General features: G+C 38.1%; 5 protein-coding genes and 1 long non-coding RNA gene across 9 annotated transcripts; 4 read left to right on the plus strand and 2 right to left on the minus strand.

Moving 5' to 3' along the window:
* The first annotated feature begins 11319 nt into the window (after nt 1-11319).
* Nucleotides 11320-12667, plus strand: LOC122042983 (HMG-Y-related protein A-like). 2 transcript variants are annotated; one of them, XR_006129414.1, is made up of 3 exons: nt 11320-11492; nt 11561-12136; nt 12450-12667. XR_006129414.1 is itself a non-coding variant. In XM_042603399.1 (2 exons), exons 1-2 carry the CDS (start codon nt 11439-11441, stop codon nt 12008-12010), a joined length of 504 nt encoding a protein of 167 aa, XP_042459333.1. In that variant the 5' UTR covers nt 11320-11438; the 3' UTR covers nt 12011-12268. The 2 variants fall into 2 exon arrangements, 1 of the variants encoding a protein (XP_042459333.1); XM_042603399.1 differs by lacking the exon at nt 12450-12667 and having other exon boundaries at nt 11561-12268.
* A 4317-nt stretch (nt 12668-16984) lies between these two features.
* LOC122042981 (14-3-3-like protein GF14-C) lies at nt 16985-22187 on the plus strand. 2 transcript variants are annotated; one of them, XM_042603397.1, is made up of 6 exons: nt 16985-17144; nt 17779-18216; nt 18328-18406; nt 19969-20091; nt 21631-21747; nt 21827-22187. In XM_042603397.1, the coding sequence occupies exons 2-6, from the start codon at nt 17810-17812 to the stop codon at nt 21884-21886; spliced, it is 786 nt and encodes a 261-aa protein (XP_042459331.1). In that variant the 5' UTR covers nt 16985-17144; nt 17779-17809; the 3' UTR covers nt 21887-22187. The 2 variants fall into 2 exon arrangements, with proteins under 2 accessions (XP_042459331.1, XP_042459332.1); XM_042603398.1 differs by having other exon boundaries at nt 16989-17144; nt 17800-18216.
* Nucleotides 22188-35976: 13789 nt separating this feature from the next.
* On the minus strand, nt 35977-37028 carry LOC122040234. The gene is made up of 3 exons (XM_042599571.1): nt 36728-37028; nt 36483-36620; nt 35977-36417 (listed from the first exon to the last, which is right to left on the minus strand). Exons 1-3 carry the CDS (start codon nt 37025-37027, stop codon nt 36136-36138), a joined length of 720 nt encoding a protein of 239 aa, XP_042455505.1. The 5' UTR covers nt 37028; the 3' UTR covers nt 35977-36135.
* A 5788-nt stretch (nt 37029-42816) lies between these two features.
* LOC122044205 (probable membrane-associated kinase regulator 4) lies at nt 42817-43548 on the plus strand. Its single transcript, XM_042604733.1, has one exon. It carries the CDS (start codon nt 42817-42819, stop codon nt 43546-43548), a length of 732 nt encoding a protein of 243 aa, XP_042460667.1.
* Nucleotides 43549-43964: 416 nt separating this feature from the next.
* LOC122042984 lies at nt 43965-57062 on the minus strand. The gene is made up of 2 exons (XR_006129415.1): nt 56883-57062; nt 43965-44982 (listed from the first exon to the last, which is right to left on the minus strand). It is a non-coding gene; the product is annotated as an uncharacterized LOC122042984 (long non-coding RNA).
* A 112-nt stretch (nt 57063-57174) lies between these two features.
* LOC122040235 (40S ribosomal protein S15a-1-like) lies at nt 57175-58866 on the plus strand. Of its 2 annotated transcripts, none has more exons than XM_042599573.1 (4): nt 57175-57265; nt 58100-58246; nt 58326-58486; nt 58600-58866. In XM_042599573.1, the coding sequence occupies exons 2-4, from the start codon at nt 58114-58116 to the stop codon at nt 58696-58698; spliced, it is 393 nt and encodes a 130-aa protein (XP_042455507.1). In that variant the 5' UTR covers nt 57175-57265; nt 58100-58113; the 3' UTR covers nt 58699-58866. The 2 variants fall into 2 exon arrangements, with proteins under 2 accessions (XP_042455507.1, XP_042455506.1); XM_042599572.1 differs by having other exon boundaries at nt 57179-57265; nt 58103-58246.
* The last annotated feature ends 9883 nt before the right edge of the window (nt 58867-68749 follow it).

The following is a 68749-nucleotide window of genomic DNA, read 5'->3' on the forward strand; positions in this document are numbered from 1 at the left end:
CTTCTGCATATGACACCACATGCTATGTTATCTACAATATAAATTAATTGAACAACTACAAATAAATGTAGATGATTTGACCAAATGTGATTCTTTATTCAAGACAAATGTTTACAAAAGCTTAGGCTTTCAGTATACACTCCAACATACCTTGCATGTGTATGAAAATACTTAGAATGATGTGAGATGCATAGGGTACTGTCTGGACTTAAGAATGCTTATGTATGTGCATCGACATAAGTCTGGGCAATAAATATCAATTTACATTAATCAAGTTAAGTTATCCTGTCTTAGTCAAATCTAATTGGATCACTGACTTAACTTGACTAACCAAGTGAAAGTTGTTTCCCTCTAGGTAAACAACTAGTAGCTAATGGTTAGACATTTGGCTAAGGAAATTAAGTATTTAGTTTAATTTTTTAATTACTCATGCTTGGACTTTAGGACTTTTTGGAAAAGAGAACTAACTTTTTCTTTAAAATTGACTTACTCTTTATGGTTCTAAGTGAAAGTGGCCTTAGCTAAAGGTTTACAAGTTGATACTATTTAAGCTAAGTATTTTTCAAATTTAACTAAGTTAAATTACTTTTTGAATCTCTAAATTTTTCTTTAAAGTTTTATCAAATATTTTAAACTAAAGTTTTTTTGCTAAGTTACTTTCAAAGTCAACAAACTATTCCTTAGCTAAAAACTTCTTTCCAAACTTAGTTTTTGAAAATTATTTAGGGAAGAGGTTTTTTTATTAAAAAAATCTAAATATTTTCTCAAAAATTAGATTATTTTTAAAGAACTAAGCTCTCTACTTAACTATTGATAAAAGTTTTTTTATTCATTCACTTAGCTAAAAAGTCTACAAGAAAATTAATTCTAAAAGCTAAGTGTTTATCAAAATATTTTAAGTATTTGTTCAACCTTCTATAATTTTTTAAGTTAATTTTAGCTAAAAGTTTTTGTGTATTCTAAAAGCTAAGTTTTTTTTTAATCTTTCTAAGGTTAAATTTTTAAAACTAAGTTTATGAAAGCTAAGTTTTTTCAAACCTTTTGAAAAGCTAAGTTTTAAAAGATAAAATATTTCTCAAACCCAGTTATTAGCTATGTACTTTTAAAACTAAATTCTTAAACTAAGGACTATGATCAACTTCTCAACTTGTCTATTTTTATTGATTATACCTTCTTTTTGCTGTTTTTTGATATATGGCAAAGGGGGAGAGTATATGAAAGTTCAAATATGAAATTTCTAAAAAGAGGAGCTTTAATTAAGGGGGAGTTTTTCACTTAAGCTTTTATTAAGGGGAAGCTTTGCCTTTAAATTTTTGCTTGTACTGTCATTCAATTTTGCTTGCATTGTTCTGAAATTCTTTACAACATTATTTCTTTATTCTTTATATATTTTATTTAACTTTGAATTTTTGTTGTCATAATCAAAAAGGGAGAGATTGTTGGTGCAAGAAGCATTCGACGATCAAACTTGAATTTTGATAATGGCAAATGATTCAAAGTTAAGATTATTTGTGATTTAATATGTTGAATGAACTTGCAGGAAAAGTCCTAAGATATTTTAGGCAAAAGTCCTAGCTGCGGTTAGGCAGACAGGAAAACCCTAGGGGGTGGTAACCCTAGGCGGAAAGCCTTGGCGGGTCGAGGTCTTTGGGCAAAAGTCCTAGAGTCAGATACTCTAGGTGAAAATCCGAGTGTCGCGGATTGGGTGGAAAGTCTGGGCGGGTCGTTGAGCGAATGTCCAACAGAAAGACCTGAATACTCAGGCACTGAGCAAAAGCCCAGTCGATCTAGAGGATCGAATTGACAACAGGTATACTCTTCTGAGTGGAGTAGGTAAGGGCGCGTTCCCCGCTAAGGGAACAGTAGGCATCGGTTTGACCTAGGATTTTCGGTCGGAAATTCGAAGTCAAAATCAGGCAGTCCAGTGACTGTCGAACATTTATTTTTATGTTATTATTATGTGCTAAACTTTGTTTTACGAGATATGTTGTTATTTTGTGGACTAACGTATCTTGCAGGACGTAAAAAGAACTCAACTTCTCGGATGAACAGTGTCCGGGGCGCCTCCATGGAGCTTGGAGGCACCTCGGATGCTTTGGAAGAAGGAGTGCGCGAAGTCAAGCTGGAGGCGCCCTCAAGGAGTGTTGAGGCGCCTCGGATGGGCTTGAAGGCGCCCCCCATGGCATTGGAGGTGCCTTCAAAAGGATGAGCGGCGACTTCTTCAACCCTTATCTTCGCTGCGGAGTTGGCTGCGTTAAGGGCGCCCTCAATGGGCTTTATAAGGAGGTCTCGAGCAACAACATCAATAATCAAGTTCTAAACAACCTTTCTTCAGCGCACTGCTAACGAGAAGATCCGGCTAAGCTACAATAAGAACCCGATGACCCAAAGCTGCAAAACTTCAATTCTTTGTTGTCGATATAGCTTTTTCAATACTGTCATTGTAATCATTCTTGTAATATTTGCACGATTATAGTTGTTGCCCAAAGTAAACGCTCAACGAGCATGAGCCTTGGAGTATGAGTCGTCCAAGGCTCCGAACCAAGTAAATCTTGGTGTCTTTCTGTGTTCCTTTATTTATTATTCCGCTATGTTATCCGATAAGTTTTCCGAATACGAAAAGTGAAAGCCACGAGCGCTATTCACCCCCCCCCCTCTAGAGCATCTCGATCCAACACCTTCATCCCTCAGATGCACCCGAGCCCGTGGCTCCTCTCCGTACCATCCTTCACGTTGCCTTGAAGTCCGCTTCCCTTGGCTCAACTCCATTACTCCTCGTCCAGCGGTCCCTCAGATGTCTTCCACATTATCCTTCATCGTCTCAAGGACCTAAGCCCTAGGATAAGCTTCCCAAGATTAGCCACACCAAGCTCCTCATGTGTATTTCACCAAGTCCTGCATGACTCAAACACACATATCAAATTAATATGAAAGGCTAACTTAAACTCTTTGACATACACATCAAAACCATGATCGTACCGATCAAACTTAGGTCGATTGCACCAACACACAGAACCCCCCTCAAGTAGAAAGCTTATCTGTTTGATGTATGATTCTCAACCCACCAGGTCTTACTGCTCCTCTGTCCAATCGACCTATTAGGTTTTCCTGTCCCTCGGTCCACCTGACCTACTAGGGCTTCCTTACCCCTCAGTCCAACTGACTCACTAGATCTTCCTTGCCTAGCTGCAACTAGGGCTTCTTTGCCTGGCTGTCCACTAGGGCTAGTGTCTAGTCATCTTGATTCGGACACGGGAGTGTTTGTGCAGTTAGCACTAACAGTCTAACTCAAGTTTTGATGAATGACAAAGTAGGTTAAGTTAGTTTCATTGTGATCTAACACTTTGACCAAGTGTACAGGAGAAGCCCAGCTAGGTCGACGAGCCGAACGGATAGCTGACACGAAGTCCAAATAGTTCGACGGGCTGACCAGATGTCTGACATGAAGCCCAGCTAGGTCGACGGATTGACCGGATAGTTGGCACGAAGCCCAGCTAGGTCGACAGGCCGACTGAATAGCTGGCACAAAGTCCAGACAGGTCGACGGCCTAACCGGATGTCTGACACGAAGTCTAGACAGGTCGAAGGGTTGACCAGACGTCTGGTAGGTAAGTTAAAGTAAGTAACTGGAGGGGAGTGACTGTGAGGATGCGTTCCCGGAAAGGGAACTTAGGTGTTGATCCAACTTAGAACCATTTCGGAACTCTAAGTTGAGATCCTGACTAGATTCCGATCTCGACGAGACAGAATCTAATTACTATTTTATTATTATTATAATTGTACTATGCTAACACATTGTTTTGCATGGTAGTTTTGTATTTTACCTTGGACTAACGTTTTCTTGCAAGTTGCTGGAAAATAGAGGTCCGGGCGCCCGAAATGCAAGTTTTATCCTCTTATCACTTCGCCACGTGGAGCACTCTGGTTGGACGGGTTACGTCACATTTCAGGTGCCCGAAAGGGATTCGGGCGCCCGGAGCCTCCTATAAAAGGAGGATGCGCCCTGGAGCAAAGAACAATTCACGACAACATTTTCTAACGCTTGCTCTGCTGTGTTGTGCTCTTGCCACGAAGCTTCTCCGACAATGTGCTTCCTTTCTTCTTCATTCCTTATTATTGTTGGTATTTATACTTTAAAAGCATTTGTAATTTCACTTGTAATCACATTTTTCGAATTGCTAGTGGATTGTCCAACGAAAGCACTCGATGAGTGCGGGCCTTGGAGTAGGAGTCGATGAAGGCTCCGAACCAAGTAAAAAATTACTTGTTTTAGCATTGTTCTATTTTCGATTCTATCTTTCCGCTGCGTACTCGATTTTCTACTTGAATTTCTAAATCGCTATTCACCGACCCTCTAGCGAATTACTCGATCCAACAAGTGGTATCAGAGCATGTACTGCTCTAATTTGGTGCAACCACCAATCAGACAGGGGGTGAAATTCTTTTACATTTTTTTCGATTTTCAGTTTTATGTTATAAATCCAAACTGGTATCGTTACCTTTTTGGAAATCTTTTCATAGTAATTAAGCTGAATTGGTGCAATACCAATTCAGTTTTAGATTCTTTTTAATTTTATTCCGCACTACTAATCCAAGACCAAGTCTTGGGATTCCTCGTTTCTTTATTTATTTGTCTGCAGGATAAAAATGACTCAAGTTGAAGGCTTCAGTACAGTGCGCCCCTCCTATTCAACGGGGACGACTTCCCCTACTGGAGAAGCGAATGGAGGTCTACTTGAAGACCGATTTCGACCAATGGTTCAGCGTCACCAGAGGCTACAAGGTGTCGGTCGACAACTCTAGAAATCTACTAGACCTGGAACAGTGGACTCCGGACATGAGAAAGAAATGCTCGATGGACTTCAAAGCTCTCAACACACTGCAATGCGGGCTAATGAAGGAAGAACTGAACGGAGTGGAATCGCACCAAAATGCGAAAGAATTATGGGATAAGCTGATCGAACTACACGAAGGAATGAGCGACGCCAAGGTAACTAAGCGTGACCTTCTTTTAAATAAACTATTTAATATCAAAATGCAGGAAGGAGAAACAACGAGTCAACTTCATGCGAGGATCAAAGACATCCTCAACGGACTCCATGCGATAGGCCACCAAATGGAAAATAGCGAAGATAACTAAGCGTGATCTTCTTTTAAATAAACTATTTAATATCAAAATGCGGGAAGGAGAAACAACGAGTCAACTTCATGCGAGGATCAAAGACATCCTCAACGGACTCCACACGATAGGCCACCAAATGGAAAATAGCGACTTAATCATGTACGCATTAAATGCTTTTTTGCGAAATTCATTACAGGCATATATCGTGGATGGCTACAAAATTTCAAAAAAATTATCTAAATTGAAACTTGATGAGTTATTCTGTGAACTTGAATTACACGAGCAGACTAATGCTGGAACCGAGAAAGGTATTGCCTTGTTTGCATGTTCCTCCAAGGAAAGGGAAAAGACCAAGCCTGAACCTGAAGATGAGTCCAATCAGGATAAACCTACTTTTGAAAACTAGTTTTTGAGAAATTTTCAATGTTTTCTAATTTAGACTCCCCCGAGTCAATCTGATCTTAATTCAATTTCTCGATTGCATTTTCTTTTACTTCCTTATTTTTTCTGTATTGTTTTTGATGAATGTTAAAGGGGGAGGGTTAGGTGGTTTAAGTTAGTTTAAACAACAAAAAATACCAAATATAAGACTAACTTTAAACCCTTATAAAATACTTGTTTTACTTGCATATTTTTTTCACTAACTTAACGCAGGTTTGTCATTACATCAAAAAGGGGAGATTTTTTGTACGGTTAGCACTAACAGTTTAACTCAAGTTTTGATGAATGATAAAATAGGTTAAGTTAGTTTCATTGTGATCTAACACTTTGACCAAGTGTGCAGGAGAAGCCCAGCTAGGTCGACGGATCGACCGGATAGCTGGCACGAAGTCAAGACAGGTCGACGGGCTGACCGGATGTCTGACACAAAGCCCAACTAGGTTGACGGGCCGATTGGATAGTTGCCACGAAGCCCATCTAGGTCGACGGGTCGATCGAATAGCTGGCACGAAGTCCAGATAGGTCGACGGACTGACCAGATGTCTGGCACGAAGTCCAGACGGGTCGAAGGGCTGCCCAGACGTCTGGGAGGTAAGTTAAGGTAAGTCACTAGAGGGGAGTGACTGTGAAGACGCGTTCTCGAAAAGGGAACTTAGGCGCCGATCCAACTTAGAATCATTTCGGAACTCTAAGTTGAGATCCTGACTAGATTCCGGTCTCGACGAGACGGAATCTAATTACTATTTTTTTTATTATAATTATACTATGCTAACACTTTGTTTTGCAGATTAGTTTTGTATTTTACTTCGGACTAACGTTTTCTTGTAGGTTGTTGGCAAACAGAGGTTCGGGCACCCGGAAGGGATCCGGGCGCACGGAATGCAAGTTTTATCCTCTTATCGCTTCGCCATGTGGAGCACTCTGGTTGGACAAGCTACGTCACATTCCAGGAGTCTGGAAGGGATCCGGGTGCCCGGAGCCTCCTATATAAGGAGGATGCACCCTGGAACAAAGAACAATTCACGACAACATCTTCTAACGCTTGCTCTGCTATGCTGTGCTCATGCTGCGAAGCTTCTCCGACAACGTGCTGCCTTTCTTCTTCATTCCTTATTGTTGTCGGTATTTCTACTTTAAAAGCATTTGTAATTTTACTTGTAATCATATTTTTCGAACTGCTAGTGGATTGCCGAACGAAAGCACTCGACGAGTGCGGGCTTTGGAGTAGGAGTCGATGAAGGCTTCGAACCAAGTAAAAAATTATTTGTGTTAGCATTATTCTAATTTCAATTCTATCTTTCCGCTGCATACTCGATTTTCTACTTGAATTTATAAATCGCTATTCACCCCCCCCCCTCTAGCGAATTACTCGATCCAACAGAGTGCCTCCACTTCCTTTGTTCGAGGTCAATATTCTACTCACATGACTTAATTAGACTATATTTCTTGTGCACAGTAATACCAATTGTTATGACAAAAAAAATCACATATCTTCACAATGGTATGATATTGTCCACTTTAGACCTAAGCTCTTATGATTTTATTTTTGGATTTTACTCATCATATCTCATACCAATGGAGATATCTTCATCTTTTAAATACATGATTTTTTAATGTCTCTCCAATATGAGACTTTGATTATATTCTCAATAATTCTTCCCTCAAATGAAGGACTACCATTCTCTCATGATTTGGACCTCCCTGTAAGTATTTCATCACTCTTAACCTACTCTAGGTCTCCCTACAAACATTCGGCAATTCTTAACCTGCTTCAGGCTCCCTGCAAGCATTTAGCCACTCTCTACCTGCTCCGGGCCTCCCCTCAACTTCATTCAAGACCATCCCACATGGTATATGGTCTGAACCATGACTTTGATACTATTTATTAGGACTAAAAGAATTCATATATTTTCATAATGGTATGATATTGTCCACTTTGAGTTTAAACCCTCATGTTTTATTTTTAAATTTTACCAAAAAATTTCATACCAATGGAGATATTTTCATCTTTTAAACTCATGGTCTTTTCCATGTCTTTCTAATGTGAGACTTTGATTGTATTCCCAACAATCCTCCCCTCAAACGAAGGACCACCATTAATCTAATGGTTTGGGCCTCTTAGCAAGTATCTAATGACTCTTGACTTGCTTTAGGTCTCCCCATAAATATTCAATCACTCTTAACCTACTTCAGGACTTTTCGTAAATATTTGATCACTCTTGACCTGCTATAGGCCTTCCCTCAATTTCATTCAAAATCATTCCACATGACATTTGATTTAGATCATAACTCTGATACCAATTGTTGTAACTGAAGAAATTTAGATATCATATCTCCAAAATAATATGATATTGTCCACTTTGAGTCTAAGTCCTAATAATTTTATTTTTAGGCTTTATCCAAAAGGCCTCATACCAATGGAAATATCTTTCCCTTATAAGCCCATGATTTTTCTCATATATTTTCAATAAGTGGTTTTTTTTGTAACCTGTAAACCCAATAGTTCTGACCCTAGCGGCTAAGCTAAATCAATCATATCCCAAGAAGGCTGGCCGTTTATATGCCTATCACAGGTAGCATGGGTATTTTACTCACGAATGCAAACAGTACATGAAACAACTTCGTCAAGCCAACAAGTCTCAACTACATGACAGAAGATCACCCTTGGCATCCTCGCGAAGGTCTCTAGCTAATATGCTCGGTGTGATAACTTGAATCATTGAACAGATCATCGAATATACTCGCCATCAAGGAGGTCTCAAGAGATGGCCTGACGCCATCAGGATACCCGGACTGTTGTTGCTAGGGAGGGTTCCCCTCGCTAAGGAACAATCAACATGATCTCAGGGGTACAATCGATGGGGACTCAAACTAAGCAAGGAAGATGTAGGATCGAAAGCGCTAGAGGGGGGGTGTGAATGACGCTCGTGGCTTTCACTTATGTTTTTGAAATACGCAACGGAATAGAAGTAAATAAAAAACAATCGCTAACACCAAGAGTTTTACTTGGTTCAGAGCCTGTGGCGACTCATACTCCAAGCCGACACTCGTTGAGTGTTTACTTTAGTCAATTCACTATCAATCCGAAAATATTATAAAAGGAGTATTACAATTTAAATGCAATAAATAAAAGTATACCAATAACTCAAGAATGGAGAAAGTCGAGCTTGTGGTTGTCGGAGTAGTGTTACAGCTTTGCCGGATTGTTTCATTAGTAGTGCGCAGTAGAAGAATTATGAATTCAAGTGTTGTTTAAGCCTCTGCTCGAGACAGGCTTATATAGTCTATTGAGGGCACTCTCAACCGCATGGAAGGCGCCTCCAACCCCGTCGAAGTCGCAGCGTCGATAAGCTCTGCTTCCCTCGTTGCTTATCCACCTGACGGCGCCTCCAATCTTCATGGAGGGCGCCCTCTGCCCAGTGTTCAGGGTGCCTCCAAGCTCCATAGAGGGTGCCCTCTGCCTTGCTGCGCGGAGGTCTTTGACTAGTGCACCCGAGGCGCCTCCAAGCTCCATGGAGGGCGCCTCAAGTACTGTTCATCCGAGACTTTACATCTTTTTCACTCTCTACAAGATGTGTTAGTCCAAAATACAAAACATATCTTGCAAAATAGAGTTAAACACAATCAAATCAGATTAAGATAAATATTTGACAGTCACCGGACTGTCCAATTTTGATTTTATATTTCTCTTCCGGAAACCCTAGGTTGAACTGACGCCTACTGTTCTCTCACCGAGGAATGCATCCTCACCTACTTCACTCAGGAGAGTTTACCTGTTGTCAGCTCGGTCCTCCAGACCGATTGGACTTTTCACCTAGGGTTACCACCCCCTAGGACCTTGGGTTACCACCCCTTAGGATTTTCCTCACCCTAGGGTTACCACCCCCTATGATTTTCCTCAGCCTAGGGTTTTTACCCCTAGGACCTAAGGTTACCATCCCCTAGGGTTTTTCTTCACCCAGGGTTACCATCCCCTGAGACCTAAGGTTGCCGCCCCTTAGGGTTTTCCACCACTTGGGTTACCACCCCCTAGGACCTAAGGTTACCGCCCCTTAGGGTTTCTATCACCTAGGGTTACCACCCCTAGGGTTTTTCACCTGCCTAACCACAGCTAGGACTTTTGCGTAAGATAACTTAGGACTTTCCTGCAAAGTCAACAAACCTTGTTAGATAACAAGACAACTTAACTTTGAACCCTTTGACATAATCAAAACACAGGTTCGATCGTCAGATGTTTCCCGCACCAACAATCTTCTATTTTTTTATTATGATAACACGGTTCAAAGTTAAGTAAAACATAACAAGATAATTAAGGTATTTAAGCATGAGCATAACTAAAATACTTCATAAAAATTTCCTTATGCTCTTCTTTTCATAAAAATTATGTTTAAATTCTTAACTTTAACTTTACTCTTCTCCTTTGATATAAATAAAAAATAATACTAAATAGAGAGAAGGTTGTAAAGATAAAAAAAAATTTAAATCTTTAGCTCCCCCTGAAAGGCAACACTTAGCTTCGAAAATAATTTCTTTGAAAAACACTTAGCTAAATTAGAAATTCTGTGAAAATACTTGTTTTTTCAACAAAAACGTAGATAAACTTAGTCTTGTAGTGCCCCATCTTACTATACTCAAAGCATTTGATGTGGCTCTTCCCACTCTACTTGGTGGATGAGGTGGAGGATTGAGCTTCTAAGATCTCCTCTTCCTTGGATGACTTCTCTTCCTCTTCACTCGAAGATGTGGACGATTCTACTTCCTCTTCCCTTGAAGATGTGGATGACACTTCCTCATTTTCCTTCTCCTCCTCAGATGTTGAACACGTGTCAACATCTGATTGGTCCTTCTCCTCTTAGACTAATGAGCTCTTTTCCTTGGGCTCTTCCACTCCTTGGAGTTTTGTAGGATCTTTATGAAATGCAATGATCTTTTTCCAAAGATCACATGCATTCTTGTAATTACCTACATTCGACAACACGTTAGGAGATAATAAATTCAATAGAATTTTCGTTTCCTCCTTATCCACCTCTGAATTGCTCCCTTTGCTCCTTGGTCCAATATCGAGGTTGGAGACGATTCCCCTTCTTGTCCGTTGGAGTCTTGAATGGTTCTTCCAAAGTCATCCAATGGTTTCACTCCATTTGAAACCAAATCTCCAACCGCTTCCTCCAATACTCGAAATCATTCTTCTCGTATGGATGTGAGATCTGAATATCTCATCCAAGAAGTCATTCGGACTCCATCTTTCTCTAGCGTTTTGCTCCCTCGACGATTAGTCCGTAGAAGAATGATATGTTCTGATACCACTTGTTGGGACCTTGATGTTCACTAAAGAAGGATCAATAACATCTCACCTAAAACATCAAACTCAATATATTTTTTAAACTGAAACTCAAATATTAATATTTTTATATTATTCAACTCTATTTTATTCATTTGCACCTCTAATTTGATCCCTCTTTAACATACCAAGTTGCCTTTCTATGGTTTGCCTTTTAATCTTGGTTATCATCAAGATCCTGAACTCTTTTGCCTTTAAAATCCTTCAAATTTCTTTTCTATAAAAAAAATTGAGATAGGCGCCATTCTTTATTACCCACTTCAATAGTTTAAGAAACTTTAATGTAAAAATAATAATAAATTAACTTTTAATTTATTCATCCATTATTTTATTTTGCATTAAAAATAACAAAAAAAAATGGCTTAAATTTTAATATTATATATATACTATATAATTGAATAAATAAAAAAGTATGGACTCTTCTTCCTCTCACTTTCCCAATTCTACTACTTGTGTTCATTCCCAAATCCCCCAAATCCCTCCATTACCGGACCTTGACCTGTAGCAGCGCAAGTCGCTCTCCAGTCTCCTCCCATGGCGACACCCGAAGACGACCCGCGGACCCAGCCTCTCCCTCCCTACCGTCAGGTACTGCTGCTACTCCGTCCTCTCTCGCCCTCAAATCCGTTTTTTGATTCCCTGATTCTCGCTTTCAGATGATTTTGGCCGCGATCTCCGCCGCCGGTGGCCACAGCGGCGCCAGCAAGTCCTCGATCTCGGATCACATCGAGTCCACTTACTCCGACCGCCTCCCGCCGTCCCACGCCTCACTGCTCGCCGCTTATCTCGCTACCATGGCCTCCGCCGGCGAGCTGGTCGTCGTCGGCCATGACGTCTACCTCCGCCCCGATCCGGAAGCTCCTCCGCCCAAGCGCCGCGGCCGGCCTCCCAAGCCCCGGCACCCCGCCCCCGCCGATGCCGCTCCCAAGCGTCGTGGCCGCCCGCCCAAGAGCGTCGACCCCCTGGCCCCGCCCAAGATCCCGCGCCCCCGCGGACGCCCCCCGAAGCAAGACGGTGACCCCGATCAGCCTGGCCTGGCGAAGAGACCGAGGGGGCGACCGCTGAAGGCCAGGCCGCCGCAGTTCACCGAAGTGGGGTTCGTGTGAGCTCCGCTCTGCTCCCGCAACGTGAGAAAGCTAATTGTTTGACCCAAATTGGCCTTCTGCTGCTGGAATCAACTCGATATGAAAGCTTCGGCTGTGGTTTTCTAGTAGGATTCACCCGACAAGAAGGTTAGTGTTGTATTTGTTCCACTACTTATTGTTCTTGTTCCATTGCCTTTTTCTACTGAAAGAAAAAGACCAACTTTTCTATTGTGCTGATTGCAATTTAATTTAGAGTCAAACATATTCCTTCTCCATGAATGTATTGCTCATGTTGTCGTGGGAATCTCATATGTTCTCTTCAACTCTTTCTGTGCAAGAATCTGTTTCTATCATCACACTTCTGAACAAATCACTACCTTTATAGTTTTTAATCCACAAACACCATTTATTACAGTAAAGATCTTGTAATTATGGATACTGATCATTGAGATTGTTGAAGGAATCACTTGGGGGATGCTGATGATTGACCACAGCTGGATAAGCACAATATATATGAATGGGATAGACAGATGCTTTGGAAAGTTTAGGAAGAAAGGAAAAAAGGGCAAGTGTTCACTTGAAGAATGTGGTTGAACATTACCTTTCTTCTTCACCTATTCAAATGTTGAGTAATGCAATAGATTCAAAGAACAGAGAGAGAGAGGCTACTCTTAGTGTATGGAGGATGATGAATTTGGGCATTTGACAGCCTGAGATGCGGTGGAGGGTCATCCAGTGATGCAAGGGCAGTTGAAGTAGGTGACAGACTTAACCTAATTAGGGTCTTTAGTTCTTACCCTTTTCTAGAAGTTTTCATTAGCTCACTTTCCTTTGCTATCTTTTCTTCTTCATTTTCAGGTTTGGAAGTTTTGTTTCTTTCTTGTTTTGACAAATAATCATATATATATATATATATATATATATAATCTAGAGTGAGAAGGAAAGTCAACCAATTGCATGAATGACTTTCTCCCTGAATGTGACCATTGAGATATCCATAGATACTTCTCCATGGAGATTGGTTCTCTTATTGACCTAGAGATCAAGAAGGAGGAGTTGTATCGTCAATGGGCCGTGCTGGGTCATGCATGGGCTGGGTCCATGACAGGCATACTTTTGGTCATGCGAGGCGAATCATTCTTACTTTGCTCTATATTATAGCAAAGGTTATATAGGGTGCCCTAAGTGGTCCAGTACCATCGGTCTTACGATAAGATACAAGCAGGTAAGTCACGTAGGGTATTTTGTCCTAGCACAGCGGCCCTTTACATAAGAGAGGTTAGATACTAATGAGGTATTTCTGAATTGATCCTAAGACCTATTAGACGAACACCTATGCAGATACCAATACTTTGCTATCTAGCCTTCAATTAGTTATTATGTTCATGGGAGGCTCATTTGTGACCCAACACAAATCATTTCTACCAAAAAAATATACTTGTAGCTAAAATTAGGCTCATTCTTTGCACAACAAAATAATTTTGAAAAAATTCTAAACAAATTAAATTATTTTTAATATTGATCCAAATTGTTATTAAAATTTCTTTAAAAAATAATTTTTTATTATTAAATATCCATATTGAAAAATATTTTTTCTTTCTTAAGGCTGAGCTGATTGGACAAAAACACTAGATGAAATCCACACAATTGAATTGACCAGTACGTATATTTCTAGGTCTAGCCCACTTAGTCAAACCGAGTAGGTTGATCAAATTAGGTGGATCGATTGAACTAGATTGAATGATCGAACCAAACAATTAGTTAGCTAGCCAATTCAATTAGACAAATAAAGTTGACAAGTCATACAAACTGTATTATAAATGAATCAATTTGGTCAATGGTTAGAAGGGAAGACAAATCAAACAGTTTAAGTACAAAGCGATTCATTTCACTAGTTTTATCATACCATTTTTTATGATTAATAAAGAAATATAATTCATATTTTCTTTTTTATATTCCATTTTGTTTGATTTCTAATCTTATTCGATTGCATTTTATTAGTTCAATTGAATACTGTCTTGTCCTTTGACAAGAAGATTAAATGCACAAAATATTTCTCGGCAAAACTCAAAAGAGCCTTTATTTTGATTATAGTTAAAAGGATGTTTCATTTTTAAAAGGAAATTGAAAAGAGCATCACACTATATTTTTCATCCTTAAAATTATTTGTATTCCAAACTATTTTAGAAGTTAAAGCCAAAGCTACCATACTACTAATTCACTCCACGTTGCAATAATTATATTCATATTGTTCTACGCAATAGTTAGACGGTTTGATTTTCATAAAATTGAAATAATTTAAGAGAAAATCAAAAAGGTGTCCCCTAATTGTCACAATCATTAAAAGGGTATTGTAAGGATATTCTATCATATTTCAAGTACTATTTTTTTTTTTATTTCAATGGTGATGTAACAACGATATAGTAATCTTACTATTTTATTAAAAATCTCCTCCCTCTACTAATTAACTTTAATGAAACCTAAAATGTATTTACGTTAACGTTTTTTTTTTATTTATAATAAAAATAATTTCAAGGTTTATTAGTAATTCCATAGGCGAAACAATCAATGATTTAGAGTTTAAAACTCAGCTACAGCGTATTATTAGGGCTGTAAATGAACCAAGTGTTCGTGAACAAGCTTGGTGTTCGGCTTGGTAAGAGCTTGTTTATGTTCGTTCAATATACACAAGATTGATTAAACAAACAAGCTTGAACAGCTCGTTAAGCTAAACAAACAAGCTTGAACACATATGTGTTCAGCTCGTTAACGTTCGTGAACAACGTTCGTGAACAATGTTTGTGAACAACGTTCGTGAACAATGTTCACGAACCATATTCATTAATAAAACTCTTTTCAATATGCTAAATAAATAATAAAAATAAAATAAAATAAATAAATAAATTTAAATTTCCAAGCTCAATAACCAATCAAATAACTAAAAGTTTCAAACAATCAAACAAGCTTGAATTGAAAGCTCCATAACATCTAAACGAACCAAGCTCGAACCAAGCTCGAACCAAGCTCAAGCCAAGCTTGAATTGAGAGTTTGATAACATCTAAACGAACCAAGCTCAAGCCAAGCTTCAAACAAGCTCAAGCTCATAAAAAATAAACCAAGCCAAGCTTGAACACTCATTTCAAAAGCTTGGTTCATTTTAAGCTCGGCTCGGCTCGGTTACCTTATCAAACAAGCTTGAACACCCCAAAGCTTGGCTCGGCTCGGCTCGTTTACAGCCCTACGTATTATTATGAATTTTTTTCATCATTAATTTTCTCTGATTGTTTTATATAAAAAAATATAGTTCTCTTTAGTCTCATATCTTAGAATTGACAATACTATGATCAAAAAAGCTTTTATAAATATTTTAGGCCGACGATGTTAAAAAATATATTTTTCTTAATTTTTTTTTTACTAAGACAAGTATAATATTGAATTAAAATAATTTTTTGCATAGGGAAGCCCGTTAGTGGGATTCTCTAGAACACTAGAAAATCCAAATAATTCGGATTTTCAAAGACGCAACGCGTGTGCACGATCACACTGTATCGTGGGTAGATAATAGCTACTACTAGATGCTAGAAAAAAAAATAATTTAATTCGGTTAAAAATTATATATATAATACTTTCATATAAGAAAATTTTATAAATTTAATCAGAATTATTTAGATTTAATATTTAATGGTAGTTACAATTACAAATCACTAATTAATTGTCTTAAAATAAGTTTAATTAATTTTAAATAATTTTAATTAAATTGATAAAAAAAATTATATAAAATATTATATGGTGTTGTGGAGATAATTGGTATCACGTGACATGATTAAGTTAAAAATCAAGCTGAGTTAGAAGTCAAGTTAAGTTAAGATGAGCATCTAGTTAATTGAGCTTAAATCTAGTCAAGATGAACTCGGGTAATCAAACTGAGCTTAGATCTAGTCAAGATGAGCTCGGCCCTCCTAGAAGGCCTCAAGTCAAGTCCCTCTAAGTCACATTGTCCTTAGAAGAGGTGTGTCCTCTAAGTCAAGAGAAAAGAGATGTGTCCTTTGGGAACCAAAATCATCTTTTGGATGGGATGAGGAGATGGTTCATTAATGGAAGGGGAGGTAAATTATTTATGTTTATCTTGTTTAAGAGGAAGGGAAGATTTAACATGTATTACTCTGGGAGAGGAGAATAAAAGTTAAATATATCACATTTCAAATTGAGGTGTAAGAAAATATTTTTCAAGGTTGAAGCTTACCGAGTCTACCTTACCTAATAATCAGACCTCTTGACCTACCAATCTGATCTCTATGGTACGCAACAGTGGGAAGCCGATCTCCTGAGAAGTCATCCGAAAAAAAAACAGTAGATCTCCAAACAGATCAGACCTCTTGGACCTACCAATCTGTCGAGCAGAGTCGAGCTCACGACCTACTGAGTAGGGCTAAGCGACCGACATGAATAGACTGGAAGAAAGTCGAATAAAAAATGAAAAATAAGATGAGTCAAGAATTAGCGGCACTTTTTAAATTTTCATCCGACTAATTTTTTAGTCTGTACAGCATACCTAACATAAAATTTATTCTTTAGAATTAAAAAAGAAAGAAAAAAAAAAGAGACGATTTTTTTTTATCAAGTACGAGTAAATCTAATATAAAATTATTCTTTAAAAATATTATTTGATTTTAATAATTTTTTATTAAATTGAATTTGAATTAATACGATCTATTTCTAACATGTCACCTTTCCTGTCTAGCTGTCTACTTGTCAGGGGGAAAAGTCGGACCGTGTTACACGCGGTTCAGCCAATCAAGGAGACGGGATCGTTCGGGATTTCTGATGCCGCGAATCGTGCACCTACACGTGTCTTGTTATTCTCAACGAGAGTCCCACTGACTGTAAACTATTCCACTCGTTTAAAAGTTAAATCTACTCATATTCGTACCCGTCTTTACATGAGAACCGACAGAAGGTCCCATATTGCCACGTCTCTGTCCTTCCAATCTCGCCGCCACCGGTGAGCCGTTGGGTAGACAAGGTGTTGCCCTATTTTCTCCCATCACGGCTCTCTCTCTCTCTAGAAAGCACGATCAAAAGGCAGGGAAAGGGTAGAGGGCAAGGATTGGGAGAAAGAATCGCTAGGGCGTCTCGCTTCCTTTGCGTTGAAGGGTACGCCTTTCCTCCGCTTTCGTTTCTCTTCATCACGCGCTGTTGATTGTTCTTCTAAGATCATGTTGTTGGTTCTCGATTCGAAAAGTTTCATCTTATACGGAAGCGGAAGAATTTTGTGGTCCATTCCTGCCGAATGTTTGGTTCGGCGTCTGGCTTGTGATTTTAGGTTTAGGTTGTCTTCGAAACGGTTTGCTCTTCTAAGATCATGTTGTTGGTTGTTGATCGAAAAGTTTCATCTTTTGCGGGTTAGGAAGAATTTTGTTGTCTATTCCTGCCGAATATTTGGTTCGGCGTCTAGCTTGTGTTTTTAGGGTTAGGTTATCTTCGAATCGGTTTGCTCTTCTTGGATCATGTTGTCGATTCGAAAAGTTTCATCTTTTACGGAAAAGGAAGGATTTTGTTGTCCATTTCTGCCGAATATTTGGTACTGTGTCTATCTTGTGTTTTTAGGGTTAGGTTGTTGAATATTTATTTCTCTGTCTTGTGGCGTCTGGTTTTGTCATCCTCTGATCGTGCCTAAAGCCATATTTTTCATACAAAATCCTTATTCTTTGTTGCTTTTGAATCTTGATCGTGTATTTGTTGTGTGAGTTGGGATTTTAATGCCGATCTGGTGTCCGAAATTCGATAGAGGAAGATTTCTGTGATCCAGATCTAGCAACATGTCTCCTGTGGAATGCTCGCGCGAGGACAATGTATACTTGGCGAAACTGGCAGAGCAGGCAGAGCGGTACGAGGAGATGGTGGAATACATGGAAAAGGTGGTGAAGACAATCAACACGGAGGAGCTTACTGTGGAGGAGCGCAACCTCCTCTCAGTAGCTTATAAGAACGTGATTGGGGCTAGACGTGCATCCTGGCGCATCATCTCTTCAATTGAACAGAAAGAGGAGGGTCGTGGTAACGAGAATCATGTGACACTGATCAAGGAGTACCGCAGCAAGGTGGAGGCTGAGCTCGGCAAGATCTGCGATGGCATCCTGAAGCTGCTTGATTCCCACCTGGTCCCCTCTGCCAGTACTGCTGAATCCAAAGTGTTTTACCTCAAGATGAAGGGTGATTACCACAGGTCAGTCCAAGATATTTTGGGATAGAAAAGGATAGGTTTGTACAACATGCATGTGGGATGACGTTTTCTCCTCTATTTTTTACAATTATACTTTTGTACTGTGATGCCTAGGTACCTTGCAGAGTTCAAGACTAGTGCCGAGAGGAAGGAGGCTGCTGAGAGCACTCTGTTAGCTTACAAATCTGCACAGGTATTTGCAACATAGTTATATATTTTCAAATTGGTCCACATTTCTTTCTATCAAGATCACAACATGAAATGATAGAAAACATCAACTTTAAAGTGGGCATAATTGGTTAAAGATCAAGGTGAGAAAAGTAAGTAAAAACAAATTTTGATCATATTTAAGTTCAGGATTGCAAATTATATAGTTTATTACTCTTTTTTTTTTTCAAGACAAGAATAATTTTCTTTTGGGTGGGAGAATTTAAATTAGTTTTTTACATTTACTCTTTTTCCCAATAAATAGATTGAGATGCTTTATTAGGGGTATCACTTTTTTTGCTAACAGATAAGCCTGTAAATAGAATAAATTCAAGCTTGAATTGAGTAAACCTACAGAAATTATATGCTTGTAATTAATTAAAACTAAAATGAACACATCAAAGCTAATCACTAGAAGAAAAGAAGTCTCAGAATTGTGTTAGGTGGATAAATATAGTATTCAATACGAATTAGATATTGAAGGTGATACCATTAGAAAGAGTGGTAGTGGAGTGGGGCTTTAATTGTTGTGTATTCCTAGAGTAAGAAAAATTTATAATAGTATGGTCTGACAACTTATGACTTGGAGTGTTGGGAAACTAGGAAACATAAATTAGCATAACAATGAGAATGCTAAGATGGATGGGTAAGGTTATCAAAGAAGATAAAAAAAAAATTACTATTCAGGAGAAATTTAGTGTAGCTCCAATACATGATATGAGAGAGTTGTGTTTGTTTGTCCATGTTTAAAGATGGAGAATAGTTTTTATACTTTGACAAGTTAATTGTTTGGAGCTGAAGGTGTGGGTAGCAGGAGATCAAAAAATGCGACTGACATAACTAAAAGTATATAAACGATCTATATTTTGTCAGGGATGTAGCCTTTTCTTTTAAACGTGATATAAGAGATAGATTTTCTCAGTTATATAGCCTTCTTAGAGCTCAATGGAGAATAAAATCCATATTAGCCAACCCAAAATAGTTGGGACTAATGCTGCTTGTTGTTGATGATGTTGTGTATCCTACCCTACATACATAAATCTTAGCGTGATTGTTATATCATTGGAGCTTAGGATTAATATGGCTTGTTGATGTTGTTTTGCCTATCCCACCTCCATAAAACTAAGGGTGGCCTTTTAGTACATGGAAAGATTTTTTTTTTCAAGCTGGATTATCAGGAATTTGTCAAGGAAACAATTGGCCGGGCTGCACATGAAAGATCAAACAATAACCTGGCTTAGGCTGTGTGCCTTGAAATAACTTCAGATTTTTAAAATGCCTTTTTCTTATGGTGTGATACCTATTTGATGGGCATAATAATAATTATCGACATAATTGTCTTTCTTGAAAAAATATATCTATATCTATATCTATATTGTGCCTAAACCATTAGGCACATAAACATTACTTGCACGATAAATGCTAAAAAAATTGATCAGATTAAAACAGCTTCCTTCACAACCAGGCTGCTAATGGGCTTTGGATGGCATTATTTAATTGTCTTGGATATTTTCTTTGACAATTTGACAATTAGAAACTTATTAACAGGATATTGCTTTAGCTGATCTTGCTCCAACTCATCCTATAAGGCTTGGGCTGGCACTTAACTTCTCTGTGTTCTACTATGAGATTCTTAATTCGCCAGATCGTGCTTGCAGCCTCGCCAAGCAGGTTTGTCTATATCCTCTCCCCTTCATATCTTTTCTTGTTTCTGCTTTGTCATTGGGTTGATATCTTACAACCATAATATTATATCTGTTATTAATTCTGTTTATTATATTAAAGTTCACATCAAGTGATTCTTTTGAGACACCGGTTAGAAAACAAGATTGGCTTGCAACTAATGGCCAGTGCAATATTCTATTAAAATTAATATTGTGTCCATTCTTTCATCATTACATATTCATATTTGTTGAAGTATATCCAAAGTCAATATTCCTTGTTCCATTAATTATGCAGCATATGTGATAGTTAACCTATTTTAATTATTTGTCTTAATTATGGAAGAGCTCTGTACCATGTGGATAGCCCTGGTCTGTGGAACCATTACCAGTATTGGGTTTAGTCCAACAAATCTATACTCATGGATTTGGTCCAGTAAATATTGACTCATGGGTGGCGCAAGCTATTCTATTCTGGTTTATGGTTTCTCTTGACTATGTACCTATATCCATCACTTTAGGAATTGGGTTCAAGCTTTACCCAACCCCTTTTACTTTTGATGTATACGAAGGAATGTGGTTCACTTGACAAATTCCTACCTCTATATCTATTTCTGAGATGTTTGGATAAACTACAGTATCGAATTTTACTTGATTGGTTTGATCCGTGGGATTTGTCAGATTGGATTTGGAGGATGAACAAATAATTTCATGTTAAAGATTAAAAAGATGAGAAAAACTAAATACTTTTTTTAAAAAATAATTATTAGTTTTGCTGTTGTATTAAATTGTACATACTATCAATAACTTGATTTTATTTTATAATGTGTATTTATTAAAATTAATGAATATTATATAATTCCATCACATTAACATATGCTGATAATAACTATGAGATTATAATTATTATATTTCTATCATGTATGTATAATCACTAAAATACTAAAAATGTAGTTAAAAAGCTAATATCAGATTAATATTGTTTGTAAATATTGCATATGTAAACTGATGACGCAATTATGTATAATATCATAATACAGATTTAATAGAGTTCAAATAATATCATATATTTAATATATAATTAATATATTCAATTTTCTGAGAAGTTTGATGCTTCTATTCAAGCCTCTGAGAAACTTTCGGCTCCTGCTTCTGACTACTTGTTTGCTGATTCTTTAGCTTCATAATTGGTCCCAATCTCCACCGACTTATCACCAAAACTCTCCGCCAAAAGCTTTTTGTCGAGCCTCAACATGCATCTCACTTTTAGTTTCTTGTTGCAAATGTTGTTTCTTGTATTCTGCCAGTAACTAGTGTCCGTCCAAGGTTATGATGGCTAGTTGCTTGAGATAGTGGAAGGGTAGTGTTTCTTTAGTTTGTCATTGTTCCAAATTCAAATATTCAAACAATGAAATGGATATGGTTTTGGATCTCAACCTATGTAATTCAAATTTTAGAGACTACATGAAAAGTCAGCTTAGGAACGATTTGAGTCCAATTATTACGATTTCCAACTCTACGTAACCTTTTCTGTTGGTGTCCTTTTCAGGCATTTGACGAGGCTATCTCTGAACTGGATACATTGGGCGAAGAATCGTACAAGGACAGTACCTTGATCATGCAACTTATACGAGACAACTTGACACTGTGGACCTCTGACATTACGGTTAGCCTGACAAATTTTATGAATTGCATTAACAGTTAGGTTGTCGATATTCTCTCCTAACAAGCCTTTTGTTGGACAGGAGGATGGAGCTGATGAGATCAAGGAAGCCTCAAAGAAAGAATCTGGAGAGGGACAGTGATCTCAACTTAGTTCGTAGTTTACGCGGATATAAAAATCCATTGTTTCAAGTAGGTGTAGTTACTATCTAGTAAGTTTCATCTGCGTGTGGACATACCTAGACAACTAGTATTGCCTAAAGATCGAATTCACATTTGTCGTAAGTTTTCCCCATTGCCGTACCACCCCGCTTGTGATGGAAAACTCAGTGTCTCATTCTGATTTAAGGTGGATGTGGATTGGGTAAATCATGTTCTTCTTGTAATGGTTCACAAGAAGGAATAGAATTGCATTACGAGTTGAATTGCTATTTGCAAACCTCATTCCTCCTGGCCCTTGTAGCTTCCTTGCATGTTTCATGATTTGTTGCTCTATTTTTTGGGAGTTGATGTAAGATTTAGATCATTCCAATTGTTAATCAAAGTTGGAGCTAACTTGAATTTGATCATGATGCTAAAATTTCTAAGGAGAATAAGCAGTTCAACAATTGTATTGCGCTAAAGAAAATCCTCAAGTTAATTAAATAACCTTCCTTGTTGTGTAGCCCGCAAAGTTTGTTAGAATTAAATGTAAAGGTATATATTATTGGTGCAAAAATAGAATATATAGGATTATAAATGAATTAAACGTGATCAAGTTTGAGTTTTATTTTTTATTTTTTAGATGATCAATATTAAATAAATAATCTTGAATATATATATATATATGTTAAAGTCATGAATAGATATTAGAGGTGACGCTATGTCAAGATTTATCGTATTTTTTAAATTTATTTGATGAACGGAATGTGAGGTCAGATCGATAACTATTAGTAATTTAAATATTAGGTATAAAAAAAAATGAATAGATGTTAGATATTGTGAACTGTTTATGAATAATACTCAGGAATAAAATTTATGAATAATATCCAACAATAACTAAGTTTTGAAATGCAAAAGTTAAAATTAATCAGACAAAATTTGAATTGAAAGTTTAACGAATAAAGTTTTAATTATGTTTTAACCAAATAATAATTTCAATGACTTATATTTTAGATTTGACTTGACTTAATTCGATTATCTTATCAAATAAATTTGAACATCTTAAAATTTGAATCGATTTGACTCATCTATCGATCTAAGGATAAGCAAATCATTGAACATGCACTCGATATGCCATGTCACTAAAAAAAGTCTTAATATGCTAAATGTTTTTTTTAATGAGAAGAAGAAAAGAAAACTTCATGTGGCAACAAAAGGCGATTCCTTCGCTCCTAGCACCTCTATCAATTCGTCTATAAATTAACACGGATGAAATAAATTATGGGTGGTTAAGAAACGAAAATTTCATGTGGCAAAAGATGATTCACTCGCCCCCAGCGCCCCGTCAACCCGTCTCTAGGCCAACACGGAGGAGGTAAATCACGGGTGACTACTAGCCATTAGTGCAAATGTCAAGACATAAGGAAGGTTATGCTCGGTCACGCCAAGTTTCGACCCCAAAATCTCATATAATAATACCTCATGTCTTAATCATCACACCGTCCCGAGGGACAAGAAGCGAAAACTTCATGCACACTATAAAAATAAACATATATCCCTTGATTAAAGGCCGACAAGGAATAACCCTAAGGCTCATGTCTTCATGTAGCTAGGGGCATGTAGCCTTTACTTAAAGTTAACATTCTCTCTTGTTAATGAAATTCTAATCTAATCTACATGTCTAATGATAGCTGACACCTTTTGTTTTGTGTTTCTTTTAGTATGTAATAAGAAACATTTTTTTTTGGGATAATTTTGTAAAGTAGTTGATTTGATTAAATAAAAATGGTGATTCTTGCAGTGAAATTAATTAATTAAGTGGTAATGAGTGCAGTTAATTGCCTTTTTTCATAAATTATTTTTTAAATGAATAGAAAATTAGATGGCATAAAAACGAAGACGAAAATACTATTAATTAAGATTTCAAATTATATTAGTTAATGCAATTTTGTGTGCTATGATTGGAATGAGGAGTTATTTCAAAATCCTAAAAATTTTCGTCTTTATCTATCTTCCTTCCTTCCTTCCTTCAGATTAGATAATCTAGGTGTTTAACTTTACGTGGCTAATCTGGATGCAAAGAGTTTTCCCTCCTAGATCACTTATCGAGTAAATTTAAAAACATGTAATAGAAGGTGATTCATTCATCTTCGGTATCTCTATTAATTTGTTTCTAGGTTAATATGGAGGAGGTGAATTACGGGTAGCTATTAACCATAAACTATTAGTACAAATGACCAAGGCATAGGAGAGGACATGCTCGAACATGTCAAATTTTGATCCTAATATTTCATATGATAACATCCTATGTCTCAACCATCGTACCACCAAAAAAAAAACTATGTAAGTTAAAAAACATACACACTCAAAAGTTAGTCGACTTCTAAAATATTCAGCCCATTTAATATTCAAATCTTGAATTCCTTATTGTTCCTTACCACTACATCACACCCAGGAGGACCAAGCATCACACTTGATTATCTTCTTTCATTCCATTAATTGAGCACCTTTGCATTTAATATTACTTCTTATCTTTATGGATTTACGTAGTTAGTATCTACATGAGTATATACTCTAATAAGTCTTGATACCAATTATCAATAAATACAAAATATCTCGTTGGATATCTAACCTCTCTCATACAAAGGGTTGTTGTGCTAGAGTAAAATACCCCTTATGATTGGCGATATTGAGCTGCTTGAGATGAACAATATCACCTTTTGCTTTAATATTACTCTCTTCTCTCTTTCCTGTTGGTGCAATTGTCCTTGGATCCAGGTTGAGCAGTTTGACTAAACTCAAGTTGGCTCGAGCTTGAGTTTCGATGTTTGGCAACATGTGAGAGAAAAGTCAAGTTGATCAAGGGAGAATCAGATACTTGTTTAGAAAAATCTTAACTAGAGGTCAGGTAACGAGAAGTCCTAATTAGAGGTTAGGTAACGAAAAAATCTTAGTGAGTAAAGTTAAGTAGTGGAAGTCCTAATTGAAGGTTAGACAATAGAAAAGCATAATCAGTGAAGCTAGGCAGTGGAAGTCTTAACGGGGCTAGGCAAGGAAAAAGTCTAAGTGAGTCAAAGGTTAATCGAAAACTTGGTGAAAAAGCCTTGGTAGGTGAAGGATGGTCGGATGCAGGCCTTATGTCAATCAATTAGGGCAATTGATTAAAAGTGTTTTTGCATGAAAATAGAAGACTTTGGAATCGATTAGAGCAACTGATTTGGACTTCATCAATTGATTATAGTAATTGATTAAAGCTTGTTTACAAGAGCACAATAGGTGCTTGAATCGATTAAGAGATTCTCGAAGAAAGCTTCTAAATCAATTGGGTAATCGACTAATCGATTGATATGACTCACCAATCGATTAGTCAGGTGAAAATAGTCATTCTGTAGGCTTTGAAGGTTAAACTGACGTGACAATCGATTGGGGGCAAGCCTAATCAATTAGGAGGCGTCGAAACTGTTGGTGCGGGTAGCATTAACGGTCTAACCTAGGTTTTGATGAATGACAAATAGGTTAAGTTAGTTGTGTTGTTGTCTGACACTTTGATCAAGTGTGCAGGAAAAGTCCAGACAGGTCGACGGGCTGACCGGATGTCTGGCACGAAGTCCAGCTAGGTCGATGGGCTGACCGGATAGCTGGCAAGAAGTCCAAGCGGGTCGAGGGGCTGACCGGACGCTTGGCGAGAAGTCCAGCTAGGTCGACGGGCTGACCGGATAGCTGGCGAGAAGTCCAAGCGGGTCGACGGGCTGACCGGACGCTTGGCGAGAAGTCCAGCTAGGTCGACGGGCTGACCGGATAGCTGGCGAGAAGTCCAGACGGGTCGAAGGGCTGACCGGACGTCTGGCAGGTAAGTAAGGTAAGTCACTGGAGGGGAGTGACTGCGAGGACGCGTTCCCGGGAAGGGAACATTAGGCGTCGATCCGGCTTAGATCCATTTCGGATATCTAAGTCGAGATCGTGACTAGATTCCGGTCTCGGAAAGACGGAATCTAAGTCATACTTTGCTTATCTATAAAACTGTGCTAACAATCTTTGCTGCAGGGTACATTTGCCTCGGACTAACCTTTTCTTGCAGGAGAAGGACTTTCTGGAGAAGAGGGGTCCGGGCGCCCGGAGGGGATCCGGGCGCCCGGAGGTCCGGGCGCCCGGGAGGCAAGTTTTATCCTGATTGTGCGTCGCCACGTGGAGCTCACTGGTTGGACCTGCCACGTCTCACCAGGGTGCCTGGAAGGGATCCGGGGCGCCCTGAGCTTCATATAAAAGAAGGGGCAAGAGTGGAGCTTAATATCAACTAAGAATCCAAGATCTGCTGCTCTGTGCTCTTGCGACGCTACGAAAAGCTCTCCGACTCAGTGCTGGTTTTGTTTCAATTCTATTGTCGGTATTTTCTTTATTTGTCAATTCTTGTACTTAACTCTGTAATATTCGAATTGATAGTGATTGTCCAACGAAAGTGGTCAAGGACCACGGGCCTTCGAGTAGGAGTCGTCACAGGCTCCGAACGAAGTAAAAAATAACTGTGTTCGTTTACCTTTCCGCTGCGTTTAAACTCTTGTTTTTTCGAATCGATATTCACCCCCCCTCTATCGAATCTAACGGTCCTACAAGTGGTATCAGAGCAGGTACCGCTCTGATTTGGTGCAACCACCAATCAGGCAAAGGGGGGACTTTTTGAAAGAAAAATTAAATATCGTTTGTCTTTAAAATAAAACCTTACGCCTTTCGTTTTTTCCCTCCAAAACTGTTTTTGAAAAATACATCGTCATCTTTTCACTATTATTTAGTATCGACAAAATATTACATTTTCAAAAATTTGAGATAATATTTTTTATTAATATTTTAATAATATTTTATTATTTTTTTAAAAAAAAATTAGTGAAATATTATTTTTTCCAGCACTGCTAATCCAAGACCAAGTCTTGGGATTTTGTCTTTGTTTCATTGTGTGCAAGAACAATGTCTTTTCAAGAAGGATGGAACCCCAATGAACCACCACCGTACGATGAAGATTTCAACTACTAGAGGCGAAGAATGGAATGCTTCTTAGGAAGCGTAGATATCGATTATATGCTAATATTGAAAAAACCTTCTCAGAACTCGGAACTGAATAAAAACGTAAGTAAAATTATTTGTAATATTTTACCTAACAATATCATATGCAGACTAGAAAAATACAAGAATGCATATGAGTTGTGGACCCAGTTGATCAAGCTTCACGAGACGCCAATGGAGCTAGAAGATCAAGTTAAAGTCGAATCCGGACTCGAGTCAGATCCAACGGAGAAGCCTGCTGAATTAGGGGTTGCGCTCAAGGTTAGTAATATTTACCAAAACACCCTTGCTAGTAGTAGTTTAAAATATGTGCATGTTAATTTGGATATATCTGAAAGTATATGTGAAAATAGTGTACATGACAATACTTGCGAAAATACCCCTAGGATATTTTCTGATAAAACAAATATAATTAATTCAGAAAATACAGAAAATACCCCTAGGATATTTTCTGATAAAACAAATATAATTAATTTAGAAAATACAGAAAATCTGAAAATAATTAATAAATCTAAAAATTCAAATTTAAACCTAAACAAATTTGAAAATTCAAACAAAAAGGATGACAAGGTCAATATCAATCTAGACACAATTAATAAATTGTTTAATAATCTAGACAATATCAATCTAGAAAATTCTATCCAAACCCAAGATAATTTAATTAACAAAAAATTAAATTTTAATGATAAGACTTATTTAATAAATTCCACTAATTATATCAACTTAAAAGGTAAAGAAAATATAAGGATAAAATCAAACACTTTGATAAAATCAAAACGGAAGTTAACAAACTTAAAATTAAATGTTAAAGATAACATATTAAACAAAAATAATCTAGAAAATTCAAAATTAACAATTAATAAAAAGTTAAAAGATAAACCCTTAAAGAAATATAATTCAAACAATTTAATTAACTCAAAATTAAATAAAAACCTAAACTTTAAAAATAAGCTACTAAAGAAAGATAAGTCAATTAACCCAATAAAATTAAAATTGAAAGAAAATTTAAATATTAAATATACTCTTTTAAAGAAAGATAATTTGACCAATTTAATTAATTCAAAATTAAAAACTTAAATTTAAATTACAAATTAAACATTAAAACTTAACTAAAACTAACTCTAATTATACAAGAAATCTTAAAAATAAAAATCAACATTTTAGGGGGAGGCTCCAGAATAGCTGGCACCTCCAAAAATAATTTACCCGACAGGGTAACCGAAACAAACTTACCCGGTAGGGTACCCAAAAACCAACCTACCTGGCAGGGTAGTTAGGAATAGAATAAACAGGGACAAAAGTTTAACTTGACAAGTAGTACTGGTGAAGTTTTGGATGATAGTACGTTGGGGAAGCTTGGGCATCGCATGTCTAGAAAGATATGACTTCGATCTGGTGCATTTGGCCAAGTGGAACTGACCGAAGCTACCCCTTACGGATCCTAACTAGGTAGACCAAGGTTTGGTACTAAGCTCCGTGGATAGGACTATTCGGAAAACCTCGAAGGGTTGGTTACTTCTAATGATGTCCAGGTGACTCACCAAGCTCAGAAGTTTATCCGAAGAATGCCTATTTGTTGAGACCAAAGCTAAACCTGAATCTAACATAAGTTAAACCAAACTCTATAATTAAATCTAATTCATCTCACAAAATTATAGGATTCCCTGATTGATAATCTAGATCGGGTGAGATGAATAAGGATTAAATTAAATAATTTTCAAATTAAAATTAATTTTCAAATTTCAAATTAAATTAAAATTAATTAAAATTAAATTTCAAATTTCAAATTAAATTAAAATTAATTTTCAAATTTCAAATTAAATTAAATTTAATTAAAATTAAATTTCAAATTTCAAATTCAAATTATAATAACTTTAAAAACCATTTTAAAAATTCTTTAAAAACTATTTTAAAAATTCTTTAAAAACTATATTTAAAAATTATTTTCAAAATTCTTTAAAAACTATTTTAAAAAATTCTTTAAAAACTATTTTAAAAAATTCTTTAAAATCTATTTTAAAAATTCTTTAAAAAAAAACTATTTTAAAAATTCTTTAAAAAATATTTTAAAAATTCTTTAAAAAACTATTTTAAAAAATTCTTTAAAAACTATTTTAAAAAATTCTTTAAAATCTATTTTAAAAATTCTTTAAAAAAAAAAACTATTTTAAAAATTCTTTAAAAACTATTTTAAAAATTCTATAAAATCTATTTTAAAAATTCTTTAAAAAAAACTATTTTAAAAATTCTTTAAAAACTATATTTAAAAATCATTTTAAAAATTCTTTAAAAACTATTTTTAAAAAATTCTTTAAAAACTATTTTAAAAATTCTTTAAAAACTATTTTAAAAATTCTTTAAAATCTATTTTAAAAATTCTTTAAAAACTATTTTAAAAATTCTTTAAAAACTATATTTAAAAATTATTTTCAAAATTCTTTAAAATCTATTTTAAAAATTCTTTAAAAACTATTTTAAAAATTCTTTAAAATCATTTTAAAAATTCTTTAACAACTATTTTAAAAATTCTTTAAAATCTATTTTAAAAATTCTGTAAAAACTATTTTAAAAATTCTTTAAAATCTATTTTAAAAATTCTTTAAAAACTATTTTAAAAATTCTTTAAAAACTATTTTTAAAAATTCTTTAAAAAACTATTTTAAAAAATTCTTTAAAAACTATTTTAAAAATTCTTTAAAATCTATTTTAAAAATTCTTTAAAAAACAATTTTAAAAATTCTTTAAAAACTATTTTAAAAATTATTTAAAATCTATTTTAAAAATTCTTTAAAAACTATATTTAAAAATTATTTTCAAAATTCTTTAAAATCTATTTTAAAAATTCTTTAAAAACTATTTTAAAAATTCTTTAAAATCTATTTTAAAAATTCTTTAAAAACTATTTTAAAAATTCTTTAAAAAACTATTTTAAAAATTATTATTTTAAAACTATTTTAAAAATTCTTTAAAAACTATTTTAAAATTCTTTAAAAATTTTAAAAACAATTTTAAAAATTCTTTAAAAACTATTTTTAAAATTCTTTAAAACTATTTTAAAAATTCTTTAAAAACTATTTTTAAAATTCTTTAAAACTATTTTTAAAATTCTTTAAGAATTATTTGAAAAATTCTTTAAAAACTATTTGTAAAATTCTTTAAAAACTATTTTTGAAATTCTTTAAAAACTATTTTTAAATTTCTTTAAAAACTATTTTTAAAATTCTTTAAAAACTATTTTTAAAATTCTTTAAAAACTTTTAAAAATTCTTTAAAACTCTTTAAAAAAATCCTTTTAAAAATTATTTTAAAACATTTTAAAAATTATTTTAAAAACTCTTTTAAAAATCATTTTAAACTTTAAAAAATTATTTTAAAAATTATTTTAAAACATTTTAAAAACTATTTTAAAAATCATTTTAAACTTTAAAAAATTCTTTTAAAAAAATTATTTTAAAACATTTTAAAAATTATTTTAAAAACTCTTTTAAAAAATCATTTAAAAAAAAAAACTTTAAAAATTCTTTTAAAAAATTCTTTTAAAACCTTTTAAAAATTATTGTTATTTTAAAAATTATTTTAACTTAAAAATTATTTAAAAAAAAAAATTTAAAAATCATTTAAAAAATATTTTAAAAATCATTTTAAAACTATCTAAAAATTTTGTATCATTTTGAATGAAATTTTGTTAACTTAAAAATAGTAATAATAAATTATTTCTATAGATTATTTTCACTTTAAAAATTATTATTTTGACTTTAAACTCATTTTTAATCTTAAACATCATTTTAACCTTAAAATTAATTTTTAATTTGACTTAACTAAAAATTAAATCTTAAATTAAAACTTAATATTGAAATTAAAATTAAAATTAAAATTTTTAACTTAGAACTTGAAATTTAATTTAAACTTAAATTAACCACTAATATTAATTTAAATCTAAAATCAAAACTGAATCAAACATATGTTAATTGACATAAAACATATTATAAAAATCATTTTAAATTCCTTTTAAATGCTGTTTTAGTAATCCCTTTAAATTTTTTTTTAATAATCATAATTATAACTAACACTTTCATTGACCAGCTCAATCAAGTAATATGAAATTTAAATTATTTCACTAAGTATTAAATTATTAAATCAAGTGAAAACTAATCAATAAATTATTGATAATGGTTAACTGTTATTGAATTAATAAAATCTTATCTTATTTAACCTTAAACTAAAGTTAAGCACCTGAATCTAAAATTAATTAATAATTGATTAATCAAATTCAAATAAACAGTTATACCAAGGATACAGAGATAATAATATATGTATTACTAAATTAGACAAATGTGTTAGGGCTTTGAAATTTAACACAACCAAACCTTAGTATTAAAGGGAAGATATTAAATTAAGGGGAGTAACCAATTCAGGGGGAGGTTCAATTTCTTTTAAATCCCCTATAAAGATTAATAAATAAGGAGGATTAATAAATTAAAGGAATATCAAATTAAAGGAATATCAAATTCAAGGGGAAGTTTATTTTTTAATTATCTCCTTAAGCGTTATTTTTTTTAATCTTCTCTTTAAAATCTCTCTAGAAAATTCTACCTCATTTAAAAAATAATAATAATAATAATACTTTGAATATTTTTAGCAAATATTTTCAAACTTTTAAGTATCAAGTTCAGGGGGAGAAATTAATTAAAATTTTGTGTGTTTGAAAAATACTTTTTTACATCTATTTTAAAACTAACTTATTTTTAAAACACCAGTTTTCAAAAAGTTAAATTTAACTAAGTTTAATCCCACCTAATTTTCAAACCTGATTTGAAAAATTAACTATTTCCAAAATTAGCCTTAAAAATTAATTTTGGCAAAAATTTTATTTCTTGAAAAGTTTAATTTTTGCTTTGTTTGAAAAATCGAAGTTGAAAAATTTACCTTTTTGAAAATTAAATGTTACTTAAACATAAAAAGTAAATTTGAAAAACCTGTCTTGAAAATTTCTACACGCTTGAAAAGTTAAACTTGATTAACTTTAACTTTTCAAAACTCAACTTGTCTATTGAAATTTTGAAATTAATTTAAGTCAACTTGACTATTTTTTAACTTGGTGTTAAAAATTGCACTTTTATCTTTCAAATTTAGAACCAAACTTAGTTATCTTTCAAAATTTGATTACCTGTTACAGTAAGTCTTCACTATGATTAGTTACCTTTGTTCATTTTTTGATGAATGTCAAAGGGGGAGGAGGGTTAGGTGGTTAAGTTAGCTAAACCAATTTGAAAATACAAACTAACAAACTTTAAAACCACATAAATGCATGTTGTTTCTTGCATATGTTTTCACTAACTTAACCAGGTTGTCATTCTATCAAAAAGGGGGAGATTGTTGGTGCGGGTAGCACTAACGGTCTAACCCAAGTTTTGATGAATGACAAATAGGTTAAGTTAGTTGTGTTGTTGTCTGACACTTTGATCAAGTGTGCAGGAAAAGTCCAGACAGGTCGACGGGCTGACCGGATGTCTGGCACGAAGTCCAGCTAGGTCGATGGGCTGACCGGATAGCTGGCAAGAAGTCCAAGCGGGTCGACGGGCTGACCGGACGCTTGGCGAGAAGTCCAGCTAGGTCGACGGGCTGACCGGATAGCTGGCGAGAAGTCCAAGCGGGTCGACGGGCTGACCGGACGCTTGGCGAGAAGTCCAGCTAGGTCGACGGGCTGACCGGATAGCTGGCGAGAAGGCCAAGCGGGGCGACGGGCTGACCGGACGCTTGGGTAAGTCACTGGAGGGGAGTGACTGCGAGGACGCGTTCCCGGGAAGGGAACATTAGGCGTCGATCCGGCTTAGATCCATTTCGGATATCTAAGTCGAGATCGTGACTAGATTCCGGTCTCGGAAAGACGGAATCTAAGTCATACTTTGCTTATCTATAAAACTGTGCTAACAATCTTTGCTGCAGGGTACATTTGCCTCGGACTAACCTTTTCTTGCAGGAGAAGGACTTTCTGGAGAAGAGGGGTCCGGGCGCCCGGAGGGGATCCGGGCGCCCGGAGGTCCGGGCGCCCGGAAGGGATCCGGGCGCCCGGGAGGCAAGTTTTATCCTGATTGTGCGTCGCCACGTGGAGCTCACTGGTTGGACCTGCCACGTCTCACCAGGGCGCCTGGAAGGGATCCGGGGCGCCCTGAGCTTCATATAAAAGAAGGGGCAAGAGTGGAGCTTAATATCAACTAAGAATCCAAGATCTGCTGCTCTGTGCTCTTGCGACGCTACGAAAAGCTCTCCGACTCAGTGCTGGTTTTGTTTCAATTCTATTGTCGGTATTTTCTTTATCTGTCAATTCTTGTACTTAACTCTGTAATATTCGAATTGATAGTGATTGCCCAACGAAAGTGGTCAAGGACCACGGGCCTTCGAGTAGGAGTCGTCACAGGCTCCGAACGAAGTAAAAAACAACTGTGTTCGTTTACCTTTCCGCTGCGTTTAAACTCTTGTTTTTTCGAATCGATATTCACCCCCCCCCCCTCTATCGAATCTAACGGTCCTACAGAAACAACCCTAGAAAAGGGGTTTAACGAGATTTGAAGCACAGTTGTGTTACTCAATCTGCCGGAGATATTTGGAACTTTAGTTGAATTTAAATATACCAAATTTAAATTCTACTTATATGTTGAAATGACCTGAACTGGTAATCTCAGGCTGCCAGCAGGGGCTGGTGTCTGCCAAGTGTCGAACGCAAGCTTCACAGTGGCTGACTGGGCAAGTTAGCTGAGCGAGAGGCCGACCGGGTGAGTTTACCAAGTGAGAGGTTGACCGGGCGAATTTACTGAGCGAGTAGATGACCGATCGAGTTGGGTCAGCCGGGCAAAGAGGCCGAGCGAGCTCTTGACCCAAGTCAGATCGGGAAGAATAGCCGACCGAGCGAGCTACCTGTTGAGCAAATTGACCGTCGACCGAATTAGCTGTCGACCGAGCGAAATAGCTGTCGACTGAGCAAATTAGTTACCGACCGCGCGAAATAGCATCGACCGAATGAATTAGCTGCCGAGCGAATCAAAGTCTTCTGCCGAGCGAGTTGTTGCCAAGCGAGTCGAAGGCTTCTGTCGAGCGAGTTGCTGCCGAGTGACCGGGCGGGCGAACAGCAGAGCAAAACGATCGACCGAGCGAAGCCTAGAAAGCGGCCAGACGAGTGAACTGAGTGAACCGAGGCCTGCGACAAACGCAATTTCTTTGAAATAGATTTGCCCTACCTCCGACTGTGTTTCGAGGCTTTCTTGGGTGGTATGTTTCCTATGATACAATGGTAAATCGTGATTCCTACTAAGCACTGATGGTCATGGTCAACTGAGAGGTGCCCGACTATTATCACGGGCACTCCACCGAGCAAGAAATGCACGATAGAGGAGAAGGGGAACATAGGTGGAGATTCAGCCTTTCATGTGTGTAACTTTTTATCTGTAGTCGTAACCTCCTTATATAAGAGCTAAAGACCAAAGGGGCAGTGTTAATGATCATTATTCGCCAATTGTGAAATGGGCAGTGTTAATGATTGTTCAATAATCACTATTCTACAGTTGTGAAGCAAAATCTTGGTTGTCCGGACCCTGAATTTGCACCCCTTACGCACCCATGCATGAGAGAGAGCCTCTTTCCATGCATTTGTTCACATTCTCAATGCATGTAAATTAATATAAACTAACCAACATACTTTGAAGCTCCCAACGTGGGACTAAAGTCTCATTCACAATGGAGCTCTATGCCTCTTCCACCTCTTCTCTATTCACATATATCCAACAAGTTGTTCACTCCAGTTCTTGGAGATTCTGAGGCAAAGTGTCGCTACATTTCCAAGTCAACAAGAGGCATTTCCGAGCAACAAGAGATCAAGCAAGCAAGATTTTCATTGTATTATGTATTTACTTTTTTTTTTTTATTCTTGTTTTGAGGTTATCTCTCCTCTAAAAAGTTTCCAAAAAGTTTCCAAGAAAAAGAATTTCATAGTGGATAAGATCATGAGAACCGCATCCTTGGATTACATGATTAGTCATCTTAAAGAGGTGGAGATTAAATAGAAATGAAGATGTTAATATTGTTTCAAATTTTCTATTGCAAACCAAATTTAAAAAAGTGGTCAAAACGATTCACCCTATCCCCTTAGCTCTCTAACTATCCTAACTGGTAAAAATCTTACGAGTCATGATTTGTCAACTAGGTTGACTATTTTTCTATAGCTCGATTGCCTCACCATGATGATGACAAGAATCAATTGCAATGAGAGCATAAATTAAATATACACAAATCCTTATACCTATACATTAACTTTATAGTTATAAAATACAAGTCCAACAAATCACCAACCAAGTCATAAAGAGAGTTTGATCACCAAAGTTGTCAAATTCTTCTGTCGATAGTAATCCATATTGTAAAGGAATCATCAATATTATTAAAATGCAAGCTAGCATAATGATTCAAATTTGATTTATTACTATATTAAGTAATATATTTGAATAAAAGGTGAAATGTATTATCCATAGCTCCCCATGATTGCCCTTACATCATTAGGAAGGAGTAAATCAGGAAATCAAAACTAAAGGTAATTTCTTGATCGTGGCCGAAATTCAACCCTTGTTCAATTTTATAAATTACCAATTTGACTATATCCTAAAGAGACTATAGTAATATAAGTATTTCAATTCATTGTTTCCACTATGATAGTCTTATTGATTGGGATATTTTATTAGCACCACCTAACATACAACAATTAAGATCGCCTTTGATGACATCAACAACTCATCGATGGAGTCGACACCTATTCAATGATGCCAATATCTCCTCAATGAGGTAGAAGTCATCTAAGATGCAAAGATAAGTTAGTAAAGAGTATGATAACCATGACATAACTATTTTAATAATTTTAAAATAGTTTAGACAAAATTAATGATTTCTATCAAGCTAAATCAATTTTAATCAAATTCGTAAAAAAAAAAATTTATTTTGTCAGAGGAATCAGTCCCACGACACGTGGAATTTTGTCAGAATATCTAATCTTTTGGTATAATAAATCCGAATCAAATTTTTTGCAATCATTAAACATTACCTAGATTAGCACCAAATCGTCACTAGATTTTGTCAAAAGTCAAACCGCAGAAACCAAAGAATCTACTTCTACAGTGGGACTGCCGCTTCGAGCACTCGATTCCTCTCTCTTTAGTTAGGAGAGACTACCACTGTTCATGGCGAAGACGCCGTGGTCGACGAAGCTCCGGAGGAAGCCGCCGTCGCAGTAGAGCAGCTCGTCCTCCTCCTCCGCCGCCATCATCGCCGCCTCCGGGCTCCACCAGTCGCCGCTGCCAAATGCGTGGTTCTGGTTTACCCCCGAGCCCACGTGGCCGTTGACAGCCGCCATATCTGCCATCTCCTTCTCGTCGCCGTTCTTCGCGAATCGGCCCCGCACCCGCGGCCGGCTGTCGGCGAGCGTCTTTCTGCACGCGTACTGGAAGGAATGCCAATTAGTCGATCGATCGGTCGGTTAAAATTGAGTAAAATTGGAATACGCACAGTGATCTTCTTTTGGAAGTTCCTCTGATTGCGTTTGCTCCTATATCGGTCGATCCTTTCTTTCCGTTCCTCGGCACTGTATCGCCGGACTCTTCCCGGATCGCCGGCTGATCCTTCCAGCGAACCGTATTGAGTCCCCTGCAATCGAAATTCATGGAAAAAGCTGCAAGGTCGGATCTTGATCGTAGTAAACGATCCAAAATGAGTTTTTTAGCAGGAAATATGGGAATTTCAGTTTCAGTAACCTGGAGGTCGCCGGTGCTGAGCACGGAGGACGGCGAGGAGGAGTACGGAGGAGGAGGAGGCTGGTCTTGGAGATCGCCTGACGTCGTATCGTGGTGGTAGTAGTAGTGGTGGTGGAGGGGAAGCGACAGGGAGCAGCCGCTCCGGTGGAGGTCTGAGTACTGGGCGGCGAAGAAGGTGGAGGAGAAGGGGAAGAGGCGGCCGTAGAGAGCTTCATGGAAGTGCTCCGGAGGAGGATCGGATGCGGATGAGATGAACGGTTGGTGGCGGAGGCCGCCGTAGGAGGAGGAGGAGAGGAACATGGCGTTCAAGTGCTTTGCGCCGAGGAGGGAGCTCGATTTATGGACTAGGAAGGAGGCGCTGCGAGGGCCCCGCTGGATTTCGGAACCACGACAGTGGTTGGTTGGCCGACGTGGGTCCCACGAAAAATGTGAATGGGTGTGGACCGCTGAGTCGGCTGACAAGTCTTTGTATCAAATATTTCATTTAGAGGGCACTCACCTCCAGTTGACATGCTGCCTCTGTGGCCCCCTCTCTTGCCCCGGGGCGGGGCTATGGTGGACCAATATGGTGTTATAGTTATCTCTCAAATTACGTTTTTAGCCTTATAATTTATATTTTTTTTAATTTTAATTTTGATATGAGTCAATTTATATTTTTTAACCCTTTAATTTGTAATATTTTTTAATTTCAATCAATTTTCTTCTACAATTAAAATTTTTCAACGGAAAATGATAAGTTGTAAATTGAATTTGAGGATTTTGATTTTTTATAACCCATGTATTTTTTATATTTCAATCATAAATTAGATATTTTCCGTTGAAAAATTTTAATTTTGGAAGAAAAAGGACTGAAATTGAAAAATATTACAAGTTACAGGACTAAAAACGTAAATTAACTCATAACAGGACTAAAATTGTAAAAGATGTAAATTATAGAATTGAAAATATAATTTTCTCCAAATATTTATTGTTCAATTCTTAGCTATGGATTATGTGTAGAATTTTTTTTAATAAGACTTAGTTATAACGAACATTGAGATTCTGATTATTTTGATAGACACAGGAAAATTTTTATGGAACGGGGTCAATCATCCTGGCTTGATGACTGTTAAAAAGCTTAGGTGAAGTCAGATCAATCGATGCTAGATCTCTTGATCCATTAAAAAATAGATCAGGAGATAGACCACTTGTAATTATGGTTGGGTCATAGTTTTGATCCTGTCACAATTGGTTGTGATCCCTCTCTAAATTCACTATTTCTCTTAAGTTATAGTTTGAGTCGGGACGGGTGGTCAGAGGCCCAATGATGGAGCCAGCCCCGACGAACTACCCGGGCTAATATTAGGATGTGTGCCACAAGTTTTGATGCCGACATTGTCAATGTCGTCACTCCGGGCTAGCCGCCGATGCCGACATCATTGCCCCCGAGCTAGTTGCACATTTTCCTTATTTTCCTCCTTTTTTCCACTATTGTTTCCTTTCTCATGTCGTTGGCTACCCGAGCTACACCTCGAGTAGCCATGAACATGGCTTCGCCACTGTAGAGGCCGCCGACAGTGGACAAGTGGTTAGGTTAGTAGGTGCTGAGCGGGGGGCGACCTCTAGCCACCCGCCCCGACCCAAATTATAATATGAGAGTTGGTGGATCCGATCATTAATTATAAGTGGTACATCTCCTGATCCACTTTTTTATGGTCTAAAGGATCCTATCTCATATCGATCATCCGGATTCGACGTTACCTATAAAGATTATTTTTTTTTCTCTTTGTTTTAAAGAAAAATAAACAAAATAAATTTTTTTTATGAAACCATGATCGATTTCCTAATCCGTAATGATTATTTAAAATATTTTATTACTTTCATAGTGTTTAAGAGGTATTTGTAGGATTCCATCCATGACTTTGGGATCGAATGAGGTGCTAATAAAATGTTTTTGAAAAATTAAATAGATTGAATCAGTGTGGAAAATTATTTGATTTTAAAAAAAAATATTTGTCATTTAACGAAAATAGATTTTTCAGTTGATTATAATCTATTATTACATCGAATATTATTAGATTAAACAAAGTGGCAGCACCCTAAACGCGAGAGACAGAGAGAGACAACGCAACCGCCTCCCAGATTCTATGGAATTGGAGTTCCACTGAAAGAAATGGGCATCGCAATACGCGCTGAAAGATTGCCCCCTGCTGCAGATTTGGTCAATAGAAGAAAGTCAACTTCCTTAAGTCGTCGTCTTGATTTGACAAAAATACTTTAGTCAGCCCATACGAAAAAAAGAGGGTTCAAACATTTTTCCCACATGACCTTCCCGCGTCCCTATCCTCGACCTGGCCCCACACGTTCTTCACCTTTCAGAAACCAATTGATCGATCGAAAAGGATTCGACCGTTGGAAAAGTGAATGAAAAATAACTGAAAAATGTTGCTCCACTCACCCTTGCACAACATGACATTGCACAAGAAAGAATTAGCAGCAGCTTCCAAGCCAATCAGAAGAGAACCCACACAGAGTCAGCAGCATCCCACTGACATTGCACAGCAGTACCTACAGCAAACAAACTTGAAGGGGCCATGGCCAACCCAACGTGATAAACTCCAGCAGCTTTTCTTCATGCCACAATTTGCAAAGCTATGTTGACTCTTCACATGCGAATGTCAAAAGCATGGTTAAGCAATCATAGAGGGAAACATATAAACAACTCACTCAGACATGAAAAGACTTAACTGATTGAGTTCAAGAACAGACGGATAAGATACTTCATATCCTGGCAAGTAATGGAGAAGATTAGGCTGTGCTGCAATCCTATCTCTGGTCTTCAGCTTTACACTTAGTAGAACTTTATCAAAAGGTCAACTCACGGCATAGTAAAGCCACTAGAACCGAGTGGGGAGGCAATTATTGTGAGGTGATACTCCGAACCTAGATAAGATTTTGTGATTTGTTTTAATGCAAAGCATTGGCTGTTAACAACATACTATCACAAACTAGCTACATCAAAGAGCATGAATGGAACAGTCAAGGTGTTTTCAGATCAATATAAGCAGCTTTTGGGAGTCTTAAGTTTTAGGATCTATAGCATTGGAACACTGAAAGTTTTTCTCCAAGGTGTAGACGACCGATCGAACAAGGCCAATTGGATGCCACATTCAGTTTTGCTGGTTACTGCTGAGAAAAACTTAATGACTTCCTGTGCGTCAACTGCTTGGCCATGGCAGAAGAAACAGTAGGTCATTTACTTTTCAGCTGCAGTGGAAGTAGGGCAGGATGGAAATGGATTCTCGATGTCCGTAGAAGCTTGATTGGGATCTACAGTGTGTCTGAACTGGAAAGCTCCAAAGTTCAATATCCTTGTCCATCTCCATGCATGGCTATGCAGCATTTGGATCTATCGTTGTTAGACCATTTGGTGGGACGCGCTTTGGATGTGGAGAAACAGAGAAAGTCGAGAACTTGAGCATTATCAAAGGACTTATAATTGAGGTTAAAACTACAAGTTCAAGACAAGGTTCTTAGATTTGTTATCAAATATCAAGATACTGTAACTGAACTAATCGCAATAGAGAGACCAAAGATTCTCTAACAAATATATGGCAGTTATTCCAGAGTTTCTACCAAGGAAACCTAGATACTCACAGATTAAACTACATATGCATCACTTTGATCCCCCAAAAGGAAGAATGCTAATTTACTAAGTGTCTTCAGGCCAATGACTCATGAAACCATTAGCATTAAACTTAGGTCCAGAGCCCTTTAACAAAGATTGCAAAGCTATATATCATAAGTATCAGTTCGCAATCATTAAAAACAAAGGTGCCAAAGACTGGAATTAGTGTCACAAAAAGATAATTGAAACTGCACTAATCAATAGACTGAAAAAAAAACTTATCTTTTCAGATATTCTTCATAAAATTCTGATAAGAAGCAGTAGAAATGGAGCTCTAAAATTTGCTCTCTCTCGTTCAGACAAGGCAAATTTTCAGAAACAGGTTGGCTTTGCTTGGCTAATAGCTTGGGAGTACATTGGGAGGAATGCACACATAGTTTTATGTAGGGGGATGTCGAAAAATTTCAAGGAAAGTAAGCTAACATGAAGTGAAGCTTGGGTATAGGCAATATGATTACAAATAAGCAAAATTGTTTTCCAACATACAATGAGAGAGCATATTAGGTGTTGTTTGTGATGATAAGGTACTTCTGAGCTTAAAGGGAAGATTTACAAAATGGCGGTTAGACTTGCTATTTTAAATGGAGTTAAATGTTGGGTTATGAAGTGAGCATATAAATAGAAAATGAGAGTCGCTGAAATGGGATGTTAAGGTGGATATGGGGACATATGGTGATGGATATAATAAGAAATGAGAGCATTAGAGAAAAAGTAAGGTTGCACTTATTGAGAAAAAACTCCAATAAATATGTTTAAGATGATATAGATATGTACTTAAATGACCTATAAATTTTCTAGTTAGGAATACACACATTAATTGAGAAAGATAAAAAAAAACTTGGTTAGAATGATAAAATATGATAAAATTTATTTAAATATAGATAAAGATATAGTAAGTCATCGAGTCAATGGTGTAGGGGATCCATATAGTCGACCCTAGTTAATAGAATAAAGGCTTGAATTTGTTGATGTTGTAATGAAAGAGCACATCACTGTATAGTTGCTTTTCAAAACTATAGATTATGGCTGGTCAAAACCTGTGTGAAGAAGAGGCTGAAAACTGAACTCACATGGGGCAAGTGGAAGCACCGATAAATTACATTATGAAACTTCAAATATCTAAAGGATGGGTGATAGTCCTTAGTGACATCTATATTTTTTTAAAAAATTATGAGTTATTGAGGCAAACTACACTAGTACTAATTTAAATATTAAACATTTGAACATGTCTAGATGACATTTATCTATGTTTATCCAAATTATGAGGCTTTCGGAAAATCTATCGGCTTTCATATATGCTCAGTTATATATCTTTGAACACATATTTCAGTATTTTGTCACATATCTTTGAACACATATTTCAGTATTTTGTCACATAGGCGTTGCAGTTTCAATAGAAAGTGAAAATTTGAAGACAAAGAATTGCAATTTTTTTATTCTTCATATCATAAGCATTACAAATAAAATTTTATCAAATAATAAAATTTTTAACATCACTCAATATGCCAAGGTAATGTTAGACTCTGGTATTAATGAAGGATTATCTCGTAATGGTTAAAACTTTTAAGTTTGAAGGTTCAAGATTACTAACAAATTAGTTTATGCCTAAAACTTAGTTTATTCTCCACAATAGTTTATATAAAAAAAAGAACAAGAAAAAAAAAACACTGAAGGTTCAAGACATTCCAACTACAGATAACAATTAACAACTAAGAAATACAACTTGGTTTACTTTTTTTCTTTAAAAAAAGCTTTGAATAAAAAAAAACAAACATACGCCTTCCTGAAATCTCTACCATTACTCTAATTCTTTTATTTATCAGAAAAAACCAGTTCTAAACGTGCAGTCAATGCACGATCATTCATTAAACATAAAAATAAGCCTCTTGTCTTCATTCAAAGTGTTCTTCCTATTGATTAACAAGTTTATATTACAATTTATAGATAATGGCCACTCTTTAGTCCTAATAATGTTAACTTAGTAACTTAAACATGGATCAAAATTGGTCAACTGATGTCCTGTCAATATCTGCATTTGGTACAACAACTACCAATTAAACAAACCTTAAACTTGTTTAGCTTCTAATTTGGTTTATATTTCAAGTTCTATGAAAGAACAATATCTCCAAGGTCCCCGAAAGCATGAAACTTGACCTATGCGAGCATATTAAATCATCAGTGTTGTACTAAATTTGTGTGGTTTACTAATTAATTGCATCCATTAACTAAAATAAATTATTTTTTAAAAAACAAACAGTAGGAGACAGAGGATAATATGAAGACAGACTAATTCTCAAAATAATATAATGTTACTTACCAGGGCATGTTGAAATAGGAGAAGTATGAAGGGGTGAAATGAAAAGTTTGCCTACATCCTGCCGGCGGCTGCTATAAAAGCACATCCTTCTTACGGTGCTCGTCCATGGCGGAAGAAGACTTCGCCGGCTATTCTCCTCGGTCGGAGGATTTCGAATTCCACATGACTGCTGATGACGACCTAGCCCTGCTCTCTCCGGCCGATGAACTCTTCTACAAGGGGAAGCTTCTCCCTCTCCACCTCCCCCCGCGCCTGCAAATGGTTGAGCAGCTTCTGGCCAACCCACCCTCCGCCGACGATGCCGCCGGAGACGAAGGAACCGATTATCTCTCCTGCAACTCCAGCGTCATGCATTCTCATTCCAATTCGCTTCCCAAGAAATCATGGACCAAGAAGCTCCTCAACCTCAAGATCAAAGCTCCGAAATCCTACTTGAGGTCCTTTTTCCACAAATCCAGATCCTCCGAAGAGGACTTGAAGACTTCAAAGAGCATGAAACGCGATCAAAATGAGATCTTGGCGGACGACGAGCGAGTGACCAAGTCCTCTGTTTCCTCCTCCGCCGCTGTTGCGACGAAGTCGTTGTCCTTCTCGAGCACCGCCAACACGGGCGGGAAGTCGACACTGAAGAGGAGCAGCAGCGTGAGCTCCGACGCGGAGAACTCGATCCAAGGAGCGATTGCCCACTGCAAGAAGAGTCAGCTGGAAGTTGACTCGGCGGCGGCGAGGAAGAGCGCGGGCAATGTGGGCTTCTACCTCCTCTCCGCTTCCAAGATTGCTCCGGACTGCGAACAGAGCAAGAAAACAGAGATGATGCAGTTTGACTTTTGTTTTTGATGTTTCATCTACGAAAAAAGAGAGTCAAAAGATCTTCTTCGAGCTCAATGAATGTTGGTCATCCAGATTCTTGACATCGATTTGCGTCTTCAGTTCTCAAAATTAATCATTCTCGACTCTTCAAAGTCTTAACTGCAAATGGTTTTAAGCAAACAAAGATTAATGAATACAATATCTTCAAAAAGAATATTAAATGAAAAGAACTTTCTCCCCCAGTTAAACTGCTCAATTAATAAAGACTTCCTACAAAATTACATTAAAAAGACAACCACTTGTTTATACGTTTGTCTTAGTGTTCTTAGAAGCCAAGAAAAAAAATCTATTAAATGAAGACAAAGCCAAGACCACGGCAATTGTAATAACAGTGAAGCTCCACTTGTTCAAAGCAGCAAATGTCTCATATTGGACAAACCCACTGAAGAAAAGATTCATTGCTTGATTACAAAAACAGGTGAGAAGAATTGTTTGAGGTGGAGACGAATAAACCCTAAACTATGCACATGTGTCTTTAGAATAATTGACATGATCGAACTCAAAAGAAACAGAGCAGCCCAGTTCACGAGATGATGTGGAGCATTTGCTGAATATGGAAACATTTTAGTCAATTTGTGCAAATTTCAACAGCCTCAGTTGACCCCTCACAGATTCCACCTCGTTGCTTCAATTCAATTCCAGTGTCTGTCTTCAGCTCCTGGTGCAGTTCGCAATAAGACTGCTCCACTGCTGACTCTCGACCCCTCTTTGGCTACACAGAGTCTTGCAGATCCCCCATCATTGTTCTTGTCATCCTGGAACCGACTGTCAACCCTATTCGATCATGGCACCGCACCATGTCATGTCAATCTCAGTAGATGATCACAATGGGCGTGTTTGGAGTCCATTTGAGAGGTAGTGCAGTGGCACCAGCACAGCTGGTTTGGCGCCAGAGCAGTTTGAATCAGCTGTTGATGTGTTCAGGAGGCATGTATCATTCATTGTTCCCTTCTTGCATATCCATGCAGTTTTGTTGCTGTCTTTCCAACATATTATGTTATGCCCATTGTTAAACTATATGTCCATTTGGTCAAGCAGTGTTCATATCTCATGCTCAGATCCAGAACAATTTGATGTCATGGATGGAAGCATTCTAGTCTTGAGAATGATGACTGGAATTTGTTTTTGCCTTCTTGTGCTTGTTCAACTGTTCTTTATTGACGCTTTGCAGGACTCTTCGAAGATAGAATGCGAGAAGAACAAGGTGAGATGCTTCAGTCTGAGGAAGTATTGCCATCACAGCTTAGATTTTGATGCCTTTCTGTTTGCTTGCTTAAAAGACGTTCTTTGTGCCACTGAATTTTGTTATCTACTTTGAAGATTAATCTAATCGTTGTCTTTGTACCTGAAATCAGTTGACCATGATACCGTCAAAAGTTTTGTTGATTTCATTGTTGGCTCCTGCTTTAAAAAAGATACGGAATAAATGGATGCAGCAATTTAGCACAAATAATATGGTCGTTGAACTATAAAAAAGGCAGTAAATAGCTAAATATATTCTGGAAATAGGTCTAGAACAAATATAACATCAACTTGTAATTTTCACAACTAAACGGGATGAACTAAGTGTAAATGGTCCTAGGCTCCTAGCCGATGTGGTAATTGTTACCTAAGCAATCCAAACTTCTAATGTAATAGAGGATTAACAAGCTGCTTAAGTCCTAACATAAAGGATATAACTGGTTCTCTTAAGTTGAACTGTAACTCTTAAAAACTTGATTAGCTAACTACTTATTAGCTTAAGTTCTTCATGTCTTGATAGAATAGTCCTTGGAAATAACAAGAGAGCTGCTATACAAATTGCTTACCAGACTAGTTGCCTACCATGTAGAAACTCAAACTGTATACCCTCTTAATCCTCTACGGCTACAGCTACTACATCAAACTACCAAAATATTACACGACACAGTTTAACACAAAGTTTCACAGCCATAGAAACATCTGAAATAGTTAGACAACTACATTACATTAGCAACTAAGCTCCCCTGACTAGCTGAAAAATGTAAACATAAAGAGGTTGTCTAGTCTTCAGGACTCCGAAGCTTCTTCAATTCTCATTAATTATCTTTCTACAGCTTGGCTTCCAAAGGGATCTTCAGCATCCAACCCCAGAAAACCCTCCTCCATTAGCACAACTATCAACATCTCCACCGTCAAATATACATCAATTCCTTTCCAACCATATAGTTCTCAATAGTTTTTTTTTGTGGCCTTGACTGTTTAAATGTCCTCTTTCAAAGAACCAAAATGGCATGTATCTAGCACATGTTAGCAGTTTGATGAATAATCCTTCAACATTTCTGACTTCTTGATTTCTACTATTAATTTCAATCTGCAGCAACTCTGACTACCTGATCTCTCCAAACAATCCCACACCCCTTTCTCTATACTAGAGACATTGATCCTCTTGTTCATGTTGTGTTTAAAGTGGTCTTCCGATTCATAGCAAAGGAGCCTTCCCTTGATCACCTATCACTCTAGAATAAGACATCACGCTCATTTTCCACCTTGTATCTGCGTCCAGCTAAAACAAAATTCCTCACTGCCATTACATCATTCCATAAAAAAAAAAAGACATCTATTTGCTTTAGGTTCATTTCCAGTGTGTTTTACTAAAGTATCCGTGTTTAATCATTTGAAAGACAAGTATCAAATATTGGAAAAAATAGAATTGCTATGTTTAAAAATAGTACACTCATTACGATTAAATTTACAACTTAAGAACTCATGACTAATGTTCTCTTTGTCCGCTCAACATGTGCAACATGCCTACTGTTGGTGTTGTACAATATGTTAGACAAAACAATTTGTTACCGGAAATATTGGGGAATTAGTCAAATTTAAATACATCAAATTAAATTCAATTTATTTATCGAGATGATCTGAGCCGATAATCTCAGGCTGCCAGAAGAGGTTGATTTTCTGCCAAGTGCTGAAGGCAAACTGCACAGTGCCGAGTGGGCAGAACGGTCGGGCGACCGCGCGAACTGAGGGAGCGGCCGAGCAAACTGAGTGAGCAACCGAGCAAACTAAGCGATCGGACGAGCATGCAGCCGACCGAATGAAAAGGCCAACCGAGTTAGAGGCCGAGCGAACGTAGAGGCCAACCGAGTTAGTGGCCGAGTGAACGCAGAATTCGAGGGGGTGGATGGACCGAGGTTTGCGAGGGTCGCAATTTCCTTAAAACAGATTTGCCCCGCCTCTGGCTATGCTTCGAGGTTTCCTTGAGTCGTCTGTTTCCCAGGATACAATGGTGAACCGTGATTCCCACCAAGCACTGATGGTCACGGCGAACTGAGAGGTACCAGACTGCTAGCACGGGCATTGCATTCTGCTGAGCAAGAGATGCACGACAGAAGAGAAGGGGAACGTAGGTAGAGAGCTTCAACTTTTTGAGCGTGTAACCTTTTGTCTGTGGTCGCAACCTCCTTATATAAGAGCTCATACCAATGGGCAACATTAATAATCATTTAATGATCATTATTCGCAAGCTGTGAAATACCAACGTTTCACTTGACTACATTAATCTTTAATTTAATGCATCCGTTACACCCTTAAATAAGCAGCAAAAGGTTTATATAGCAAAATGTTGATTGTTCCACTTAAACAAATTTTACCCCGACCGGTCCAGCATTCGGCGCACGCAGGTCGTGCTCGCACACGAGTCAACTTGGTTCAGTGCAATCCGAGCCCTAGATTTGCACCCCCTGCGTACCCACGCGTGAGAGAGAGCTTCTCCCCATGCATTTGTTCACATCATCAATGCATGTGAATCAATATAAATCAACCAATATGCCTTGAAACTCCCATTGTGAGACTAAAGTCTCATTCACAATGGAGCTTCATGCCTCTTCCACCTCTTCTCTATTCACATATATCCAACAATCCCCCATATGAATGGAGATAGGGTATATGATAGCAATTAGCAGTTGAGTCCATTATAGGACAGGTAGGTTTTACCCTTTGAACCTTTCCGTGTGAAGATCTGACAGTACATACGATGTCCCTAAATCCAAAACTCTCCCTGATACAATTCAGTTCTCATGAGTGTGTTCATTCTTGATCATGAACACGTCTGGTTCTGTGAGAAGTTCTAAGAATTATGCCTTCAATTTTCTTCGAAGCGACCCTACTTTTTTCTTATATAGGGATCTCTTAAGAGTATTCCACATTACTCTTCTTGGATCATTAAAAGTCGTGTGCCAAACCTCCATCCTTCACTAATTCATTGGGTCGTTCCACCACAGTGAGCAACTTTATCGGTACAATTAGGTTGCCCCTTTGAACAGTTCTTGGGATCTCCAGTCTGCATAGGTTGGGTTTCCTTTGCACCAAAATTTCTCATCGGCATCAAACCAATCCTTCGCGATAAGCTTGCAACTAACTCTTTGTTTAACTCCTTAGTTAACGGATCTACTAGGTTATCCTTTGGTTTCACATAGTCAACAACGATAACTCCCGTTGAGAGTAATTGTCTAATGGTATTATGTCTACGACCTATATGTTTAGACTTACCATTATACAGATGGCTCTGTGCCAATCGATTGTTGATTGACTATCGCAATGTATGCAAATTGTCGGTACAAGTTTTGTTCATCTCGGAACATCTTCTAAGAATTATCGTAACTATTCAGCCTCTTCACCACATTTGTCAAGAGCTACAAACTCAGATTCTATCGTTAGATCTGGCTATTACCGTTTGCTTAGAAGATTTCCAGGATATATCTACACTTCCAAGAGTGAATACATATCCATTCGTAGACTTAGAGTCTTTTATGTCAGATATCCAACTCGCATCGCTGTATCTTTCGATCATAGTAGGATATCTCGTATAGTGCAGTTCATATTCACGAGGTATACCTCAAGTACCTCAGTACTCTTGTTATCCATTTCCAGTGCTCAATACCGGGATTACTCGTGTATTTACTCAATTTACTTACTGCGTAGGTCAAGTCTGGTTGTGTACAACTCATCAGGTACATCAGACTTCCAATCACTTGAGAGTACTCTATCTAAGAGATACTTTCATCTCGATTTTTCGATAGATGTTGACTCGTATCTATCGACGTTCGTGCCAACGCAGTATCACCCTTGGTGAATTTCTCAAAAATCTTGTCCACGTAATGAGACTGACTAAGAACTGGTAGTACCCCAAGGTAGTTTTAATGTGATCAACCAAATCAGGTTAGGTCCTGTTGGTGTTTAACACCTGTGTCTAAGTGTGCAGGAACTTAGGAGCACAGGAAGTCGAGCAAAAGGCACAGCTAGTGAGAAGAATGACACGGGAGAAAGTCAACAGGCTCGGTGCGTCCAAGGGACAAGGCGCTGCAGAAGAGTATGCTGGCGGACGAGGAGGTGCGTGGCGCTTTCGAGGGACGAGAAACTAGAGCAGAAGGTTGCTCCAGAAGACCGAAAAATGGATTCAGGTGAGCCCTATTCCAGATGGTCGAAATCACTCAAGCAAGTGGAACCGGAGCGGAAGACCTGGACCAATGTGAGAGGAACCGGAGCGGAAGACCGGGATCGAAAATCAACAGGAAGTTGACTTTCTCAGTCCGGACGCCCGGACTAGGAATTTCATCTAAACGCGACGTGGCGCGTTCCGTTGCGATAGAGATAAAAGTTTATCCCCTCCAGGCGTTTGGAACCCTTCCAGGGCCCCCGATCAGGGCTATATACACAGCCCTGATCCTAGAAGCTAAACATAACATTTGTAATTGATTCCATTTGATTTTAACTTTGTAGTTGTGAGTTTTGACTACTGTAAGAGGTTTCTCTGCCCAGACGAGATTTTTAGTGAACTTTCAAATTTCTTGGATTAGCAATCCTCTGATTGCAAACCAAGTAACCCTTTTGTGCCTCTTCTTTTTAATCAATTTTTTTTTCTTTTATACAAGTGTTAGTTTAATCAAGCTGTAAAGAACGAGAAAGGTGTTTTATTTTTGTAGGGCTATTCACCCCCTCTAGCCGGCCGTCAAGGGACCAACAAGTGGTATCAGAGCCCAATAGTTTCAAGAGGATTAACCGTCGAACAAAGCACAAGACATGGCCGGACCGAGCATCTACCCACCGAAATTTGAGGGGGAATTCATAAGTTAGAAGAAAAAAATGGAGGTATTCTTTAAGACAAATTTTGATTTACTATTAATCATGAAATTTGGTTTTGTAGCACCAGAGGGCAAAGAAGAATACCAATGGACGAAGAAGGAGCAAGTCGACTTCGTGGCAAACGACAAAGCAAAGTTTCATCTGCTTAGCGTCTTACCACCCCAAGAAGTCAACCGAATCGAAGCCTACGAGTCAGCCAAGGAGCTTTGAGAGAAATTCCTGGAACTACACGAAGGGACTTCGAAGGCAAAACTCGCGAGACAGGATCTGCTCTGGAACCAGATCAGCAACCTCAAATTAGAAGAAGGCAAAACCGTTGCACACCTTCACTCTAGAATAAAGGAACTCATCGCCGAACTCACAAATTTCGGATAAAAGACAACCAACCGAGATTCGCTAAGGTACGCGCTTAACGTCTTTCCTAGGAATTCTGAATGAGTGTCCTTAGTAGATGCTTACTATATCTCTAAGGATCTAGAGGTAAGTACCTTAGAAGAATTATTTTCAACATTTAAAGTTCATGAAATAAGATGTGCAGATCTGAAGAAGGAGCCAAAGCACAACATTGCCTTAAAAGGAAAAGTGGATGAACCTGACTCTGAATCTTCACTCGATGATAATGAAACGATGTTCATGGTAAGAAGATTTAAAAAGTTGTTGAAAACTAATAAATTTAATCAAGTGCAGGATAAAAGAAGAAAAAAGATAAGATGCTACCACTACAATGAAGGACACGTGAAAAACAACTGTCCTAAATTGAAGAGCAAGGATAAGAATAAGGACAAGGAGAAGAACAAGAAATCAGCCTATACCAAGTATAATATAAAGGCGACATGGGACGAAAAGTCGTCCGAATCAGAGATCGAAGCCCTCGCCAGACTTGTACTAGTGGCAAATCACCAAGAAGATGAAGACGAAGCAAGCTCGTCCGAAATGAGCATCGAGAGCATCGATAAAGGGGGAGCGACATCAGAAGGAAACAACACTTCAAGGGGAGTTTCAAATAAGGGGATCGACAAGGTAAGTCAGGTACAGTCTCTACCTCTTGATAAATTATTTCAATTTATAAAAATGTTGTCGAAGAGTTCCTACAAATTAGAAATAGAAAATAAAAAATTATTAAAAGAAAATGAAGAATTAAGATTAACCTTATCAACATCTTGTCGACTAGAGGATTTTGACAAGATAAAAATGGAAAATGAAAAATTGAAAGAAGAAATTAAACATAATGCATACTCACAAGTTAGAAAGTATAATGGACTAAAATGACATTTTAGATACCATAAGGGTTAAATTTAAAAAATATCACAAAAATATATTCCTAAGAAATTTTTGATTAATCCTATAGGAAAGAATCTATTTTATGTTCCAAAATTATATTTAGGTTAATTTTTTTTTCACGCCCTGTGTTTTTATTTAAAGTTAGACCAATGACTTTCAGAAAGAACATTAAATATTTAATTTCTTTAAAAGATTTTGTCCAGAAGTGGTTATTGTTCCAATAACCAAGAAGACCTAGTGTCTCGCCATAACCTGAAAACTAATTACTGAGATAAATATTTAATTGACTAACTTTTAACTATTTAATTAAAAAATTATCTAATGCATTCAAACAAATTATTCAAAATTTTTGTTAGAAATTATTTAGAAGATAATTTTTTCAATAAAAAAAATTTCATCACTTAGCTGTACAAAAATTTTAAAATGTTTTCTGCAAAAATTTTTTTGTAGAGTTGTTTTCAAACTTTATTTTTATGTGAAAAATTATTATCTTTCTGGAAAAGATTTTTTTGTGTGAAAAATTTTATGTTTGCTAAACCCTTAGTAAAAAATTTTCAAAATATTTTTCAAAATTCGTTATAAGATTCCAAATTTTTCAAAAAAATTTCATAATTTTCTGGAAAATGGTGTTTTCCCTTAGACTGTGGTTTAGATTTTTTTAAATTATTTTAGAAACGTACCACATTTTTAATGTGATCAAAAGGGGAGAAGTGAAGATTAAGTCTAAAGGGAGGGTATTATTAATTTTTGCAAATTATTATTTGTAAAATTTACCTTGTTATTATTGGTTTATGTTTTTTCCCCTAACTTAACTTGGGTTGTTCACATCAAAAAGGGGAAGATTGTTAATATCCCAAAGTAGTTTTTATTGGATCGCGACGGCCGGCTAGAAAGGGGGTTGAATAGCCTGAAAATACAAAAACAAAAACCAACCTTTCTCGAACTCTCAACAGAACACTTACATAAATAAATTAAACAAATAAACTAAAAGTAAGAGATAAAAGAGATTTACTTGGATACGACCGAAGAGGTTGTTAATCCAAGGAAAATGAAGCGCACTAGAATATCTCCTTCAGGCGGAGAAGCCTCTTATAGCGTTTAAGCACAGAAACAGAAGCTCAACTCTAAATTTAAAGCATACAAGCGTTGGAATTACAATTCTTGAGTTGTTGAAAAAGCTTCTGGACCAAGGCTATATTTATAGCTTTGGTCGGGGCACCCTGAGGGTTTCGGGCGCCCTGGGGGGATAAACTTTATCACCCAACGTTCAGATCGAGTCAAAACTCGATCCGATCAAAAAGTCAACTCCGGGCGCCCCGGACAGCTCCGAGCGTCTCGGAGGGAAAAGTCAACCCCATTGACTTTTTCCAGCCCGGGTCTTCTGCTCCGGCTCTGTTTGCCTCAGACCGAGTCTTCCGCTCGCTTGGGTGATCTCTGTCATCCGGAATAGGGCTCACCCGAACCCAACTTCTGGTCTTCTCGAGCAGGCTTCCGCTCCGGCTTCTCGTCCCTCAGAATCGCCGCGTGCTTCCTTCTCGTCCTCCAGCGTACTCATCCGCAGTCTTCGTCCCTCGGTCACACCCTGTGCCGACCTTCTCGCTAGCTGCGTCTCTTGCTCCTCGAGCAGTCTTCCGCCGGTGTACTCTTCCGCAGCGCCTCGTCCCTCGGACGCACTGCGTGCCGTCCTTCTCACTAGCTGCGTCTTCCGCTCGACTACCTGTGCTCCTAAGCTCCTGCACACTTAGACACAAGGTTAAACAACACAGGACCTAACTTAACTTGTTGATCATACCAAAACAACCTTAGGGTTCCAACAATCTTCCCCTTTTTGATGTGATCAACCCCTCAACGTTCCCTCAACGTTCCCTGAACGTTCAGATCGAGTCAAAACTCGATCCAGTCAAGAAGTCAACTCCGAGCACTCGGAAGGGTTCCAGGCACCCCAAAGGGGTCCGGGGCGCCCCGGACTGTTCAGGGCGCCCCGGACTGTTCCGGGCGCCCCGGACAGCTCCGGGCACCCCGGAGGGAACAGTCAACCCCGTTGACTTTTTCCAGCCCGGGTCTTCTACTCCGGCTTCGTTCGCCTCAGACCGAGTCTTCCGCTCGCTTGGATGATCTCTGTCATCCGGAATAGGGTTCACCCGAACCCAACTTCCGGTTTTCTAGAGCAGGTTTCCGTTCCGGCTTCTCGTCCCTCGGAATCGCCGCGTGCTTCCTTCTCGTCCACCAACGTATTCATCCGCAGTTTTCGTGTCTCGGTTACACCCCGTGCCGACCTTCTTGCTAGCTGCGTCTCTTGCTCCTCGAGTAGTCTTCCGCTCCGGCTTCTTGTCCATTGGAACCATCGCACGTTTCCTTCTCGTCCGCCAATGTATTCTTCCGCTCGACTACCTGTGCTCCTAAGCTCCTGCACACTTAGACAAAATGTTAAAACAACACAGGATCTAACTTAACTTGTTGATCACACCAAAACAACCTTGGGGTTCCAACAATTTGATGTCATCAACCAAGTCAAATTAGATCCTGTTAGTATTTAACACCCGTGTCTAAGTGTGCAGGAACTTAGGAGTACAGGAAGTCGAGCGAAAAACGCAGCTAGCGAGAAGGACGGTACAGGAGAGCCGCCGACGGGCTCGATGCATCCGAGTGACGAAGCGTTGCGGAAGAGTACGCTGGCGGACGAGAAGGAGGCGCAAGGTGTTTCCAAGGGACGAGAAACCGGAGCGGAAGGTTGATCGAGAAGGTCGGAAAATGGGTTCAGGTGAGCCCTATTCCGGATGGCCAAAATCAACCAAGCAAGTGGAACCGGAGCGGAAGACAAGGACCAATGCGAGCAGAACTAGAGCGGAAGACCGAGACCGAAAGTCAACAGGAAGTCGACTTTCTCGGTCCGAGCGCCCGGACCAGGAACTTCATCTAAATGTGACGTGGCGTGTTTTGTTGTGACAGGGATAAAAGTTTATCCCCCTCTAGGTGTTGGAATCCTTCCAGGCGCCCCGATTAGGGCTATAAATACAGTCCTAATCCTAGAAACTAAACACAACACTTGTAATTGATTCTATTTGACTTTAGCTTTCTAATTGTGAGTTTTGACTGTTGTAAAAGGCTTCTCCGCGCAGAGTAGATTTTTAGTGAGCTTTCAATTTCCTTGGATTAGCAATCCCCTGATTGGAAGCCAAATAACCCTTTTGTGCTTCTTTTTAATCAGTTTTTATTTTATTTTATGCAAGTATTAGTTTAATCAAGCTGTAAAGAACGAGAAAGATGTTTTATTTTTACAAGGCTATTTACCCCTCTTTAGTCGGCCGCTAAGGGACCAACAAGAACAAGTCCTTCTATTGTTCTAAGAATTTTGATTCCTAGAATCACATCAGCTAGGCTCATGTCTTTCATGTCAAATTTTGAGTTCAACATATCTTTAGTGGATTTGATTATTTTATTATTACTCCCAATGATAAGTATGTCATCTACATATAGGCATAAGATGACGTATTCATTCTTTGTGACTTTCATGTAGACATATTTGTCACATTCATTAATCTTGAATCAACATTCTTTCATGGCATTATCAAATTTTATGTCACTGTTTTAGTGCTTGTTTCAAGTCATATAATGACTTCACCAATCTACAAACCTTATTTTTCTGTCTTGGCACATAAAACCCTTCCGGTTGCTCCATGTAGATTTCTTCTTCTAAATCTCTGTTTAGAAAGGTCGTCTTTACATCCATCTGATGTATTTCAAGATTCCATAGAGCGGCAATAGCCAACAATACTCTAATGGAAGTTATTCTCGACACCAGAGAATACGTATCAAAGTAATTGAGATCTTCTTGTTGTCGGTATCCTTTGATTACTAATCTGACTTTGTACTTATCAATTGTGTCATCCGACTTCATTTTCTTTTTGAAGATCCACTTGCAACCTAGTGGTTTACTTCCAAGAGGAAGATCCACAAGTTCTCAAGTGTGATTTTACAAGATAGAGTCTATCTCAGATGCAATTGCCTCTCTCCAGTGAGATCCATCAGAAGAGCCTACAATTTCTGAGTAACTTCGGGGCTCACTTTCCAACATAAAAGTGATAAAATCCAATCCATAGAATTTTTCTACCCGAGCTCTTTTGCCCCGTCTAAGCTCAACTTCTACTGGTTCCTCATCATCATCTTCACCTTGTGTTTCATATGCTCGCTTTGAGGAGCTAGCATCCTTTCGGGTCTTATACAAAAACACATGCTCGAAGAACGAGACATTTCTCGATTCTATTATCGAGTTTCTGTGTATCTCCGGTATTTATGACTTATACATAAAAAAACTAATACGCATTGTTGTTCTGTACATATCTAATAAATATGCAATCAACAGTGTTTGGTCCTATCTTAATACTTTTCGAATCAGGCAACAAAACTTTAATAAGACACCCACATTAGTAAATATTTGTAAGATGGTTGTCTTCCATTCCACAACTCAGAAGGGTTTTTATCTATTTTCTTTCGGGGCACCTTATTTAAAAAGTAATTAACTGCTAACACTGCTTGCTCCCACATGAACTCTAGTAGTCCAGAGCTCAATAGAAGAGCATTCATCATCAACTTTAGAGTTCGATTCTTACGCTCAGCAATTCCATTTTGCTGAGTATAAGGAGCTATAATTTCATGTCTGATCCCATCTTCAGCACACAACTCAGTGAACGGTGATACATATTCACCGTCTCGGTCATTTCAAACCATCTTAATCTTTCTATTAAGCTAGTTTTCAACCTCATTCTTATAAAGTATAAATTTCTCTATAGTTTCATCTTTACTTTTGAGAAGATACACATAACAGTATTTTGTGTTATCATCTACAAAAGTGATGAAGTATTTATTCTCACCACGTATTGGTGTACCTTTAAGGTCGCGCATGTTGGTGTGAATTAGTCCGAGTGATTCATTGCTTCTTTCAATGTGTTGAAAGGATGACCTTATCATTTTTGCTTCAACACAAATCTCACACTTGTGTTTCGAGTCAAGGTGGAATGCAGGTATGCTTTACATATTTATTAATCTACGCAACACATCGTAGTTAACATGCTCTAGTCTACCATGTCATAAACATGAAACTCAAACATATAAGTGGAATACTTTTCATTCTTATTTATCTTAGGCCTAATGATCATTATATTGAGTTTAAGCAGCCTATCAGATACATAGCCTCTTTCAATAAGCATTTTATTCTTAGACAGTATAACTCCAACTCAAAAATAATGCGAAAGGCGTGCTTGTTTAATAGTGATCCGGATACTAGATTCTTCTGAATCTCTGGAAAATACAACACTTTATTCAGAGTAAGGTTCTTGGCCGAGGTCATCTTTAGCACCACTTTTCCTTGGCTCATGATGTCCGAAGTTGCTGAGTTTCTCATGAACAGTTTGTCTCCATTGACTTCTTCGCAGTTGTGGAACAACTCATTGTTACAGCATACATGTCTAGTGACTCCAGTATCAATCCACTATTGCCGTGGGTTTGCAGTTAAAGCACTTCCCATAGAATTTCTTTTTATTGATGCCTCCTCTGGGTCCTATCTTGGAACACTTGGGTTATTCCGTTTCGAGTTTTGATCGTACTCGATCATGTTGGATTTCACAGTAGCATAAGAGAACGGCTACTGTGAAGTCTAATAATGAGAGAACTTTTGTTGTCTTCTTCGATGTGAAATCTAATAATGAGTTTCTTCATGTTCATCACCTTCTGCTTATGCTTCAGATATTTATGCATCCAACGTTCATCTCCTTCTACTTATGCTTCAAGTATTTATGCATCCACGCAGGACTCACTATACAAAATACAATTCAGATATCGAAGCACTTCCTTTCTTGCGCTTAAAAGCAGGTATTTTGAAGAAAAACTCATTCATGGTATCAATTGCTTATTACCTGATGATGGATCGTGCGAGGAGGGCTTGACGGCCACTTCATTGTAGGCGGCGCTGCCGGCGGCGGAGGCCTTGTTCGGATTGGAAGTCATCAGCCTCGATATCACACAAGTGGAATTGAGCTGGAGAAGCGAGAAAATGGATTCCGGCGAGTTAGGGTTTTATACCATCGCACGTGCATAATGGATTCCGGGCTATGTTGAGCACTAAAATGAATGGATCGGGATGGACCGGCCCGGTCGGCCCATACATGAATTCTAGGGCATTGGTAATCCCTGTATATATTGGAAACACCAACGCAGGCTCACGCCTCTCTCGTTTGATTCCATCGTCGTCTTAGGGTTTCGCGCCGTGCTTCCGTCGCGGACTTCACCCTTTAGCAAGGTGTGTGGTCTTTGTCTTCTTCTGTGCTCAAAATTTTCTTCTGTCGATGTGACGGATCTTTTGCATGTAGATCCGGCGTTTTTAATATTTGTGGAATAGCTTTCGGTTGTTGTTTGATCTCCATATCTTTGTGTATACTTTATATTTTGCTTTTAGCGTCGATAACTAGTGCTGAAGCTTCTGTATTTTGATCTCCATTTCTGAAGCTTCCGTAGTATGTTGATAATTTATGCCTTGGCCAAGTCCTCGTTCTCTTTAACAATACCTGCTTTTTTAATTCAAATTTAAAACTCTGTTGGAAAATTAGTGCAATTTTTTTAGTGCAGCAAAAAGATTCATTATTTAATTGTAAAACCGTAAAAATTATATGGTTGTAATTCATTCAATCTAAAAATTGCAATCCCATGTATTTTGAACACAATCTAAACTAGGCAAACAGTGGCTGCAAATTTTTTCGTTTAATTGGAGAAAAACATAAAAATTGACCTAGATTTAATTGAATAGTACCTATTAGGTGTACTGTAGTATAGTTTGTTCATATAAACCTGGATCTTCAAGCAAGAAGACTGTTAGAGCTAATTTTTTGGATGATTCTCCAAGCCTTCTCTGGCTTGGGATTCTTTCTCTGATTATGTTTGTATTAGAAATATATGTCGGAGGTATTGATCTACATTGCAGATTACTTTTGGAAGAACTTACAATTTACGTTGTTTATATTTGAACACCTTCACACTTGACCTATTCTTAAATTAGAGTATATGTTCCAGCTATAGATTCGTAGTTACAATTTTTAGACAAATCTTCACATATATATTTAATTCTTCCTTGCTTCAGCAGACTTGATCAGGATGGTGAGAGTCAGTGTACTGAATGATGCTCTCAAGAGCATGTACAATGCTGAGAAGCGCGGAAAGAGGCAGGTCATGATTAGACCTTCCTCAAAAGTGATAATCAAGTTTCTCCTCGTCATGCAGAAACACGGTTTGTGCTTTTGACAACATCTTTGTTCTGTTGCTGCAGCAATTTCATTTTGGTGAGTTTTATGGTGGTGGTTTTGCAGGTTACATTGGTGAGTTTGAGTACGTGGATGACCACCGTGCTGGTAAAATAGTTGTCGAGTTGAATGGCAGGTTGAATAAGTGTGGTGTTATTAGCCCCCGCTTCGACGTGGGTGTCAAAGAGATAGAGTCTTGGACTGCCAGACTGCTTCCATCTCGCCAGGTAAATTCGCTTTCCGTCTTTAATTCTCAATAGAGGTGTTGTTCCTTTTCATTTGTTCTCCTTAATGTTGGATGATGCTAAACTGCACTATGTTTCTTTACTGAATTATGCAGTTTGGTTACATTGTGTTAACAACATCGGCGGGAATCATGGATCATGAAGAGGCAAGAAGAAAGAATGCTGGTGGCAAGGTACTCGGCTTCTTCTACTAGATCCATTTAGCTCCCTACTTTCATTTTTAAGATGAGTCTGATTGATCGGCTTCGATGTCTTTGTACTGTTTTGGCAAAACTATCTTGTTGAATTAAGTGTTCAAGATCTTTCTGAATCTTCTTCTGAAGCAATTCTGAATATGTGATTGAGTTCCAGTTTCAGTTTCATTTTTTTCCATGTTGATTTCTGCAAGCAGAATGTATGTTTGCTGTTATTTTTCTCAACACAATTATAGTTTGCCTCCAAATGAATTAATAAGAATAGATAACAATCTTGTCACTTCCAAATGAATTAATTCCCTGAAAGGGCATTTGGTTAAAAAATAGATAAAGAATGAATTGATTATTTGTTGGAAGAGAACAATAATTAAGTAGAAAATTTATGGTGAATAAATTTTGAATTAGTCAATGTGGGATGGCTATAAATTTTTAAAATTTAATTTATGGAATGAATTTTAATGGATTATAAAATTATTTTAATTTTTAAAATAAAATTTAATTTAATCTTTAAAAAACCTATTAAATTGGCGCTCCACCTCCTGCGTCGCCTGGTCAGCTCTCCTCATTTTCACAATTGCTATTGTGTCCTTTGCCTCGAGATGACCTTTGTTTTGGTTGTCATGCCGATCTCCTCCCGCTCGAGCTTTGGCGGATCCACCTTTGCCGTGCGGGTCCCTACGGAGGGGATGACCCTCGCGGTTGACAGTGGATCTGGTGGTGCCACCGATCTTCGCCGACTTGGCTGTCGGCGGTTCCACCTGCGTCGTCCGGGCCGTGGGGCTGTGGGAGTACGAGGACAATGCCATCGACTCATGAACATACCTACTTCGTCGCCATGCTTGATTTGCATGCACAGAAGAAGGCGTGGAAGCCGATCTCTTCCGAAAGGCGCCAAACACGCCTTCTCCTTCTTAGCATAAGAAATTGATTTTATTGGAGAAAATGCCTCGCTCAGAAATTTCGATTGACATAATCAAGCGAGTCGAATGCACTGAGGTAATCTATTCCCCTGCCCAATTCGCCGGTGTGCTATATCGCTAGGCTCGGATCTTTTATCGTTGTTTGTTTTGTTTTTTGATTTTGCTATCAATTGCAGCTTCATTCACTCGAGTGGTGAGCTCATCAGTTCGTCTGCTTGATTTCTCATGCTGTAAATTGAGAATCGAAACTTTCTTCACGCCCTTTTTTCACATGTTCTTGAAACCAGAAAGCTTCAAAGCATAGCTTGATTGTAGCATAAATATTACTGAGAACTGAACAGGAAATAGACGCGTGTGCAGATAAGAAAATTCATGGGTAATGGTAAAGTCCTTGATGCAAAAGATTAATTGTAAAATCTCATTGAAAAATTAGATGAACAATTTCGAGATGAAGATTGATCATTTACAATGAAAAATCTCAATGCCAAAAGCAAGGCAATTTGCAATGTGTTTTTTCTCGATCTATCATCTTCTATGGAAAGGAGGAGTCCATGCTACTCTGTTTTTGCACATTAAAGTGGTTCCTCTCTTTATGTTCTGCATTCTGTTTTGACTGTTGGGAAATGGAATCAAACAGCTAACAAGCTAACGATTGTTGATTGACTAACGGCCGAAAAGACGGCGGACGAAGTCTTTCAAGGAGATTGGCGCTCAGATCGGTGACCTCCCACCGTTTGAAACTGATAGGGGCCCACAAGATGAAGAGGACGAACAGCAAGAGGATGTGGAAGAGGAGACTGATCCTGAGCTGTGACGTGATGAAGGTGAGGACGTCAACTGCAAAGGGCCATCGGATGAGGTGCGCATGGAGTTTCCGAATCCGGCCCAGCTGGCGAAGATGAAAAGCCGGTAGCAGTGGGGGTGCTTGTTGCGGAGGATGGAGCACTGCTGTTGTCTGTGGCTTCCGTTTAAGGCTGCCGCTGTGCTCTTACTGCTGGAGATCGCTACATTAGAACGTTACAAATGATTTGCAATGTTTACGTTGAGGAGATGATTGATTCATCTTCCTCAAACGTATACTGTGATTAATAGTGCTTTTAAAACATCGGTTGCGAGCCAATGTTGTTCATCTGCGTCCAAGCAATCTCGAGAAGCATCAATCAAGGTGTTCTTGAGCAAAAAGAAGAACATTAGAGCAGCAGAGGTTTTGGTTCGTGGATTTTAAGAAGAGCATTTCGAATCAGTTTCGTGATCGGTCTTTGACGGCAAGCGGTGACCAGTGACTAAATTTGTCTCGAGAGATCATGGTGAGTTGTTACTATTTTATTTCGTGCTTGTTTCATGCGATCAAAGATACTACAATATATAATATCAGAGTATTTTTTTTTTTGAAAGCATGAATAACGGCTGAAAAATCACGTTTTCTGCAAGAATATGTTGGATACGATTTTGCAAATCAAAATATTGGTGCCATCGATCGTTAAAAGTCAAGTTTGACTTCAAAATAGAAATCTACGTTTCGTGTAGGTAAATCTGGACTATTAATTTACTAAAAATCGATTACGAATGAATGAAAAATTAATTGTTCAAAGATGTACTCAAACTAACATTAAGGAAAAAAATGGGGTTTTAGTCACACATCGTTAACCGGCGAGAGCCAGCGTTTCCTTATATGTGTTGTTGTGTTAATATTGTTAATACAAAAGCACAGGTGCTCTCTACCCTTGGACGAGCGTCGTGTGTGTTAGGGTCGAAATGTAGCTAGAGGGGGGGTTGAATAGCTCGTCGCGATCGTTGTGCTCGTCGTTGCTCGCTTCTTGGGATGATGTGCAACGGAAATACAAGAAACACAACCAACAACGCTAACTCTAGGGATTTACTTGGTATCCACCTCAAGAAGAGATGACTAGTCCAAGGATCCACACACTCACGCACCCTCCACTATAAAAACACTTCTTCTCAGTAACTACCGAAGGCGGAGAAGCCTTACAACCTCACAATACAACAATGAGAAAGAAAGAAGCAAAATACAAATGAATCTTACAAGATTACAATGAAAACCTTAGCTTCTTCTTCTTTTTGTTGCAACTCGTCTCTTGACTTGGATGAGCCTCCAAGAACCTTCAAGAACTGGCGGTGAGGAAGAAAAGATCGCTATGGAGAGCTGCTGTGATCGCCCGTGGAGAAGAGATGAAGAAGTGCCGAAGGAATCGCACGCCAACGGCTAAAACCTGCGCCAACGGTCGAATCCCAATCGATTGGATTGCTCCCAATCGATTGGGGAGGCTTTGGATCGATCGGTCGATCGATCCAGAGCGCCTTTGTGCTCTCGGAAAACACTTGAATCAATTGCCCAATCGATTCAACGTGTCTCGCGCGATTTCCATAACTATCGCGTGATTTTCTAGTCTCCCAATCGATTGCCCGATCGATTGAAGGTTTCAATCGATCAATAGATCGATTCAGAACCTCACTGTTCACTCAAAAACTCTCCCAATCGATTGACCAATCGATTGGGGAAGTTTCAATCGATTACCCAATCGATTCAACCCATTTCTGCACGAATTCGCGTACACCAATCGATTGAACCCTCCAATCGATTGACCAATCGATTGGAAAGTAGAAAACTGGATAGAGCTTGAAATTAGCTTCGTTTTGCATCCGAGATCATCTCATTCCGATATCCGAGTCAAAAGTTATGGCATTCGGAAGTTTACTACGTCCAAACTTCCTAGTTCCATGCCAACTCCCTATTGGACTTACGACCGCTAAGAATTCGGTCAACTTTTGACCCATCTGGACTTTCTCTTTGCGCCAAGTGTTCGGTCAATCTTGACCCACTTGGACTTACCATCTCATGCCAAATGTCCGGTCCTCCATGACCCACTTGGACTTCCAAACACCAGGTGTCCGGTCAACCTTGACCCACCTAGATTTCCACATGCCTGACTTCACTCACCAAGTCCTTCCATCTGCCTAGCTTCACTCACTAGGACTTCCATCTGCCTGACTTCACTCACCAGGACTTTCACCTAGCTTCAACCACTAGGATTTTCACCTGGCTTCACTCACCAGGATTTTTCTTCTGCCTAGCTTCACTCACTAGGTCTTTCACCTGGCTTCCCTCACCAAGATTTTCCAACTGTCTGGCTTCACTTACCAGAACTTCTTAGTCAAATATCCAATCAATATTGATCTACTTGACTCTTCTTCACATCTATTTGGTCAACCTTGACCAGAGGAAAATTGTACCAACAATCTCCCCAAATGAACGATTGCACCTACAATATCCATTGACTATCAGTTTCCATGTATTGTCAAACATCAAAACACAAACATCAAGACTTAAGCTTGAGCTAACTCAAGCTTAGTTAACCTAGTCAACCTTGACCCTAGGGAATATTGCACCAACAGTGTGCACAATGGGCACTCTGTTGGTGTACTTTGCACTTCGTATCGTTGCGGGGAGCATTAATTTATGCTCCATGTGGCAGTGACGTGGCATGGTCAGGTGACGAGGCGGTGCTTATGTGGAACGTGACTATGTAGAGAGCAATGACTGAATTGGGCGAATAGATGGTGACCGTCGGATCAAATATGAGGACAGATCGCAAGTAGATGTGATCTAGAACGTCGGATTCTAATCTGGCGTTGAAGAGGAAGGCTTGATCTGAAGCGTCGGATTAAATGTTGTAATCTGACGGCTGCTAATATCAAGATGAGATCAAGGGACGAGATCATATCAGAACCTGAAGAGTTATATCTCTTCGGATCGATGGTTGAGATTAAAAGTCATCTATCGATGGTTGAGATTAAAAGTCATCTGAAGAGTTATATCTCTTCAGATCTGATGGCTGAGATCAAAGGACCTTTAAAGGGTTATACCCTTTCAAAATGAACGATCCAGATTAGTTCAAACTAAGGGTTACTTACTTCTTCACCCAATATAAATAGATCATTCTCCTTTTTGGAAATCATTCATTCGAAAAACATTTGCATTCAAACCATTCATCCATCTCTTGCATAAGAAGAGTCCAAAAAGTCTACGAGAAGGTTCGTCGGTCTCGAAATTTGAAGTGCTACTATTTCGAGAATCTTGGGAACGAATTACTGCTATCCGTGAGCACTGTAGTAGAGCAGTATCGTTTTACAGAGATAATGACGAACACTAGCCTCGACGACAACTCAGTTTGCTTCCTCCCGGCAACAATCTCCCAGAAATTCTGACAGTCGACTAAAATCAACTATGTCAAATACCGAGGAGCAAATTTACAAATTCGAGGATCTCACAGAATCGACAACTCACCATTTCCTCCAGCTACATGGAAATCATATAACAAATTTGGCCAAGATGTAGGATTTGTCTGGTTATAAATATGTTTTAAATTCTCAATTCTGCTGAAGTCTTTCTCTATATTGAAAGAGTGCTTTGTTTTCCCAAGGTTTACATTCTTAAAATGGAAAAAAATGATAAGTTTGTACTTGGAATGTTTTCCTTTATTCGAGAGAATTCCCTTGAGGGAAGAAAAGCACGACAGAGGAAAAGAAACGGAGCACGGCGTGCGTTGGAGCAATGGTCACAAGAGCACAGCTCGATGTTGGAGAAGAAACGGAGTAGCAGAGAGGAGCACTGGAGAGGAACGCTGGAGGAGATGGAGTGGAGAAGAAACATAGCACCGGAGAAGAGCGCTAGAGGAGACGAAGTGGAGAATAAATGGTGAAGCACGGTGCTACATCAGGATTTAAGGTTTTAAATCATGTATATTAGTGGCAAATTTTGATCATTCGCCACTAATCACGTATGTTAGCGGCGAATTTCCAGATGACTCCAGCAAACGATAGGATTGGTTCCAACTTTAAGAGGAATTTTGCAGACTTTGTGTTTATATCGTACGTGCTTTTAATTACTCGGATCTTTGATCGTTCTTTGTTTTGCTTTTTGATTTTGCTATCAATTGGAGTTTCATTCCCTCCAGTGGCGAGATCGTCAGTTCATCATCTGCTTGATAATTCTCATACTGTAAATTGAGAATTGAAACATTCTTCATGCCCTTCTTCCACATATTCTTGAAACCAGAAAACTTCGAAGCATCGCTTGATTCTAGCAGAAATACTACTGAGAACTGAATAGGAAATTGACGTGTGCAGATAAGAAAATTCATGGGTAATGGTAAAGCCCTTAATGCAAAAGATTAATTGTAAAATCTCATTGAAAAATTAGATGAACAACTTCGAGATGAAGATTCATCATTTAGTAGTTCAGATCCATGAGAAAATTAGCAACTATGATTTTCAATGGAAAAAATGACTCCATGCTACTCTGCTTTGTCAGTTCGGATCCTCTATCCCGAAGGAGCGTTTGTCCCCGTGTCCTAGGCAGAAAACTGTTGGTGCAATATCCTTTAGGTCAAGGTTGACCTGGTTGACCAAGCTTGAGTCTTGGTTTGGGTTTCGATGTTTGACAATATATTGGGTTTAAATGATATGGACAATGCAGGTGCAGTTGTTCATTTGGGGAGATTGTTGATACAATTCCCGCTTGGTCGAGATTGACTAGTTGAGATGTGAAGGAAAGTCAAGTAGGTCAAGGTTGATCGGATACTTGATTGGAAAGTCCTGGTGAGTGAAGCCAGGTAGAAGAAAGTCCTAGTGAGTGAAGCTAGGCAGAGGAAAGTCCTGGTGAGTGAAGCCAGGCAGAAGAAAGTCCTAGTGAGTGAAGCTAGGCAGAAGGAAAGTCCTGGTGAGTGAAGCCAGGCAGAAGGAAATCCTGGTGAGTGAAGCCAAGTGAAAATCCTAGTGAGTAAAGCTAGGTGAAAGTCCTGGTGAGTGAAGCCAGGCAGTTAGAAAGTCCTAGTGAGTGAAGCTAGGTGAAAGTCCTGGTGAGTGAAGTCAGGCAAGGGAAATCCAGATGGGTCAAGGTTGACCAGACATCTGGTGAAAGTCCAAGTAGGTCAAAGGGATTGACCGGACACTTGGCAAGAGGAGAAAAGTCCAAGTGGGTCAAAGGGATTGACCAGACACTTGGTGAGAGAATCCTAGTTGGTCAAGGGTGACCAGATGCTAGGTTTTATGTACCAACAAGACATGATTGACTGGATGTTGGTTTAGGGGGCTTTGGATTTGGTTGGGAGAAAACCAAGATCTGGATCGATCAGCCGATCGATTGGATCATGCCCAATCGATCGGTCGATCGATCGGGTGAGTCCCCGCGACAAAGCTCCTCCCAATCGATCAGTGGATCGATTGGGGAGAAGCATCCCGCGAACAGAACACCTCTGGATCGATCAGCCGATCGATCCAGAGCTCCCAATCGATCAGTGGATCGATTGTGAGGCGCGACTTTGCGCGATAAGCCCTGGATCGATCAGCCGATCAATCCAAGCATTTTTTTCAGAGCACAGAGGCGCACTGAATCGATCAGCTGATCGATCCAAAGCCTCCCCGATCGACTGGGAGCAATCCAATCGATTGGGATTCGACCGTTGGCGTCGTTTATAGTTGCAGGCGTTCGAGAACTTCGATAGATCTTACACGATTCATCTCCGATCTTCACCAGCGACTCCACAGCATCTCTTGAGGTTTAGATCGCCAGTTCTTGAAGGATCTTGGAGAGACATCCAAGTCAAGAGGCGAGAACATAAGAAGAAAGAAAAGCTAGGGTTAGGTTTTTTAGCTGTAAAACCTGTAAGATTTCTTGTATTTGTTGTTCCCTTTGCTTTCTTCTTGTATTGAGAGATTGTAGGGCTTCTCTGCCTTTGGTAGTTACCATAAAAGAGTATTATTCATAGTGGAGGGTGTGTGAGTGTGTGGATCCTTGGACTAGTCACCTCCTTTCGAGGTGGATACCAAGTAAATCTACTTGTTAACGTTGTGTGAGTTGTTTCTTGTTCATTTCCGCTGCACATTGTTGAAGAAACAAGCAACGCCGACCACGAGCACGCGACGAGGTGTTCACCCCCCACCCCCTCTAGCTAAATTTTGGTCCTAACAAAAATGACAAAAAAAACGTGTTTTGCACGTGCTCTGTGGAGAGCTCTCTACACTCGCCGAAGACCCTTTTCTCCTGAAATCAACTCCTTCTCCGTGCCCTAACCCAAAATCCACCTGACACCCGCTGTTTCCGCCGTCGCCGTCGAGCTCGACGACAGCCATCTCTGTCCCCTCCCGAACTCGACGGCATCCCTCCCGCCAAACCCCGCTACTTCCGCCAGCGTCGTCGACGCCATCTCTATGCTTTACAATCCCAAAACTCGTGACGCCTCTTGCTTTTACTGTGCTTTTCCCTAAAACCTTTCCTCCCCAAACCATCTCGGCAACTCCAGCAGCCATCTCGGCGACTCCAGCATCCCGTGACGCCCCTTACATCTCCACCATCTCGGCGACTCCAGCAGCCAGCGACGCCCCTTACATCTCCGCCATCTCGGCGACTCCAGCATTTAGTTTCATCGACTCCAGCAGCTTCGGCTTCCCCTCCCTTTGTTGTCCAGCAACTCCAGCTTACCCTCCCTTCGTTGACTCCAGCAGGTCCTCCAAAATTTCCACAGCTCCATTCCTTCTGCCCGACATTTGGTGTTTCAAGTTATCCTCCAATGAAGATGCTATTATAACTTTAATTAAGTCGTAAATTGATGTTTCAAACTAGACATTTGGTGTCAATTATCATTCTGTTTTCCTCTTTACCAAAAACTGCAGATCTCTTGTGCCCTAATTTCTTTCTTCAACGAGGCTTGTGTTATTTATATATATACACCTTTTATGCCACTGATGTAGCATAGGCTTCTGAAGAGATTGCATTGCATCTAAATATGATAACTTAACGATTTAACCAATCCCCACTTTGTTAAGTCATCCAAGATAATATTGATATGATTTAACCAAAACAAGTAGCATGCTCTTTGTATATATAGGTCAGCTCATGTTGTAGATTTTTCTAACGTTTGCTGTTTATTTTCTTATTCTAATGATTGTCACTGGTTTCTTATATGAAATGCAGTTTTTATTATATTATTGCTTAGATTCATAAGTATAATTTATATGTTATGAATGCTTGATTTAATCATTTGGTGATAGTGAAAATTATGTTGATATCACTTTCAGTGGACTAAATGCATAAAAATGTGTGATTGTTGCTACTTTCAGTGAAGTTTATCAATTTTTTCATAAAAATGTGTGATTTTTCATTACTTATGTAAACTATTATTGTTTAGTTTAATTTTATCGAATCTTACTTTTTTTAGTATTAGGTTGCTATTGAATGACATCATCAAGTAACAGCAGCATCCACCATACCAAATTTGAAAATGTACGATGCAAGGACTGTGGACTAAATGCATGGTGCTAGTCTCTAGATCAATCAAGAACCCAGGAAGACTATATTATGGATGTAAGCAACATGGATGGTTAAAGTGGGTAAGATATGATGCTGGACTAAATGAAGACAACAGTGATATACATTTTAGGATGTCAAGAGTAGAGTCAAGGATAGGAAGGGAACACATTACTTATCCTGGACATAATATGGGAAATATGAATGTACTGCATATAGTCTGGATATTAGTAATAGTAAACTTAATTCTTTTGGCTGTATATTTGTTTTGTTTGTTAGTTGGTCTGGTTAAGTAGTGCTAGTGATGTAATGTGATAAAGATATATAATTATGAATGATGTTGACATTTGATTTTTTTTGTTTATGAATGGATATTAATTATGTATAATTATTTCAGTTAGCTTTGTATATCAGAAATTGATGTCAACATTTGTAAATGATGAGATTTGTTCTGTATATGCATTTGTAACAATCTTGAGTAGTTGTTTTAGGTGATGCTGGATCTTAGACAAATCAAGAATAATTGAGATTAATCTTTGCACGTGTTGCTCCTTTAATATTATTTTTACATAAAATATTTACACTTAATTCATCAACATTAGCACAGAAGCTAATGTTCACAATTCGTTTAATATTTCTACGGTCATTACTATTTGAGCACAAAAGTTATTTGTTCACAATCTGAATACCATTACATGGTCAGAAATATGAGCACCTAAGCTATTTGTTCACAATTCGCTTACCATTACAGATCAGAAATATGAGTATAGAAGCTATTTGTTTACAATCCAATTGATTACCATTA

This window comes from Zingiber officinale, chromosome 2A, assembly GCF_018446385.1.
Source record: "Zingiber officinale cultivar Zhangliang chromosome 2A, Zo_v1.1, whole genome shotgun sequence".
Lineage (NCBI taxonomy): Eukaryota > Viridiplantae > Streptophyta > Magnoliopsida > Zingiberales > Zingiberaceae > Zingiber > Zingiber officinale.

What these genes read in the sequence shown, in the direction of transcription:
- LOC122042981 (XM_042603397.1), top strand. Translation starts at nt 17,810, where the DNA reads ATGTCTCCTGTGGAATGCTCGCGCGAGGACAATGTATACTTGGCGAAA. An exon ending in ATGAAGGGTGATTACCACAG is followed by an intron (nt 18,217 to 18,327) that starts GTCAGTCCAAGA and finishes TGTGATGCCTAG; the next exon opens with GTACCTTGCAGAGTTCAAGA. An exon ending in TGTGGACCTCTGACATTACG is followed by an intron (nt 21,748 to 21,826) that starts GTTAGCCTGACA and finishes TTTGTTGGACAG; the next exon opens with GAGGATGGAGCTGATGAGAT.
- LOC122040234 (XM_042599571.1), bottom strand. Translation starts at nt 37,027, where the DNA reads ATGTTCCTCTCCTCCTCCTCCTACGGCGGCCTCCGCCACCAACCGTTC. An exon ending in TCAGCACCGGCGACCTCCAG is followed by an intron (nt 36,621 to 36,727) that starts GTTACTGAAACT and finishes TTTCGATTGCAG; the next exon opens with GGGACTCAATACGGTTCGCT. An exon ending in ACTTCCAAAAGAAGATCACT is followed by an intron (nt 36,418 to 36,482) that starts GTGCGTATTCCA and finishes CATTCCTTCCAG; the next exon opens with TACGCGTGCAGAAAGACGCT.
- LOC122040235 (XM_042599573.1), top strand. Translation starts at nt 58,114, where the DNA reads ATGGTGAGAGTCAGTGTACTGAATGATGCTCTCAAGAGCATGTACAAT. An exon ending in CCTCGTCATGCAGAAACACG is followed by an intron (nt 58,247 to 58,325) that starts GTTTGTGCTTTT and finishes GTGGTTTTGCAG; the next exon opens with GTTACATTGGTGAGTTTGAG. An exon ending in GACTGCTTCCATCTCGCCAG is followed by an intron (nt 58,487 to 58,599) that starts GTAAATTCGCTT and finishes TGAATTATGCAG; the next exon opens with TTTGGTTACATTGTGTTAAC.
- LOC122042983 (XM_042603399.1), top strand. Translation starts at nt 11,439, where the DNA reads ATGGCGACACCCGAAGACGACCCGCGGACCCAGCCTCTCCCTCCCTAC. An exon ending in CTCTCCCTCCCTACCGTCAG is followed by an intron (nt 11,493 to 11,560) that starts GTACTGCTGCTA and finishes TCTCGCTTTCAG; the next exon opens with ATGATTTTGGCCGCGATCTC.
- LOC122044205 (XM_042604733.1), top strand. Translation starts at nt 42,817, where the DNA reads ATGGCGGAAGAAGACTTCGCCGGCTATTCTCCTCGGTCGGAGGATTTC.